The sequence below is a fragment of the Triticum aestivum genome, chromosome 6B (genome assembly GCF_018294505.1).
Source record: "Triticum aestivum cultivar Chinese Spring chromosome 6B, IWGSC CS RefSeq v2.1, whole genome shotgun sequence".
NCBI lineage: Eukaryota > Viridiplantae > Streptophyta > Magnoliopsida > Poales > Poaceae > Triticum > Triticum aestivum.
The window spans coordinates 644,923,852-644,995,940 of NC_057810.1; the positions used below are offsets into that span (position 1 = coordinate 644,923,852).

At 48.4% G+C, this 72,089-nt stretch overlaps 1 protein-coding gene across 2 annotated transcripts; it reads left to right on the forward strand.

Moving 5' to 3' along the window:
• Positions 1–28,333: 28,333 nt before the first annotated feature.
• LOC123134677 (alkylated DNA repair protein ALKBH8 homolog) lies at positions 28,334–30,137 on the forward strand. Of its 2 annotated transcripts, none has more exons than XM_044553881.1 (4): positions 28,334–28,656; positions 28,850–28,878; positions 29,127–29,330; positions 29,515–30,137. In XM_044553881.1, exons 1-4 carry the CDS (start codon positions 28,401–28,403, stop codon positions 29,827–29,829), a joined length of 804 nt encoding a protein of 267 aa, XP_044409816.1. In that variant the 5' UTR covers positions 28,334–28,400; the 3' UTR covers positions 29,830–30,137. The 2 variants fall into 2 exon arrangements, with proteins under 2 accessions (XP_044409816.1, XP_044409817.1); XM_044553882.1 differs by having other exon boundaries at positions 28,335–28,656; positions 29,127–29,325.
• The last annotated feature ends 41,952 nt before the right edge of the window (positions 30,138–72,089 follow it).

The following is a 72,089-nucleotide window of genomic DNA, read 5'->3' on the forward strand; positions in this document are numbered from 1 at the left end:
TTGTAGGCACATGGCTCCTCGTAGTTGTGCTCCGCGTCACAACCATCGACGGAGTCGCACTCGTCCACCACCTTGGCGTACACCGAGCTGCCACCCTTCACAGTAATCTTGATGCTGCGGCTGCAGCGGGACATGCCGCTGAACCAGTCGATGGAGAGCACGATGACCATCTCCGAGTCGTCGTGCTACGTGCTGTCGCACTCGGACGGGAGGCCACCGTCCTTGCCCTTGCTGAAGCCGTTGACTGTGAGGACGGCACACGTGACCAAGGAGACGGGTGGCGAGCAGAGGAATTGCAGGTACTGCTTGCCGTCGACACAACAGTCCGGGCTGTTGCTCGTCTCGCAGTTCCCGGACCTGCCCAGGAGGTTGCCGCTGGGCTGGCAGCCGACAACGCCGTGTCGAACCAGGCATGATGCGGTGTGGGAGGCCAAGAGCATGGTGAGGAGGACGATGGCCATGGTGGGTCGAGCTCTGGCAGTCGGCATCTTATTGCCCTAGCCGAATGGATACCAATGCTATGGTCAACGCCAAAAATTTGTCTGGGCAACTCAGGGTAGCGATCCAAACAGCACCATATCTAAGTGTCAAACTACTATATTTTTTCATTTGCAAACTACCCTTTTCTGTAGAGAAGCAAATATGACAAAAAAAATTCTTACTTTACTATTAGCAAAAATACTTCATAAACATTTTGATCTATTCCACCTGATGCTCATTATTCCCACTTCAGTACATATATACGAAGATTTGATTTTGGGCCCGAGCTCAGCTTCTCCTGATATCAACATCGTCCAGCCTCATGGGGATCCACAGCATAATTTGTATTTTCAGTCCAAACCGAAGCGTAGCATAAAAAAACAAAGTGGGCCAACGCTACATTAAAAGCGATAGGCACATCTCGTGTAGCCAGAACTAGAAATTTAGTATGGCCCGGGTGTAGTCTTGGGCCTGCCTGATCCTTGGCTACAATGTCACAACCGTAAAGGCGGAGCCCCTTTGCATCATCACCATGTCCTCATCTTCTCCCTCTTTTTTCTTGAAACGAGGCAAAAGACTTATCATTTTCATTGATTAAGATGAAATGAGAATTGCCCGGTTAATTGACGGAAAACCGTACTAAAACCGAAACAACCCAACCCATAAACACATTGGCACCACCGGCCAACCTGGCCACCGACATGGAACAGACTCCACGACGGCACATGCCAACAGATGGCCACACGCAAGAAACAACTGACAGCTCCGACTTTGACGACGATCATCGCCCGAGAAATATGCAGGACTTGCGCCGACCGTGCCCGCCGCAAATGGCCACCGAGCGCATGTCATCGCCACCACCTAGACTCGCTCCACCGCAGCTCCGACTCTAGAGCAACAAGGCAACCGACGAAAGAGCACCTCGGACACGCCGGGAAGATTCGAATACCGAAGCCCGAGCCGTGACCCAAGCTCCTCTCGACGCCATCATCATTGCCAAACAGAAATTAGCACCCCTGAAATAGCCGCATCAGCAACCACGCGGCGAAGATGTCACCATCCACCGCGGCAAAGATGCCGCCTTCCACCAGCCTCCAGTTGTAGCCGGCACCAAGACGATGCCCGAGGGAGTCCTGGATTAGGGGGTATCCGGACAGCCGTACTATTGGACCGTGAAGATACAAGACTCAAGACTTCATCCCGTGTCTAGATGGGACTCTCCTTTGCATGGAAGACAAGCTTGGCGATTTGGATAATATATTTCCTTCTTTGTAACCGACTCCATGTAAACCCTAGCCCTCTCCGGTGTCTATATAAACCGAAGAGTTTAGTCCTTAGAGACAGAATCATAATCATCATAGGCTAGCTCCTAGGGTTTAGCCTCTACGATCTCGTGGTAGATCAACTCTTGTAACAACCATATCATCAATATCAATCAAGCAGGAAGTAGGGTTTTACCTCCATCGAGAGGGCCCGAACCTGGGTAAACATTGTGTCCCTTGCCTCCTGTTACCATTAGCCTTAGACGCACAGATCGGGACCCCCTACCCGAGATCCGCCGGTTTTGACACCGACATTGGTTCTTTCATTGAGAGTTCCTCTGTGTCGTCGTTGTAAGGCTCGATGGCTCCTTCAATCATCAACAACAATGCGGTCCAGGGTGAAACTTTTCTCCCCAGATAGATCTTCGTGTTCGGCGGCTTCGCACTGCGGGCCAATTCGCTTGGCCACCTAGAGCAGATCGACAGCTACGCCCCTGGCCATCATGTCAGGTTCGGAAACCTAAACTACACGGTCGATATCCGCGGAGACTTGATCTTCAATGGATTCGGGCCTATGCTAGGAGCGCCGGACAGTCACGATGAGCACGGCTTAGACCTGCTGTCGGACAATGCTCGGGATATCGCCCCTGTAGGAGCCCCGGACCTAAATCTGGAGCAGATTGCGTCGCCCGAGGACGGGTGGATGGACCCTGCCCCGGAGGCTACACACCCATCGGCGGTAGAGCCGAACACAGACTTCACCCCCAACGAAGCATGTGACTCCGGACCCCCGGACTCGTATCCGGTTGTAGGTTCCGGTCCGCGCACCCCCGAGCCCGCCGAATCTGGTTGGGCCCCGGTAATGGAGTTCACCGCGGCGGATATTTTCTAGCACTCGCCCTTTGGAGACATGCTAAACTCGTTAAAGTCTCTCTCTTTGTCAGGAGACTCTCAGCCGAACTATGTCCGGCTCGAGTGGGAAGCTGGTGACGAGGGAATTCGTTGCCCACCCACCACCCACTTCATAGCCACTGTCGACGATGTATCAGACATGCTTGACTTCGACTCCGATAATACCGATGGTATGGACGTTGGCGCAGGAGACGATTCAGAACCAACAGGGCGCTAGACTGCCACCTCGTCATACGATATATACATGGTGGACGCGCCTAAGGAGGATGACGGCAACAAACCGGAGGATAACACCCCTGGACAAAAGCCAAAACGACGGCGCAGACGCCGCTCCAAGTCCAGCAATAGTAAAAATAGCGATAACAGCGCTAGAAAGATCAACACCCCAGTCAACCCCGAAGGCAACAACGACCATATGGATCCAGCAATGGAGCAGGATGAGCCAGGTCATGCCGAACACAGCTCAGAGCAGACGCCCGATCACAATGATCCCGAGGGACGAACTCATCAAACCGCCCCAGGACAGGAGCACAGTCCGGATAACGATGCACCCATCATCCCAGAAACACGCTTGGAACGAGATAACCTCCACATAAGGCTTATGGCCACTGCCAGAAGTCTAAATAAGCAGAAGAGAAGGCTTGAGGCCGCACAGGAAACGCTCAATCGCAGATGGAATAAAGTGCTAGACACTGAAGAAAAGTACGATGATGATCGCCAAACAAAGAGCTATCGAAAGCGCAAGCTGCTACTAGAATTCAACGACAAGGCCATTCCACCGAAGAACAATACGGCCAATAGGCCGAACAAACCACTTCGAAACCGCAATAGAGCAGCTACCGACGACGCACACGATTGATGTGAGCTCCTAGATAAAAAGGCCGGCGCGGCTAGGTCCATCTATGGATCCAAAGGAAACACCCCGGCGCAGGACTATGGTCACCAAAATGATCATACCGATCGAATACCAGCTCGGAATCAGCACCGGACACAACAACAGCCGACGGCATGCCACAACACGCCCAGATACAGAGGGGCTGCTCACCCCCTGTGCTTCACCAAAGAGGTGCTAGACCATGAATTTCCACAGGGTTTTAAACCTGTGAACATAGAGGCATACGACAGAACGACAGACCCCGGGGTCTGGATTGAGGATTTTATCCTGCATATCCACATGGCTCGTGGGGACGACCTCCACGCCATCAAATACCTTCCCCTCAAGTTGAAGGGCTAGCTCGACATTGGTTGAAAAGCCTCCCCGAAAATTCAATTGGAAGTTGGGAGGAACTCGAGGGTGCTTTCAGGGACAATTTTCAAGGGACCTATGTCCGACCTCCGGACGCGGACGATTTAAGTCACATAATTCAACAGCCCAGAGAGTCCGCCCGCAAGCTTTGGAACAGATTCCTCACTAAGAAGAATCAAATTGTCGACTGTCCGGATGTCGAAGCCCTAGCGGCCTTCGAGCACAGTATCCGGGACGAGTGGCTCGCCAGACACCTTGGCCAAGAAAAGCCGAGGACAATGGCAGCCCTAACAAGCCTTATGACCCGCTTTTACGCGGGTGAAGACAGCTGGTTGGCCCGTAGAGGCACCAGCGACCCAAGTACATCCGAAGTCAGGGATGGCAACGGGAAGCCACGACGCAATAAAAACAAACGTCAAAACAAGGAAGTCAAGACAACACAGCGGTCAGCGTCAGATTCAGGGGCTCTTGACCCGGTCAGCAAAAGAAACCATTTAAAAGCAACAAAGTGGGACCGTCCGGCCTAAACAAAGTCTTGGATAGACTATGCCAAATTTATGGCACCCCTGAAAAACTTGCGAACCACACTCACAGAGAATGCTGGGTCTTCAAGCAAGCCGACAAATTAAATGCCGAACATAAGGGAAGGGAAACACCAAGTGAAGATGAGGATGAGCCTCGCCAGCCGAACACTGGGGGACAGAAAAAATTCCCACCAGAAGTAAAAAGAGTAAACATGATCCATGCGACTCACATATCCACGAGAAGGCACGAACGCGCACTCAGAGACGCACGCGCTATAGAGCCTGTTGCACCCAAACTTAACCACTGGTCGGCTTACCCGATCACTTTCGATCATAGGGACTACCCGACTAGTATTCGGCACGGAGGATCAGCTGCCTTGGTGCTCGACCCAATAATCGACAGATACCATCTTACTCACGTCCTCATGGACGGCGGCAGTAGTATTAATCTAATATGCCAGGACACTGTCCACAGGATGGGGATAGACCCATCCAGAATCATCCACAGTAACACCACCTTTGAAGGGGTGATACCAGGCGTCGAAGCCCACTGCAGGGGCTCCCTCGTACTAGAGGTGATATTTGGCTCCCCAGGCAATTTCAGAAGCGAAAAACTACTCTTCGCCATCACCCCCCTCCAAATGGGTTATCACGCATTGCTGGGGAGAATGGCCTTTGCCCGCTTCAACGCAGTACCGCACTACTCCTACCTTAAACTTAAGATGCCCGGTCCACGCGGCGTCATCACCGTTAACGTAAGTACAGAGCGCTTCTTACGCGCGGAGGAAAACGCAACGGCTCTAGCAGCCGAACTCTAAGCAGCCTCTAATACCAGAAAGCATGATTGGTCGTTAAGACCACAAACACGGTTAAACGAGTCTGGCAGCCCAGATCAACCTGATCTAGGCGCCACACATGCAATCCCATAGAGGACACCGGGGGCTATAGATAATTAGTAAAGCCCAATTCTCGGCCTAACCTTATTAACAGGCCGATGTCTTACACTCTTACTATCCATTAGTGATAGCCAACTTTTCGCACGCTTATGTCATACTCTTCTCCATGAGTTTTTTCTTTTTACAGACACCATTCGAGCGACACCCTCCAAGGACACGGCCCAACGGGGACAAAGGCGCAGACGTGCAGCAGGGCCCCGCTCAAAGGTTTCTCTTTAGATTAAGCCCCTGTGTAAACCTTCTTTATTGTCTCTTTTTGCTTACACATCCCATGGGTACTACACTCGCAGAGGATACTGTCGTTATTGGCATTTCGCCACGACAGACTAATGCACGTACCTGGGAAAACAGGGTTCATAATAAAGGGCGTTACTCAGCCCAGTATACATTATAAAGTCCGAATACCTTCGGGAGTGTTCGGCATCGCGAGTTTGGTCTTATATGCATCAGCTCCGAGTCATGTCTTTGGTCAAATGTTGGGTTTGCCCGGCTCCTGGGTTTGCCGCCTTACGTTCCGTTCTTATCGGCTAAGGTGGCCAAAGGACAACTACTGCGATTGTGCCCTAGTTATTTCGGATGAGCACTGTCGGTGTCAAAACCGGCGGATCTCGGGTAGGGGGTCCCGAACTGTGTGTCTAGGCAGATGGTAACAAGAGACGTGGGACACGATGTTTTTACCCAGGTTCGGGCCCTCTTGATGGAGGTAAAACCCTACGTCCCGCTTGATTAATATTGATGATGTGGGTTACAAGAGTAGATCTACCACGAGATCAAGGAGGCTAAACCCTAGAAGCTAGCCTATGGTATGATTGTTGTTCGTCCTATGGACTAAGGCTCCGGTTTATGTAGACACCGGAGAGGGCTAGGGTTACACAGAGTCGGTTACAAAGGTAGGAGATCTACATATCCGTATGGCCAAGCTTGCCTTCCACGCCAAGGAAAGTCCCATCCGGACACGGGACGAAGTCTTCAATCTTGTATCTTCATAGTCTTGGAGTCCGGCAGATGATGATAGTTCGGCTATCCGGACACCCCCTAGTCCGGAACTCCCTCAGTAGCCCCTGAACCAGGCTTCAATGACGACGAGTCCGGCGTGCATGTTGTCTTCGGCATTGCAAGGCGGGTTCTCCCTCTGAATAATTCATAGAAGATTGTGAACACCAGGATAGTGTCCGGCTCTGCAAAATAATTTCCACATACCACCATAGAGAGAATAATATTTACACAAGTTCAATCTGCTGACGTATTTGATGGCGTGACGTCACACCATTACCAAGCCTTTACTCAAATTATTTTTATTATACCACCTCAGCGCGTTTAGCGAAGCGGTTTCCTTGGCACGTCTCGTCGAAGCAGAGATCGTGTTCCCCTTATTCCGGGATTCCCATCAATACGGACGTGGGTAACCCAACCGCGCCATTGATTGCGGCGCTTGGGGGATAAGCGAGTTTTATCAGGCCGGTGGGGATGCATGTTCGCGTCCACCCATATAAGGGGATAAAGATCCAACCCTTTCACCTGCGCCTTCTTCCTGCTTGGCTTATCCATCTCTGCGAACTCGAGCTCCAGCACCCAAGCCCGCACATCTCACCTCGACCTTCTCCAAATATGTCCGGAGAAGGAGGCAAGTGGATGGCCTCCTCCGTCACGGAGGGGCAGATCCAGAGGCTGCGCAACGCCGGATACTTGTCCAGCGACATCGCGCATCGGCTCCCCATTGAGGGAGAGCTCATCCCCACCCCCAAGCCCCATGAGAGGGTAGTATTCCTTCCCCATTTCCTCCGCGGAGTGGGCTTCCCGCTCCATCCCTTTGTCCGAGGGCTCATGTTCTACTACGGCCTGGATTTCCACGATTTGGCCCCGAATTTCATCCTCAACATCTCGGTGTTTATCTTCATGTGTGAGGCCTTCCTCTGCATCCAGCCCCACTTCGGCTTGTGGCTCAAGACCTTCAGTGTCAAGCCGAAGGTTGTGAAGGGCAGCCAAGCGGAGTGCGGAGGCGCCATGGTGGGCAGGATGTCCCACGTTACGTGGCTGGAGGGCACTTTTGTGGAAACCATCAAGGGGTGGCAATCGGGGTGGTTCTACATCACCGAGCCGCGTGACCCTGAATGGGCAGCGGCCCCCGAATTCAGATCTGGCATCCCCACGCGGCTCACCTCCTGGAAAGAGAGCGGCCGGATTTGGGGGGACTCGGAGGAGCTGACCGGACTCCAGGCCTGCATCCAAAAGCTGGTGGACAAGAAGCTCAAGCATGTCAACATAGTCCAGGTCATGCTCATCCGCCAGATTCTCCCGTGCCAACGACGGGGCTTCAATATGTGGGAGTTCGATCCGGCGCAGCACCATACTTTGAATGGACTCTTTGACACTACGTACGAAGAGGTCTGGAAGGTGCTGTTCAAAGGCGCCGAGGCTCCCGCATCCGCTACCGAAGATCGCGGATTCAGCTTGGAGCGTCCAGCTGATGAGGTAAGTTATTTTGTCCTTTAAGGGACGCTTGTTTTCCATAGTTTGACTCTATGCGGGATCTAAACTCCCTTTCCTTTGACAGGACTGGCTGAAGAAGGCCGCACAGGCTATCTGTCCGGCCCCATTGCCAGAGGACCCAGCTGACGCCCGTCTAACGGGGCTGCTGGCTCCGGCACCCCACATGGTGCCGGAGAAGAAGGCCAAGAAGAAGGCCACGGGGACTCGGAAGAGTTCCCGTTTTCAGGTGCTATCGGGTGATGAATCTGAGGCCGACTCCTCCCACCAAGGAGAGGAGGAGAAGAAGAAAGCCTCTCCCCCAGCGGGGGGAGGGAAGAAAAGGAAGGCCTCCCCAACAAGGGAGGCCGAAGGGTCCAAGAGGGGAAAAACTCTTCCCCGGACTGCTCCGCCAACGCCAGTGACGACGACGAGGACTGGCCCCCAAGGGCCAAGCCCCTGGCGAGATCGTAAGTATCCGGACTCCCGAATAACTTCAAGGTTTTTTCTTTTCGCCACATAATGTCTTTCTAATGCCGCATACAACCCTGCAGTCCGCCCAAGGATGATCTTCCCACTTCGTCGAGCGGGTCCTTAAGGGCGTCGGACATGGATTCTCTTCCGACTGCCTCCACCCCCCGTGACGCGGACGATGCTGAGGTGGGATCCTAGGAAGGGACCTGCCAGGAGGAGAGGGCCCCGGAGGTGTCGCAGGACAACCTCCCGGACATTGCACCGGACTCGGCCCCGGAACCCACAGTGGCTCCGGAGTCCGGCGGGCGACCCCTTCGCAAGAAGGGCAAGACCGTTATGCCGGCTGCCTCCGTCCAACCGGAGGTGCCGGATAATTTGCTGGAGGCGCTCAATGGCGCCTCCATCAAAGAGGAACACCGCACTGTTATGAGTGCGGTGATTCAGAAGGTTCAGCTCGCCAAGAGCGGGCTGACCGAATCCTGCAGCAGCCTTCTAACAGGCTTTGAGGTAAGAATTTCAATATATGTAAAATGGTACTACATAGACAGTAGCCCTTGATGCTTGGTTCGGTGTTTGGAAAGAAAAGCCGGACTGAGGATCTTTAGAAAGATAAACGCAGGAGTCATGAAAATATGTCAATATGGGATTGCAGGTTGTGCTGCTGACCTCCGCCGCACTGACTGTGGAGGTCAATACTATGAAGGAAAACCTCGAGCGGTCCAAGAACGAGCTCGGCCCTGCCAAGAAGCAGCTCGAGGAAAAAGAAGGTGAGTAATACCTTATGAAAATTGTACCTTACAGAAAAGGATTTGGTTGCAAGAAAAATGACAAGGATAACTTGGGTATTGTAGGGGCCACTAACGAGGTGGCGACCCTGAAAGAGGCGGTGGCCACGGCCGAACGCAATGCGGCTGCGGAGCGCACCGAGTGAGAGAAACAAGAGGCGCGGGTGGCGGAGGTACAGCAAGAGCTCCAGGATCTCGTGAAAAAACATGTGAGCCTGGAGCGTGACTCGAAGACTCGATAGTCTGAGCTTGCAACGGCTCTTGAGAGTGCCAAAGCCGCTAAGGCCGAATCCTACAAGGCCCTCCAGGAGATCGAGGCGGTAAAGAAAATAGCAGCGGGTAAGGCATTTTTCATGCAAAGTAAGCATGTGAGTGTTAATTACCTGTCGCTTACCCGAATTCGGAGCTCTCCAGGAGTGTTCGTAGATCTTCCTCGCAGCGTATCCGATGCTGCCGCATTCTACCGAGCCGAGGAGGGGAGCTCGACGGAGAAGGTCTTCTGGTCTCAGTATGCTGAGGCCGGACATCCGGTGCCCCTTAGCGACCAGCTGAAGCAGCTGGTCGAGCTCCACAAGGCGGCCGAACAGGCCATGAAGGGCCTCATAGTTCAGCTGTGGCCTAAGGAGGCTATTCCTGGGACCTACTTCTGCCTGTTGCGGCGGCTGGTGGATGCGTGCCCGTGGGTTGAAGTTATCAAGCACTCCGCCTGTATTGAGGGTGCCCGTCGGGCCCTTGCCCGAGCAAAGGTGCACTGGGGCAAGATGGATGCTCAGAAGCTTGTGACGGACCCCCCACCAGAGGGCAAGGAGCATCGCACGCCCGAGATGTATTATAAGAGTGTGCTGAAGGGCGCCCGCACTATTGCGGGTGAGTGCTCCAAAGATGTAATATTTGAGTAGACTCGCATTTTGTTATCCTGTGCGCTGAAAACTTGGTTCATATGCGCTAAGCAACGCTTGTTAATTTAAAATATTACCTTCTGTGCGGCTGTTTATCAAATCTGAGAGATGGCAAGTCATCGGCTTCAGCCCCCATGCCACGAGTGCTGGGGTGTTCGGGATAAACTCGAGCGCTCTTGTTCCCATTTTTTGGGTCCATCTAGGGAGGCGCTCGACACAGCGAACAAGGCAACCAGACTTATAATGCTTGAACACTCTCACTTAGCCATAGAATTCTATAATTTTAAATTTCGGCGAAGCCCCTAGTCTTCGGAAGGCCGAATTTGGGGCGCTATCCACGCCTTGGGCGGACAGTATCCGGCTCCTCGCTCTAAGCGGCATAAGTCTTTAAGGACTCGCAAAAAACCTCTCGAATAGTGACCGACTCTCGCCTCATCATAACGGTCAGTTTTCGCTTTCTCCACTGAGGCGTTAACCCAGCTCAACTGGGGCGCAATCGCAGTGGTTCTCCCAGTGCTACCTTAGCCGATATAACGGAACGTAAGGTACCAAAACATGGGAGCCGGGCAAACCCAACTATTGACCCAAGACATGATTCGAAGCCGATGCATATAGTGCTATAAGTTTGGGGTGCCGCACTTGTGAAAGTGTTCGGACTCATCACACCATGACGTGGGGAACATAAGCCCCTGGTGTGTATTAGCCGTACCAAAGTGTACGGATGCAACATGCCGTGAATGAACATATGTATGAAAAGGAAATTCAATTATAAGCAAAAAGGTGCTGCATTGTTTTATTCAATAAGTGCTGCTACGAATGCAGAATGATACAAATAGTGCGATAAGCAAGGTATGGGACTGTTAAACATGTCCCCCTCCAGGGGTAGGCTGCAGATTGGTGTATAAAAATGCTCGTAATGGAGACCACCTGTATATTCGTTGTAGCCTTTATCCTTCCCTGGCTGTTGCATTGTGAGTTCGGCAGATCTGCTGCCGGACAGGGCCTCTGACAAACGGAGTCCTGTGTGTAAAAAATAAAAGGTAAAAAAGAAAAGAAAAAAGAACGACACACTTGAGAGCCCCGGGTGCGGTTGAGCCGCAGTCTGGGTTTATCATGGTCGTGCCCCTCTCCCCATGCCCATGGTATCTTCAGAGCGTAATGGTGTACACGAAGGACCTGCTTTAACGTTTCGCAGGAGCTGGGGTTGGGGCCGCACTGCTACGCGTGCTCGGAATGTGCCAGGTGGTCTTGTTGTAAGTTACTCCGGGCGCGCTTAGCTGTGTCCGGCCGCTTAAAGGCCGGACTAGAGAATTGCCTTAAGAGGTTGCATTGCACTTCTGCCGCGAGAGCCGCTGTATGTTCCTCCGTGCGAAGAGAACGTTCAGTGTTTCCGTTGACCGTGATGACTCCTCGAGGGCCTGGCATCTTGAGCTTGAGGTATGCATAGTGCGGCACCGCGTTGAACTTTGCAAACACAGTACGTCCGAGCAAGGCATGATAGCCGCTGCGGAACAGGACTATGTCGAAGATTAACTCCTCGCTTCGGAAGTTATCCGGGGATCTGAAGACCACTTCCAGTGTAATTGAGCCTGTACAATTGGCTTCTACACCTGGTATGACGCCCTTAAAGGTCGTTTTGGTAGGTTTAATCCTTGAGGGGTCTATGCCCATTTTGTGCACTGTATCCTGGTAAAGCAGGTTCAGGCTGCTGCCGCCGTCCATCAGGACTCTGGTTAGGTGAAATCCATCGATGATTGGGTCTAAGACCAGTGCGGCGAATCCGCCGTGGCGGATGCTGGTGGGGTGGTCCCTTCGGTCAAAAGTGATCGGGCAGGAGTACCATGGATTGAACTTTGGGGCAACTGGCTCCATCGCGTAGACATCCCTGAGTGCATGCTTCCGCTCCCTTTTGGGTATGTGCGTTGCGTATATCATGTTCATCGTCCGCACCTGTGGTGGGAAACCCTTCTGTCCTCTATTGTTCGGCGGTTGGGTCTCGTCCTCGTCATCGCTATGTAACCCTTTGTCATTGTTTTCGGCAATTAACTTGCCTGCCTGCTTGAATACCCAACAGTCCCTGTTGGTGTGGTTAGCTGGCTTTTCGGGGTGCCGTGTATCTGGCACAAGCGGTCGAGTATTCGGTCCAAATTGGACGGACCCGGAGTAGTTCTTTTGAATGGCTTTTTCCGCTGACCGGGTTTAGAGCCTCTGAATCCGGCATTGACTGCCGTATCCTCAATATGATCGCCGTTAATGCGGCGTTTGTTTTTGTTGCGACGCGGCCTTCCATTTCGGTCCTTGAAGTCCGGACTGCCAGAATTTTTGCTGAGGTTGTTGCTGCGTGCTAGCCAGCTGTCCTCACCCGCGTAGAAGCGGGTCATGAGTGATGTGAGGGCTGCCATGGATTTCGGCTTTTCCTATCCCAGGTGCCGGGCAAGCCACTCGTCGTGGATGTTATGCTTGAAGGCCACGAGGGCCTCCGCATCCGGACAGTCGACGATTTGGTTTTTCTTGGTTAAGAACCGTGTCCAGAATTGCCTGGCCGATTCGTCTGGCTGCTGAATTATGTGGCTTAGGTCGTCAGCGTCTGGTGGTCGCACATAAGTGCCCTGGAAGTTATCCAGGAACGCGGCTTCCAGGTCCTCCCAACTCCCAATTGACTCTGCTGGCAAGCTGTTGAGCCAATGTCGGGCTGGTCCTTTAAGCTTGAGGGGGAGGTATTTGATGGCGTGAAGATCTTCACCGCGGGCCATGTGGATGTGCAGGAGATAGTCTTCAATCCAAACCGCGGGGTCTGTTGTGCCATCGTAGGATTCAATATTGACGGGTTTAAACCCTTCGGGGATTTGATGATCCATTACTTCATCTGTGAAGCATAGTGGGTGTGCGGCGCCTCTGTACTGGGCGATATCACGACGGAGCTCAAGGGAGCTTGGTCTATTTTGTTCGGCCCATCCGGACTTACTGTGTCCGGCGCGACGATTGTTGTCACGTATCGTGGGACGCCCACGCGATCCATAGATCGATCTTGATTGTCTTGCCTTATCCTCCAAAATATCTCGCAAGTCCGGAGTGTTCCCCTGTGGCCATGTGCTTTTCGAGCGATGCCGGGGTACGGGTCTGGTGAAGGGCCTAGAGGCCACTCTGTCGTGACCACAGGGTGGTCGGTCAGCCGAATTGTCCCGTGGTGATGTGGGTTCGTAAGCCTCCTCTTCTAATCGGGGGAGCATCTTGCATTGAGGGTAGCTTTTGGAGGTGCGTTCGAGCTCATGCTCTTCGGCCGCGAGGACTTCAATCCATCTGTCGGCTAGCAGATCCTGATCAGCTCTAAGCTGTTGCTGCTTTTTCTTGAGGCTATTCGCCGTGGCCATAAGCCTGCGTTTAAAACGCTCTTGTTCGACGGGATCCTCCGGCACGACGAATTCGTTGTCGTCGAGGCTTGCCTCGTCTCCGGAGGGAGGCATGTAATCCTCTACCTCTTCTTCTGCCGCTCTCTCATGAAGGCTGGCGTCTCCGTCCTCCTGCACTGCATCTTGCTGGAGCGGGTTGTCTTCGGCACTGTCCGGTGTATTATTGTCTCCAGTGCCGGAGTCTTCATTCTTGCTGTGGTGGGATTTAGAGTGGCGCCGCTGACGTCGGTGCTTGGGCTACTTTTTGGAGGGGTCATCCTCCTCTATTCCTTCGCCATTCCCATCTTTTGGGATAATCCACCATGTATATGTCATACGATGAGGTGGCTGTCCAGTGCCCAGTGGGCGCTGGTTCTTGGTCGTCTCCGGCATCGTCGTCCATACCGTCGATGTCCTCGGAGTCATAGTCTAGCATGTCGGTTAAATCATCGACAGCGGCTATCAAGTGGGTGGTGGGTGGGCTTTGAATTTCTTCGTCGTCCGCATCCCAACCGTCCTGACCGCAGTCCGGCCAGGGCTCTCCTGATAACGAGAGATATTTTAGCAAACTCAAGATGTCGCCGAAAGGTGAGTGTTGAAAGACGTCCGCTGCAGTGAACTCCATGATCGGCGCCCAGTCGGATTCGATCAGGGCGGGCGCGGGGGGTTCGGAGTCTGGCGAGGAGTCCGGCACCTTGGAGTCATGAGCTTTATGAGGGACAAAGTCAGTGTTCAGCTCTATCACCGTAGAGGTTGCAGCACCCGAGGCGATGTCTAGCCATCCGTCCTCGATCTGCGCGGCCGGCTCCGAAATGAGGATCGGAGCGGGCTCGAGTGCGGCCTCTAGGGTACTGTCCGGCGGCAGAGCTAAATCATACCCGACGTGACAGTGCGGCACGCTCGGCTGTGGCTCGAATCCATCGAAGATCAAGTCCCCGCGGATGTCAGACGTGAATTTCAAACTTCCAAATCTGACCTGACGGCCAGGGGCGTAGCTTTCGATCTGCTCTAGATGGCCAAGCGAATTGGCCCGCAGTGCAAAGCCGCCGAATACGAAGATCTGTCCGGGGAGGAAGGTCTCACCCTGGACTGCGTCGTTGATGATGATCGTAGAAGCCATCGAGCCTATCGGTGACGACACAGAGGAACTCTCAATGAAGGCACCAATGTCGGTGTCAAAACCGGCGTATCTCGGGTAGGGGGTCCCGAACTGTGCATCTAGGCGGATGGTAACAGGAGACATGGGACACGATGTTTTTACCCAGGTTCGGGCCCTCTTGATGGAGGTAAAACCCTACGTCCTGCTTGATTAATATTGATGATGTGGTTACAAGAGTAGATCTACCACGAGATCAAGGAGGCTAAACCCTAGAAGCTAGCCTATGGTATGATTGTTGTTCGTCCTATGGACTAAGGCCATCCAGTTTATATAGACACCGGAGAGGGCTAGGGTTACACAGAGTCGGTTACAAAGGTAAGAGATCTACATATCCGTATCGCCAAGCTTGCCTTCCACGCCAAGGAAAGTCCCATCCGGACACGGGACGAAGTCTTCAATCTTGTATCTTCATAGTCTTGGAGTCTGGCCGATGATGATAGTTCGGCTATCAGGACACCCCCTAGTCCGGAACTCCCTCGAGCACCTTAGTAGAGAAAGCCAAAAACTGACTGTCATGATATAGCGAGAGACTGTTCAACCACTCGACGACCTATCGGAATCTTTAGGATCCCTCCGCATTAACGAAGGACCATTTCCCGGTCACGTACACACGCGCCCGTATTCGGATGCATGCGAAGGTACCAGGGGCTACATAGTAGCCCCACCATCAAACTCCTATGGCTAAGTGAAAGTGTTACAACTATATAGTCCGGTTGCCTAGTTCGATGTGCGATCACCTCCTTAATGGACCAAGACATTGGATCAAGTGTGATTACACATACTTTTCGCGAACACCCCTGCATTATATGTGTGGGGGCTGAACCAACGACTGCTAACTTTCAGATTAAACATATACATAAAAACATCCGCTCAGGAGGCACAATAATACTTTCGGGCAAAAAGTATAAATATAGCCTCCATAATCAAAGTAACATGGTTTTTACAATGACACGATTTGTCACTCGAACATGACATTCTTTGAGCACTGAGCCTCTATTAAGCGAGCACCTTCTACTACCTGCTCCAAGATATGCTTGGCCGGACCCTGGCCGCCCGCCGGATTCTGGATCGTAACGATCGTGGCCTCCATATCTGTCCAGTATGCTTTAACACGGGCAAGAGCCATCCGTGCACCCTCTATGCACGCCGACCTCTTCATGACATCGATCCGCGATACGGCACCAAGGAATTGGTGCACCAAACCAAAATAACTGTCCGGCTTAGGCCCCTTCGGCCATAAATGGTCTATTACAGACCGCATCGCAAGATCGGACAGCCTGTGGAGCTCGGCCACAACAGCCATCTTTTCACTCAAAGGCAATGTGCGCGTCGGAGCGCTGAACTGCGACCAGAACAACTTTTCCACTTCATCATCCTTTTGCTCCTCAAAAAACTTGGCTGCATCAGCCACACTCTTCGCCAAATCCGCATAGGCATTTGTAGGACTCCAGTGTCGATCTAGAGGAGCGTACTTCGGATCTAAAAACTTCATCTGCAACAAATAGGGGTTTCCATCCGCGATTTCTCCGGCCTGTCGAAGCTCCTTCCGCGCATCCCTAATGTTGGAACGCGTCTCCTTGGCCGCATCAAGGGCCTTCTTCAGGTCAGCCTTATTCGCCTGATTTTCTTTTTCAACCAACTCATACCGATTGGCGGCGTTTTCTAGCTCCACAGCCATCTCGGCTATTTTGTCTTCGCTCCAGCGACGAGCAGCGTGTTCGGCTCTCAACTCTTCGGCCGCCTTTAGGGCAGCCGCATTGCTCACCCGGGCCTGTTCCTTGGCCAGGGCAAGTTCCGCCCTCAGGGCTTCCACGGTAGCAGCACCGTCTGCAGTCCAAACACATAACATTAGCATTATGCTCCTCTCAGTTTTTCCTACCAAAAATAATAAGGAAAGCAAAGCACATACCTTGTGACTTGTTAAGCCGCTCGTTCACTAGTGTGATATCAGCATCAATAGATCCAATCTGCCTCCTTAGTTCGACAACTTCAACATACCGGTAGGCTGCCGGATCCTTAGACACCTGCGCATAAACACAGTGCGATCATTATGTACAAAAATATGATCCTCCGTTTGCTGCCTAGGGCGGACAACCAGAGTCTTAGGGGCTACAATCCATATGGAGCACACCTAGCGCGTGCGTCACAGCCAAAAATTATGTATTTTTCATTACATACCTCAAAGCCTCTGAGCAAGCTCGTAAAGGCTTCATTCAACCCGCTTGTGGCGGATGAAATCTTCCTGAGCACCATGCTCATTAATGAACGGTGCTCCTCCGAGAGGTCAGCTCACTCCAGAAGTCCCGTCAGTGTGTCCGGCTGGACATTGAATTGTGTTGGACCCTTCTTATCGCCCCCCGTGGGAGCTGAACGCTCCGGGCTCAGGGCGGCCGAAGTATTAGCTTCTGACTTCGGCAGGTCTGGACTCCTCCGTGATGACACCTCGGGGTCGCCCGCCTCATGGGGCGGAGAGGTTGGTGGGGACTCAGTCTCCATCATCTCCGGAAGGAGATCCCCCGAAGACGAACTTTGTTGAGAAGAGCTGCTAGCCGGACTGCAAAGAATGGATCTTGGTTATTGTTCTCGGAGAAGGAAGTAGTACCTTCGTATTTACGATTAACTTACCACTCGGCTGAGGGCTGGCCCGTTGGTGGGCATGGCGCGGCGAGGACGCCCTTCGAGGCAGGGCCCCCTGGTGAAGCTTTCTTCCCTTGTCTGGGCACCTCCGTCTCCAAGTCTTCGGAGGCGGCCCTCTTCTTCCCGCGCAGGGAGGAGGCCTTAGATTCCCCTCCCCGACTATCCTCCTTTGGGGAGGCAGCAATTCCCCCGGTTTGGATGCGCAATGTGTGAAGTTCTGCTTCTCTGTTCTTCCCTTCATCTTTCCCTGAGGGCACTTTACTTAGCACACAGACAAGCATCTTTGCTATAGCGGGACTTGCCGAGCCTTCGGGAAGTGGCGCCGGACACCTGGTTCTCTCCGCCTTGCTGAGCCATTCCTGGCCACGAAGGATTTTCAGAATAATGACTATGATAAAAATAGAAGAGGTGTTCGGTTTCTGGTCTACTTACTTGGGTATCTGGGCGATTGCAGCTCAGGCCCGCATCCTCGGTGGTATCCGGACACTTTACTTGTGGTCCGAAGAATAATTTACACATTCCTTCGAGCGTCAGGCCGAAGAAGTGCAGAATAGTCCACGGACCCTCCAGATTGGACTCCCACATCCGGAGAGGACGACATTTTCACGACAACATCCGTCGGATTAGCATTACCTGAATTATGCCGACGAGGCTAATGTCCCTCTCAAGAAGCTCCCGGATACGGCTTTGCAATGTTGGTACATTACTAGCAGATCCCCAATCCCGTCCAATATCGGTCCATGACGCCAGTTGAGAAGGAGGGCCCGAACGGAAATCGGGGGCAGCTGCCCACTTCGTGCCTATGGGAGCCGTGACGTAAAACCACCTCCGTTGCCATAGATCGGACACCTCTGGGAAGGAGCCCTCTAGCCATGGGGCACCGGCATTCCTGCTTATCACAGCACCTCCGCACTCCACATGTCGCCCCTCAATCATCTTCGGCTTCACATTGGAGGTCTTGAGCCATAAGCCGAAGTGTGGAGTGACATGGAGAAAAGCTTCACACACAATGATGAACGATGAGATATGGAGGATAGCGTCCGGAGCCAGATCGTGAAAATCTAACCCGTAATAGAACATGAGCCCTCTCACAAAGGGATCGAGGGAGAAGCCTAGGCCACAAAGGAAGTGAGAAACAAATACGACGCTCTCGTTGGGTCGGGAGTAGGGATGACCTGCCCTAGAGCAGGAAGCTTGTGCTTGATGTCGGCAGTCAGATATCTGACCTCCCTAAGCTTCGCAATGTCCTCCTCTGTGACCGAGGAGGCCACCCGCCGGCCTTGGTTGGATCCAGACATGATGGAGGATCCGGGGTGCTTGAGTTTGGGTCTCGGGTGTTAGAACTCGAGATGCGAAAAGGCGCAGGGGTGGTGGAAAAGAGGGATAGGCCTCGGCCCCTTTATAAAGGAGGGTGAATATCAAGCGTCCTCAGCATAACCGCTCGGGACTTGCCTAAAAACACGGAGTCATACCAACATGCACCATGGGGTTGCACGCTCCCGTATTGATGGAAAATCCTGCGATGAGGGGAGCACGATCTCTGCTTTGGCAGGGTGTGCCAATAAAACCGCCTCGCAACGCGTATCAAGGCAGGCCAAGAAAAACCGGTTTGTGTTGGATCGGACCACGGCGTGAGAGCACGCCGTACAAGAATTGCCAACAGATCAGATTTATGAAGTGCTATGCTCTCTACAGAGGTGTGCGGAAATTATCTCGCAATGCCAGACGCAATCATCAATCTACTTTGGAGTATTCGGAGATGGAACCCACCTTGCAATGCCGAAGACAAAACTGCGTGCCGGACTCATCGTCATTGAAGCCTGGTTCAGGGGCTACTGAGGGAGTCCTGGATTAGGGGGTATCCGGACAGCCGGACTATATACTTTGGCCGGACTATTGGACCGTGAAGATACAAGACTCAAGACTTCATCCCGTGTCCGGTTGGGACTCTCCTTTGCATGAAAGACAAGCTTGGCGATTCGGATATTATATTTCCTTCTTTGTAACCGACTCCATGTAAACCCTAGCCCTCTCCTGTGTCTATATAAACCGAAGAGTTTAGTCCTTAGAGACAGAAGCATAATCATCATAGGCTAGCTCCTAGGGTTTAGCCTCTACGATCTCGTGGTAGATCAACTCTTGTAACACCCATATCATCAATATCAATCAAGCAGGAAGTAGAGTTTTACCTCCATCGAGAAGGCCCGAACCTGGGTAAACATTGTGTCCCTTGCCTCCTGTTACCATTAGCCTTAGACGCACAGATCGGGACCCCCTACCTGAGACCCGCCGGTTTTGACACCGACAATGCCCCCAAGGAGTAAGAAGACGTGGAGATGCCTTCATTGCCCGATCCCGTGGATATGAGGATTCTCTCCGGAGCCAAGGCTGCGGGGAGAAGCACCACACCAAAATGACGCTTCCAAGAAAGAGTGTGGCGCCTGCGGGAGTCGCTGTCGCCGGATCCGGCAGAGGCCGGAGAAGGACTTCTCCCGGAGATGCTCAACCACCGCAAGCCCGAACTAGCCGGCCACCAAACCAGCACCACAGAGCACCGAGGGGAAGCTCCCGCCAGCGCCCGTGCCCGTCCTAGCTGAGGTCGTCCTGCGCGACCCCCCGGCCAGCAGTACACGTGCTGCCGGGTCCTGGGCGCGCACCGCCGTCTCCACCAACCGACCGACCCCGCTAGAAGGGGTCGCTGCCCTGGCATGCTGCTCCGGTGAGGCGCAACCGCGCCGCCAGCACCCGCACCACCGCGTCCACCGCAGATCGCGCCACGCCCTGCCAACCATCTCCAACGATGTACCCAGCCGCAGCCACGCCAGATCCGACCAAGGCCGGCCGAATCCAGCTGCGACGCACCTTCCGTCGTCCCTCCGCCCGCGCCGAAGCAAGGGACCCACACAGACGACCGATGTCGCCGAACACCCGAAGCGGCCTCCGCGACGCCTGCCATCGCTGAATCGCACCCAAGCAGCCGAGATTTGCGCGCCACGCCATATCCATCCCCCTTCCTAGCCACCTTCTACTGTAGCCACGAGCTGGTGACAAAAATAGGCCGCAAGGGTAATAAGCCTAGATGCGGGTTTTACAAGTGCAGCCGCTACAACGTAAGCAAATCTGCTTTTGCAGTGTTTTTCCATTTTATTTTGATCTCCCACACCGATTTTTTTTCTTTTTGTTTCATTACTTAATTTGTTCTAGTGGTTCCGTGAATGCTCATTCTTCGAGATCTAGGATGCCTATGTCAACAGGATCTCTCCTACTGAAGTGCTGAGATCACCAGGACCTAGGCACTAGCCAGTATCTACCAAGCCAACCAAGTTGCTCAGGTAGTTGTTGCTGCCAATCAGGGCATGTACAATGGTTGATAAGGCAGTCTTATCTTATGGCTTGCATGTAATTTAGAGATGACAAAAAAGTATGTCTACAATGGGTTATATCTTAGCCTTATCTTCAATAACTTGTCATTCCTTAAAACATGGTGAGACAAATTGTGCTAAGAGATCATCTTTTGTCTTCTCTTAAATAAGAGAAGGCAAGCCTTTTCTTATGAGTTATCTCTCCTCCACTTCATCAATTATCCTACGTGGCACTCCTAAGATAGCACCATTGTACATGCCCTCAGCAGCCCATATCCAGGCTGCACCAGACTATTAGGGCCCCAATGCAGTTGTCGCGTTGGCTAGCACAAGCAGATCTCAAGTGCCTCTTGTTGTGGCCGTGCTAACCGCAACTACCGAATCCCATATCATCATGATATACTTTTGGCTTGACCGGTGCTTTCTTTTGTCTGGTATTAAGGGCCTCTTTGATTCGCAGAATTTTAAAAATATAGGAATAAGAAAAATATAAGATTGAAATGTCATGTTCATCTCAATCCTACAAGTTTTGGGTTGTTTGATTGCTTCATAGGAAAAACATAGAATTCTTCCAAAGTGGTTTGAGTGGATGCTAGAAATCCTATGACAAGTAGTACAAAAAAATCCTTAGAAAAAATGCTTATAAGATTCAATCTTATGAATCAAACAACCAACATAGAAAAATTTCGCAAGGATTCTAATCCTTCAAATTCCTATGAAAATCCTTTGCATCAAAGGAACTCTAAGTGTGTCAGTTACAGTGAAGGGAAATTTGCAATGGTGGCGCTCCTTGTTACCACGACAAGTATTTTGAAACAGAGGGTTTCTGTATCCTTGTAATATACTATGTCAACCAAATCATCAGCTCCAGCCTTCTATGCATCAGCTAGGCAACAAAAAGCATGTCCAAAATTTCTCACTAGAACGTAAGCACGCGGTCCAAAAGACTGCAATGGGTGATAAGAGCTCACTGATCACTAGAAAAAACCTTACTTCCATCTTAAAAGAAAGAAGATCTTGAAAAAAAAGCCTCACTTGCATCTTCTGAAACAAAAACAGGGGAAAGATGTTGTTTGGTTTTGGAGGATAGGCTTAACTACTCCTCTCCCTGTCTCTAGCGCTCCCCCTCCCCACGCCGGCGACCACTCCGGCGCCGGCGTCCACCTCCCCGCGCCGGCTGCCTCCCCGGCACCGGCATCCACCTCTGTCCCTCCGTCAGAGACCCCTGCGGCGTCGGGGCTCCCCTCTCCACTGCTCCCCATGGCGTCTGGATCTCGCATTCCACCTTCGGTTTCATCGGCTCACCCGCGAGAGCGGCCTATCGTCTTCGGGCTGGGTCTCTCGGGGTCGCCGGGTTCGGCGCGCTCCTCCTCGGCGGATGGCAGCTAGGCGGTGGGCCCCGCGTCGGCGCTAGTAGAGGGCTGGCGCCGGCCGGGCCCCTCCCGCAAGGCCATGTGGCAGCGCCGGCATGCGCTCAGGAGGCAGATCGGGCCTGGCATTGGCGCTGGTCGGGATGCATCGCCGTCCTCCTCTAAGCGGCGTCTGATCCCGCCGGACATGTTCGGCCTCTGCTTCCGGTGCTTCGAGGATGGTCACCAGCGTCAAGATTGCACTAATGAGCCTATGTGCATCCGCTGCGGCAACGCTGGGCACGTCTCTTCCCAGTGCCGGGAGCCTAGCAGCCTCACCTCGGTAGAGGAGCTGCGCCGCGCGGTGATTGCCAAGGTCGCTCGCAAGACGGTGGCACCCGGACAGGCACCGGCCACTCGACGGAGGCTATCGGAGCCTAGGCAGAGCGCGCCGATGGCGCCGCTCTCGCCAGTTGCGCCCAGCCTATGCCCTGTGGTGCCGGAGGTTGCCTGGCCGGTGGTGCAGTCCGAGATCTGTGTGCTGCCACGCTCGAAGGGGATGGAGGACCTCGAGTGTTGGTTATAGCTGGCGGTTGTGATGTACGTTGGTGGAGCCAGGCTGGCCGTGTCCTGCAACGACGCGGCGGTAGCGATCTCTGCTCAGATGGGGATTCCAAGGTTTCGCTTTTCAGTCCACAAGTTCCATCCGGAGGATTTCTTGGTCGTGTTCGCGGCGCACGAATTCAAGAACAGAGCATTGGCTGTCCCGTCGATTGAGCACTTTGGAGTCAAGTTCTTCATCAAGCCATGGCTCAGGCAGGCGCAGGCTACTTCCAGGTTGATGCGGGTTCAAGTGGATGTCATGATCGAGGGCGTTCCATCTCATGCGTGGGCTCAGGAGACGGCGGCAGAGTTGCTGGGGAGCGCTTGTTTGATCGAGAGCCTGCACCGGAGACGGCCAGCAGGGAAGATTTGTCTCTGTTCAAGCTGAGAGCTTGGTGTGTCGATCTTGAGGATGTGCCGGTTTATCGGAAGCTGTGGGTGCCGGAGCCGCCGGAGGTGGTAGCTGACCCTTCGGCTAGGAGAGCTTCGTTCCGCCAGCTCCTGGAGTACCCTGTGTTCATTCACATTGGTAGGATGAGGGACTTCTCGCCACCGGAGATGTGGAGGCGTGCTTCGGGTTCGGACGGAGGAAGCGGACAGAGTGGGTTGCCAGACAGCTTAGGCAGCTCGTTCCAAGGAGGTGAGTGGGTGGTTCAGCCATGGGCACGCGGCGTTCGAGGTGATCGTGGTGCCGGCCGGCGACACAATGGCGGCGGCGGTGGAGTCAGTCAGGGCAGATCCTACCGGGCGGCGCTCCAAGGTAGGGTGGGACCCTCGTCCTGGAGGCTTCCACCGATGGGGCCGCGTACGGTGCCGGTCAAGCCTGCTGTGGCGTCACAGAATGGGACCGCGGTGGGACTGGAGGTTTCAAACGAGCCAATCCGGCGAACGGAAAGCTGCCCACAGTGGTGGAGACAGCTGGACAGTTGGCGCTGGCCACGCAGATCTGCCATGCCAGGTCTGAGATGGTTGATGTGGCCCAGGAGATGACTGGCTCAGGTGCAGATTTGGCTAGGCAGGGGGACGCCAGGACCGAGGCTGAGGCGGTGCGGCCGGCTTCGGCCAATGAGAACATGGCAGAAGCGGATGAGGACATGGGAGTGGATCACATGCCGGTCGTGGTAGGGCCGCTGCTGCCCGACCATACTGCGGCTTCCGATGCAGAGGGGACAGTGGGGCCCAATCCAAAGCTGACCCTAGCGGTGCCTTTTGCCGCTGCGGATCCGGTGTGGTCGGCCGGGCCGGACGCTGGTGGAGTTGCAGCCTAGGGTGGGGTGGACGCAGCATAGGAGATCCCAGCTGCACAGGATGGGCCAGCGCTGCTTTCGGGAGGATGGGCCCCTGTCTCGGAGCTGATTGGCGACACAGACCGGGGGCTGCACCTATCCCCTCCCGGGCCAGGATCCGCTTTGGAGCTCACGCTGGGGGACCAGACCCCGCTGGCAAGCAAGGTTGCATGTGATGGGACTACGTACGAAGGCTATGCAGAACCTGGCGCGCTGCATGATGGAGAGATTGTGGTGCATGGGGAGGCGTGGGACGTGCATACCACGAAGGATCCCGTATCTGCCAAGGAGAAGGCAGTGCTAGGCAACATAAAATCCTTCTGCACGGGGCTACTAAAGAAACCAGCTCCTCCGCTCCTGAAGGAGATCGAAGGTGTGAAGGGTGTTCGTGCCGGGCAGGACCCTTTCATGACAAGACGGAGCACACTATTCGGTTGCGCTTCTGGCGCGAGGAAGAATAACGTGACAGCGGCCGAGTCAGTCCTGCTTAAAGCGTTGGGCATCTCCAGCGATGATCTGGCGGTCTCGGAGGATGCGCTAGGTCAGCTGAGGGCGGTCTTTGATTCGCCTGTCCAAGAGAAGCAGCTGCGGGCGATTGCGGCTATTTTCGGGGAGATCATGCCAAGCAACTTGGCCGGTGAGATGGAGAGCATGGTGATCATGGCGGCCTAGTCAGCGTGCAAGGTGCCATGGGGAGTCCAACCGTTCCCATGTCGCACGCATCGATGGAGGTGGTATGTTGGAATGTGTGGGGGCTAAATAGCCCGGCCAAGAAAAAGGCCCTTAGGAAGTTCATGGACACGGTGCGCGTCGCAATTGTGTGTATCTTGGAGTCTAAACTCGAAAGAGTCGACCAATTTGTGATCATGCAATGTTTAGGGCCTTCTTACAATGGTTTTTTCTACCTTCCGGCGTCGGATACGAGAGGGGGCATCATCATTGGGTGGGACTCATCTAGAGTGATGATCTCCAACACGGTTGTGGATTCTAACTTCATCACTGGATATGTGATGCATCTGGAGGGGCCTGGGTGGTGGATATCGGTGGTATATGGGCCACAGGAGGACGATCAAAAGTGCACCTTTCTTGAGGAGCTTGCGGAGAGGAGAGCCACATGCCCGGGGCCTTGGATCGTGATCAGGGACTTCAACATGATTCTGAACGCAGCAGATAAGAGTAACAACCGTTTGGATCGCAGGATGATGGGCAAATTCAAGCGGTTCATCGATGACAATAGCCTCAAGGAGCTTTTCTTGCATGGCCGGATATTTACGTGGAGTAACAAGCGCGAGGTACCCACGCTCACAAAAATTGACAGAGCCTTTGTCTCTGTGGACTGGGAGCTAGACCACCCTGATTGCCTGCTGCAAGCGCTGTCTACCTTGACCTCTGATCATTGTCCTTTGTACTTATCACTGGAAGAGCATATGCAGCCTCGGAAGCGGTTCAGATTCGAGCTTTTTTGGGTCAAGCTTGACGGTTTCTTGGACGCGGTGAAAGAAGTGTGGGTATTTGATGAGGGAATCACGGAGCCCTTTCATAGATTGGATGTTCTGCTGCGTAACACGGCCAAGTTCCTCACAGCTTGGGGCCAGCGCAAAGTGGGCAATATCAAGCTTCAAATTGCTTGCACCAATTTGGTCATTCTTCGTCTTGACTGTGCCCAGGAGGTACGAATGCTCACGGAGGAGGAGAGATGGTTGCGAGCTACCCTCAAGCATTTGGTGTTGGGGCTTGCATTGCTGGAAAGAACCATTGCAAGACAAAGGTCACGTGTCAAGTGGCTCCAAGAAGGGGATGCTAACACCAAGATGTTTCACCTGATCGCGAATGGAAGAAAAGCAAAAAACTTTATCCCGGCCTTACAGATTGATGGCGCGGCGATCACGGATCAGGAAGGGAAAGAGATGGCCTTCTTCGACGCGTTCTCGGCTATCATGGGGAGGGATTCGGCGTGCGAGAACTCGGTGGACCTGGAGTACCTAAACATTGAGGCTCTGGATCTCTCGGATCAGGATGTGATATTCCAGGAGGAGGAAGTTTGGAACATAATCAAGGAAATGCCTTCGGACATGGCACCGGGGCCGGATGGATTCATTGGGATTTTCTTCCAAAAAGCATGGAGTGTGGTGAGGGGGGATGTGATGGCGGCCTTGCATAAGATCTTTTTGGACAATGACCGCGGCTTCGGAAGATTGAATCAAGCTCTAATCTCGCTCATCCCGAAGGTGCCTGATGCATGCACTGTTAGAGATTTCCGCCCCATTTGCTTGGTTCACAGCATTCCTAAGCTAGCTTCTAAGCTGCTGGCTAACCGGTTGTGTCGACGTATGGCGGAGCTGGTTAAGGTGAACCAATCTGCTTTTATCAAGGGACGCAACATCCACAACAACTTTATTTTGGTCAGGCAAATGGCGAGACGGCTGCACAAGAGAAAGGAAAAAGGAGTGATGTTGAAGCTTGATATTTCGAAGGCCTTTGACTCGCTTTCATGGCCTTTCCTGTTCGAAGTGTTGCAGGCCAAGGGGTTCTCGGATAGGTGGATGAGCTCGATTGCAACCCTCCTCTCTACTGCCAGCTCTCGGATTATGGTAAATGGATGTGCTGGAGATAAGTTCAAACATGCTTGTGGCTTAAGGTAGGGTGAATCTCTCTCACCTCTTCTATTCGTCATTGCCATGGATGTTCTCTCGGTGATCATCGTCAAGGCTCACGACTCGCAGATTTTGGGAAAATTGAATGGACGTGGACCGCTGCGGAGACTGTCACTTTATGCTGACGATGTGGTGTTGTTCATCAAGCCGACGCTCGCAGATCTGTCCTTTGTAGTGGAGACGCTGAGGATTTTTGGAGAAGCTTCCGGCCTCAAAGTTAACTTTGCCAAGTCGTCTGCTATACTCATCAGGAGCAGCAAAGAAGATGAGGCCCTGGTTCGGAGCATGGTGCCTTGGCAGATCGCCAAGTTTCCATGCAAATATTTGGGTCTCCAACTCAGCATCAAACAACTGACGAGGTCCGATTGGCAGCCTATTGTTGATGTGGCTCTGAAGATTCTCCCGGGATGGCAGAGAGGTCTTGTGACTCGGCCTGGCAGGTTGATCCTCGTGAACCAGGTTATGCGTGCGAGACTGACCCACCATTTGCTCGTGGCTGAAGCTCCTAAGTGGGCTCTGGATAAGGTGGACAGCGGATGTCGAGCTTTCTTCTGGGCTGGCTCTGATCAAATTCATGGAGAAAAGTGCGCGGTGGCCTGGCAGAGGGTCTGCAGGCCGAAACAGCTGGGAGGGCTGGGAGCTATTGACCTTCACCGTCATGGCATTGCTCTTAGGATGAGGTGGGAGTGGCTCAAGAGGTATGATGAAACCAGACCATGGCAAGGCCTCATGGCGACTGTGGACAAGGAGGCAAGCGCGGCCTTCTCGAGCATGGTTCATTGGCAGGTAGGGGATGGCTCAAAGGCCCTCTTTTGGAAGGACAGATGGATTAGAGGATCGACGGTGGATGAGCTGGCACCATTGTTGGTGGCCAAGGTTAAAACCCAGGTGATCAACAAGAGATTGGTAAAGGATGGCCTCTACCTTAATAACTGGATGAATGATGTGATTGGAGATCTGGACACGGAGGGGCTCGCCCGACTCATCAGGCTCTGCGAGGCCACCATGAACTTTGAGCTGCATGCAAGTGAGGAGGACAGAATGATCTGGAAATGGAACACTGCGGGCACATACTCTGCGGCCTCAGCGTACGCGATGATGTGCGAAGGAGGGATCAGATTTCAGCTTGCGGACGCTATATGGAAGAGTGGGGCTCCTCTCTCCTGCAAGCTCTTTATGTGGCTGGCGGTCCAATACATGGTCTGGACGTCGGATAGGCGAGTGCGTCATGGCCTTCAGGACACGATATCCCCATGCTTTCTATGCGATCAGGAGCAAGACACGGTGGATCACATCCTCACACAATGTGTGTACGCTAGACAGGTTTGGTTCCGGTGCTTCTCCAAGGTAGTGATACCGTTGGAGCTGCTGCCAAATGACAATGACAGGGTGGAAGAATGGTGGGAAGCTTCGAGGAAGAGGATACCCCAGGCTCAACGGAAGGATTTTGACTCTTGTTATGTTGATTTGTTGGAGTATTTGGAAACAGAGAAATGGTAGGGTTTTCGGTAGGAACGACCTGTGTAATGAAATACAACTGGTAGGGAACATTTTCAGGGAGCGTCAGCTTTGGGCGCTAGCGAGAGGGAGTGGAGTTTTTCACTCTTGTGAGTAGTCGCCTAGGTGGCTACGGAGGTGTTGGCAGACACGCCTCGGTGAGGCATGCGGCCATGTAATATCTTGTAAATATTTTTCTCCTCTTTTATAAAGCTAAGGCACGCCTTTCGCGTGCTCTCGAAAAAAAAACAAGATTCTAAAAAAGATCTAAAAGAACATTTTTCATTTTTTCTGAGGAAAAAAACTTTTTCATGACTGGCTGCTCGCCCTTTCTTTCGGCCTTAATGGGGGCCTTAATGGGCATGGCTGAACCGCTGAAGGCCCGCTTTGGTTAGCGAACAAATGCGGAGCCTGTAGATTCTGGAGGGTCCTGCGGTGAAATTACCATACTGTAGTCACCATGGTTACCGTCGCCGCCGCAGCCGCCAGTTACGACGACGAGGTTCACAGCCGTGCCGCGCTGCGGGAGGCCTTCGGAGACTCATCAGACAGCGATTCCGACGCGCCCCGCGGCGCGGCTAGCACCCCGCCGGTTCACGGGGCGGGCCGCGAGCGCTGGAGATGGGCGGCGGTGGCGGGGGTAAGGGGCCTGTGGCTCTGCGCCGCCTTCCTCTCGCCCGACGAGCAGTCGCGCCTTCTCGCCGCGATCCAACGAGGTGAGTAGCCGGGCCGGTCGCCTCATGTCTTCCTCTGCCTATCTTTCTAGCTGGTCACTGTGTCCATATTTGGTTCGAGCCACCAAATCTCAGAGCAAATTTAGGTCTAGCTTGCTATCTCTTTAATGAATCCTAAATGTTGATGAGATGATTCAAATTGTTAATGTGCCCATTTGTGTTTGTTCTTTTGCAGAAGAATGGTTCACTGATGCACACAACCAAGTAACTTTGTTTCCCCTCGATTGTTTCAGATTTGTCAATTGTTCTTTGCTTGTACACTAAAGGTTCAGATCTGGCAATTGTTCTTTGCTTGTACACTAGAGGTTCCATCTTCCATGAGTGTTTAATTGTGTCGTGTTCATGTCCTGAGAGCAGTTGAGATCAACTACTGTATGTCATCTAATGCTAAGAATTTACATTTTCATCAGTTGCTTTTAATGTTGAGAATTCTTTCAAAATTTATGTACTAGGCAATGAGATTTGGTGATCTCCCTCCATGGGCCGTGGAACTTTCTGCACTTGTTCGGGAAGCTATTTGCGTTGGTGATGTTGATGCTAGTGTTGGCGCTGGGTGGATGAACGAGGATGAAGACGCATGTCCTTTGCCGTCAGATTTGCTGTGGAGAGAACCGCTTTTTGATCAACTGATTGCAAACAGATACAAGCCAGGTGAGGTGCGGAACTGTTACTTCTTCTCAATAGTTTGGAGCCCTATGTTTAACATTAAGCATGCAGATAGTGCCGTAATTTAGACAGTCTTTCTTCAATAAGGCAGCGAGATACAATTTTCTTTTCCTTTTGATGAGAGTATACATGTTTTCCTGTCATCTGTTTTAACAAACTGATATTGCAATCTAGGGTATCTGTGCCCATGTTGATCTCATGCGCTTCGACGACGGGATTGTTATAGTCTCTCTCGAGTCTGCATGCGTGATGCGCTTCAGTCGAGAAGGTGCTGCCTGTGATACGCAAAAGCCCGGGGAGAGCGAATGTACAAACGTTCCTGTCTACCTGAAGCCAGGCTCACTTGTCGTGATGTCAGGCGATGCACGGTATCACTGGAAGCATGAGATCAACCGCAAGCCAGGTGCTCAGCTCTGGAATGGGAGGGAGCTTGAGCAGCATAGAAGAACTTCAGTTACTCTGAGGAAACTCAGGGCTTCTCCCAACTAAAATTGGCATTGTTAACATTTGTTGCATAATGTTATCGTTTTGGCAATGTTATACCGATTATTTTGCAGTGTATCATGGAGAAGTTTAATTAGGTTGCCACATACAATCAGCCAAATATTTTGGGTGTGTGAATACAATACTATGCAGTTAAAGAAAAATATTGTTGACTGTTTAGAAACTACATATGCAAGATATTTTTTTCTTTGTGCAGTCATATGATCTTTAAATATTGACGAGCCAGCTTGTAATACAGTATGAATACACCATTTCCCTAGTCCTGACATTAGTTGTTGATACTTTTTCCTTAATCAGCTGATCATGGTGATATTTGCATCCATCCTAGCAGGATGTGTTTTTCTTTAAGCACAACTGCAAGTGTGTAGAAAGCGCACTCATTAATTCCATTAGAAACAATGCACACGGCACACATTTTTTTAGTTGATGGCTGGTGAACTGGTGATGGCTCAGTAACTGAGCCTCATACATGATTCAGACAATTGATGCACATGGTTCTTAACCACCACAGGTCGCCAGTGAGTGTTCAGCGGTAGCAGGCATTGTTCGGTTGCTTGGGAACGAACCGCCCAGGGGGTAGTGTTGATCCCCACTGCCACTCCTCACCGAACCCTCCATTCACCCTAAGGCCAACTTCAACACTAGACCTCAATCCGTTTTGTTTGGATTTTGTCCGTTTGGGTCAGAAAAACGGACACGCGCGTCCAGATGTGGTCGTCCGGCTGCTGCATCCCAAATTTTGTCCGATTTTGGACTATCAAATTTAGACCTAAATAGACAATGCAAATATTTTAGAAACGATATATATATTACATAAACGTCCACAAAGTCTTAAGGCTGCACATTCAAACTAAACTTGAAATTAAAAAGACATTAAAAAAAACTAGATTTAGGGCCGTCAACGCCGTCGCCGTCGCCGTCTTCAGTCGCCGCCCTCGTCGTCCTCTTTGTCCTTTGTCAGGTTGATGTAGGACGAAGGCTACCACAGGTGGGCTGGCGGCCCCTACGACTGCTGCCAGGCGGGAGGCGCCTGCACCACCTCTGGTTGTGGCGGAGACGGTGACCATCGGCGCCCACCCACGTGGGCCGCATAGAGACATACTCCGACGTGCACGGAATCGTCTCCGTCCACGTCCATGACTGGCCGTCCAATGCCGGGTTCCAGGCCACGGCGGTGGGCTCCCCGGACACCTCCTCCATGGCCTCCTCATTGACCACGACCTGCAGCTCCGGGGTGGCGACGTCGCCTGCGGCAAAGAGGGCAATCATCTCTTCGAGGCCCTCCCACTGGGCTTCGTCGTGCTCCCGGACGGAGTCCTCGAGCACCCGCCTCATGAGCTTCGCCTCCTCCTTGGCGGTCATGGGAGGTGGTGGTGGCAGGGACGAGGAGGAGGAGGGTGTCGATGTTAGCCCGCGCACGCCCACAGGACCAAGGCGGGCTGAGAACGCGCTACCGGCTGGCAGGGAGTTCCCGTTGAGGGAGTCCTGGATTAGGGGGTCCTCGGACAGCCGGACTATATGCTTATGGCGGACTGTTGGACTATGAAGATACAAGTTTGAAGACTTCGTCCCATGTCCGGGTGGGACTCTCCTTTGCGTGGAAGGCAAGCTTGGCAATTCAGATATGTAGATTTCCTTCTCTGTAACCGACTCTGTGTAACCCTAGCCCCCTCCGGTGTCTATATAAACCGGAGCGTTTAGTCCGTAGGACCACAACAATCATAATCATAGGCTAGCTTCTAGGGTTTAGCCTCTATGATCTCGTGGTAGATCAACTCTTGTAATACTCATATCATCAAGATCAATCAAGCAGGAAGTAGGGTAGTACCTCCATAGAGAGGGCCCGAACCTGGGTAAACATTGTGTCCTCTGCCTCCTGTTACCATTAGCCTTAGACGCACAGTTCGGGACCCCCTACCCGAGGTCCGTCGGTTTTGACACCGACATTGGTGCTTTCATTGAGAGTTCCACTGTGACGTCGAAAAAGGTTTGATGGCTCGCCTTGTTATCAAGGACAACATCACCTCTGGGGGAACCCTGGCTTTAGGCCAAACCCTCCGACTAGGCGGCTTCGTTATGACCGCCCGTTCGGCCGCCGCCCCGACGATGACTTCTCGGGTAAAAAAAAACAGCCTCCGCGTCAGCTCAGAATACACCGAGCAGATGGATCCAATGGATCTCCCCTCCTTGAACGAGCTCTTGGATCGCATCGCCGCCTTGGGAGTCGCTATGGACTATGATCGGATTGGGCTTAAACCCTATCAAAGGGAGATTAACTCTCTGCCGGTCACCCATCAGATAGCGGTGGTGGAGGAGCAATGCGGCGGTTCTTCCTCTATCCTGAGGACGAACTATGTACAGATTCCCGAGCCCTCTGAGCCGGATACCCGTTTGCAGGAGGACATGACCCAAACCTCGAACTTAGAATCGGACAGCGGGCCAGAAAAATTGGGCAACATCCCGGAACCCAAATGGCCAAGCTCGGAAGTTCCTCTGCCCCTGGGTCTTAGATTAGGTCAGGGTCCGGACTTAAATCCACCCACCAACCCAGATACAAGCGATCTTTCCAACATAAGACAACAATCCCAAGAGACAGTACATCACTTTTGGGCCAGATTCCTCCTTGTAATGAGCAAGGTCAAGGACTGTCGCGAGGAAGACACAATCTCATTCTTTTGCAAAAGTTGCACGGACAAGGGAATCCTCAACGCCATAAGCCGTCGTGATATAGCACACTTCGCTGACTTGGCAGCATAGTACAGAAGTACTGTGCGATCGAAAGCGCCTGGAAAACCTAAGCAAAATTCTGGGATCCTCCGGCTCTCACTAAACCCCCCGTCCGAACTAAAAGGGTGCACCCTTGCAAGTCACCCGATCCAATTACAAAGAAACCAAAGCCCACTACAGGGCATGGAACCATATTGGAGGGATGGCCCAATGGGCCATGCAAAATTCACACCACACCGGATACCATACCAACACACAACCTTAGAGCATGTCGGATACTCCGGCAGGTGGCCAAGAGCGGCGAGGATCTCCTCGATAACAATACCGTAGAGTATCATCCCGCAGAAAACAACAATACAGTTCTGATAGTCTTCGAGACTTTCGCCTCAAATAACAGGTGCAAGAGAGCACTCCGCACCCTCGCCAAAGTCTGCCACGTTGCAGCGATAAATCCATGGAACGACACGGCCATAACATTCAATGCTAGTGACGAACCTCAATTCCGAACAGTCCGAGCACCAGCCACTTTGGTCCTTAGTTCAATTGTGGACGGCTTCCGGCTTACTAAAGTGCTCATGGACAGTGGCAGCGGATTAAACCTCATCTACGAGGAAACTCTCAACAAAATGGAAATAGACAAGAGCCGCATTGAGCAAAGCAGCACGACCTTTAGAGGAATTATCCCTAGTCGGGAGGCACGATGTGCGGGAAAAATCACACTCGATGTGGTATTCGGCATGCCGAAAAATTACAGGTCCGAAGAAATAACATTCCAAGTGGCCCCGTTCAGTAGCGGATACCACGCCCTTTTAGGGCGGGATGCATTCACGAGCTTCCAAGCTATACCACATTACGGGTACATGAAGCTCAAGATGCCCGGGCCCAATGGAATCATCACTCTAGCCAGTGATCCGAACGTAGCACTGCGCGCCGAAAATAAAACCGCCGCCTTGGCCCTTGAGGCATTACCCGAAGCCCTCACGGCCGAAAAGAATTAACTGCGCTGCGCTCCACAATGGACAAGGACGACGTGATACTCGACAAACGATCCAATTCCACTTATTTCAAACCGGCGGACGAGATAATCAAATTCCAAGTCCATCCAACGGACCCTACAAAAACAACATCCATCGGGGCACAGCTGGACCCCACAATAGACGCTGCACTGCGGGCGTTCTTGCGCGAGAATTGGGATATCTTCGCCTGGCACCCTTCAGACATGCCAGGTATCCCATGCAGGCTGGCCGAGCATAGCCTAAACATATTGAAGGGATACAAGCCGGTCAAGCAGACTCTTCGGCGCTTTTCTGAACCTAAACGACAAGCCATGGGAGAGGAGCTAGCCAAGTTACTCGATGCCAGATTCATCAGGGGAATAAAACACCCGGACTGGCTAGCAAACCTGGTGATGGTACCAAAGAAGGAAAAATCCTGGCGCCTATGTGTCGATTTCAAGGACCTTAATAAGGCTTGCCCCAAGGATCCCTTCCCTCTCCCCCGCATCGATCAAATCATCGACGCCACTGCAGGACACGACTCACTGTGCTTCCTCGACGCATACTCCGGATACCATCAAATCAAGATGGCGGAGTCCGATCAAGCCGCAACGGCATTCGTCACTCCATACGGCCCCTTCTGTTTCAACATCATGCCTTTCGGGCTCAAAAATGCCGGAGCAACCTATCAACGCATGATTCAGACATGCCTGGAAAAATAAATCGGCAAAATAGTTGAGGCATACGTAGACGACGTGGTCATCAAGACCAGACACGTTGACTCTTTAACAGACGACCTGAGGCTTACATTCGACAATCTCCGAATATATGACATCAAGCTCAATCCAGAAAAATGCGTTTTTGGCGTTCCTGCCGGAAAGCTCCTGGGTTTCATCGTTTCCAATAGAGGAATTGAAGCAAATCCCGCTAAAATCCGAGCTTTGTCACAGTTGGCTAGCCCAACAGACCTCAAGCAAATCCAGAAATTAACGAGATGCGTGGCTACCTTAAGGCGCTTTATCTCCCGATTGGGAGAAAAGGCACTGCCTCTCTATCGCCTTCTTCGACGCACCGAACACTTCGAGTGGACGGATGCGACCACGGCCAGATTGGAAGAAATAAAGGCCCTCCTAGAAAGCAACCCGATCTTGGCTGCACCAAACATCGGCGAACCCATGCTGCTATATATAGCCGCAACGCACCAAGTTGTAAGCGCAGTGCTCATCGTCGCACGAGAGGATGACGGACAGAAGTTCCCGCTTCAAAAGCCGGTATACTACGTATCCACGGTCCTCACACCATGCAAGTCACGGTACCCACATTATCAAAAGATAGCATACACGCTCTTCATGGCATCCTGGAAACTACGACACTACTTTCAAGAGTGTTCAATCATGGTGGCCTCCAAAGTACCACTCAACGATATAATAAATAACCGCGATGCCACGGGTCCGATTGCTAAGTGGGCCATCGAGCTCCTCCCGTTCGACATCATATATAAACCACGGCGGGCCGTTAAGTCGCAAGTACTGGCCAACTTCGTCGCCGAATGGACAGAAGCCGAACTCCCTAAAGAGTACAACGCATACTCCAATTGGATCATGCACTTTGATGGATCTAAGATGCTGGCTGGTCTAGGAGCGGGCGTTGTCCTGACATCCCCTGAGGGAGTCCTGGATTAGCGGGTATCCGGACATCCGGACTATATACCTTGGCCGGACTGTTGGACTATGAAGATACAAGACTCAAGACTTCGTCCCGTGTCCGGATGGGACTCTCCTTGGCGTGGAAGGCAAGCTTGGCGATTCGGATATTATATTTCCTTCCTTGTAACCGACTCCATGTAAACCCTATCCCTCTCAGGTGTCTATATAAACCGGAGAGTTCGGTCCGTATGAGGACAATCATATCATTCATAATCATCATAGGCTAGCTTCTAGGGTTTAGCCTCTACGATCTCGTGGTAGATCAACTCTTGTAACACCCATATCATCAATATCAATCAAGCGGGAAGTAGGGTTTTACCTCCATCGAGAGGGCCGAACCTGGGTAAACATTGTGTCCCTTGCCTCCTATTACCATTGGCCTTAGACACACAGATCGGGACCCCCTACCCGAGATCTGCCGATTTTGACACCGACATTGGTGCTTTCATTGAGAGTTCCTCTGTCTCGTCGCTGCAAGACTCGGTGGCTCCTTCGATCATCAACAATAACGCGGTCCTGGGTGAGACTTTCTCCCCCGGACAGATCTTCATGTTCGGCGGCTTCACACTACGGGCCAATTCGCTTGGCCATCTGGAGCAGATCAACAGCTACGCCCCTGGCCATCAGGTCAGGTTCGGAAACCTAAACTACACGGCCGATATCCGTGGAGACTTGATCTTCACCAGATTCAGGCCTATGCTAGGAGCGCCGGACAGTCACGATGAGCATGGCTTAGACCTGTTGTCGGACAATGCTCGGGATATCGCCCCTGCAGGAGCCCCAGACCTAAATCCAGGGCAGATTGTGTCGCCCGAGGACGGGTGGATGGACCCCGCCCCGGAGGCCGCACACCCAACGGCGGTAGAGCCGAACAAAGACTTCACCCCCAAGGAAGCCTGTGACACCGGACCCCCGGACTCATCTGGCTGTAGGTTCTAGTCCGCGCACCTCCGAGCCCGCCGAATCCGGCTGGGCTCCGGTAATGGAGTTCACCGCTGCGGATATCTTCCAGCACTCGCCCTTTGGCGACGTGCTAAACTCGTTAAAGTCTCTCTCAATGTCAGGAGGCTCTTGGCTGAACTATGTCCGGCTCGTGCGGGAAGCAGGCGATGAAGGAATTCGTTGCCCACCCACCACCCACTTCATAGCCACCGTCGATGACGTAACAGACATGCTCGAATTCGACTCTGACAACACCGACGGTATGAACGCAGGAGCAGGGGATGATTCAGAACCAGCACTCACGGAGCGCTGGACTGCCACCTCATCATACAATATATGCATGGTGGATACGGCTAAAAAGGACGACAACGATAAACCAGAGGATTAAACCCCCAGACAAAAGCCAAAATGACGCTGTAGGCGCCGCTCCAAGTCCAGCAACAGTAAAATAGCGATAACAACGCTAGAAAGATCGACACCATTGTCAACTCCAAAGGCAACAACGACCATATGGACCCAGCGATGGAGCAGGATGAACCAGGTCACGCTAAACACAGCTCAGAAGAACCGCCCCGGGACAAGAACACAGTCCGGATGACGATGCATTCACCATCCTGGAGACACGCTTGGAACGAGACAACCTCCATAGAAAGCTTATGGCCACTGCGAGAAGTCTGAAGAAGCAGAAGCAAAAGCTTAAAGCCGCACAGGACACGCTCAATCGTAGAAGGAATAAATTACTAGACACTAAAGAAAAGTACGGCGACGATCGCCAAACAAAGAGCTATCCAAAGCGCAAGCTTCTACTAGAATTTAACAACGAGGCCGTTCTACCGAAAAACAATACGGCCAATAGGCCGAACAAACCACTTCGAAACCGTAATGGAGCAGCTACCGATGACGCACACGATTTACGTGAGCTCTTGGATAAGAAGGCTGGCGCGACTAGGTCCATCGACGGATCTAGAGGACGCGCCCTGGCACAGGACCATGGTAACCAAAACGATCAGACTGATCGGATACCAGTTCGGAATCAATAACGGACACATCAACAGCCAACGACATGCCATAGCACGTCCAGAAACAGGGGGGCTACTCACCCTCTGTGCTTCACCGAAGAGGTACTGGACCACGAATTTCCACAAGGTTTCAAATCTGTGAACATAGAGGCATACAACGGATCGACAGACCCCGGGGTCTGGATTGAGGATTTTATCCTGCATATCCACATGGCTCGTGGGGACGACCTCCACGCCATCAAGTATCTCCCCCTCAAGTTGAAAGGACTAGCTCGGCACTGGTTGAAAAGCCTCCCCGAAAATTCAATCAGAAGTTGGGAGGAACTCGAGGATGCTTTTAGGGCAAATTTTCAAGGGACCTATGTCCGACCCCCGGATGCGGACGATTTAAGTCACATAATTCAACAGCCCGGAGAGTCCGCCTGCAAACTTTGGAACATATTCCTCACTAAGAAGAATCAAATTGTCGACTCTCCAGACGCTGAAGCCCTAGCGTCCTTCAAGCACAGTATCCGGGACGAATGGCTTGCCAGACACCTCGGCCAAGAAAAGCCGAGGACAATGGCAGCCCTAACAAGCCTTATGACCCACTTTTGTGTGAGTGAAGACAGCTGGTTGGCCCGTAGAGGCACCAGCGACCCAAGTACATCCGAAATTAGGGATGGAAACGGGAAGCCATGGCACGATAAAAACAAACGTCGAAACAAGGAAGTAAGTCCGGACAACACAACGGTTAACGCCGGATTCAGGGGCTCTCGACCCGGTCAACAAAAGAAGGCATTTAAAGGCAGCAACGAAGGACCGTCCAGCCTGAACAAAGTCCTGGAAGACTATGCCAAATTCACGGTACCCCTGAAAAACCTGCAAACCACACTCACAGAGAATGCTGGGTCTTCAAGCAGGCCGGCAAATTAAATGCCGAACACAAGGGAAGGGAAACACCAAGTGAAGACGAGGATGAGCCTCGCTAACCAAACACTGGGGGACAGAAAAAATTCCCACCAGAGGTAAAAACAGTAAACATGATCCATGCGACTCACTTATCGACGAGAAGGCGCAAACGCCTGCTCAGAGACGAATGCGCTATAGATCCCGTTGCACCCAAACTCAACCACTGGTCGGCCTGCCCGATCACCTTCGATCACAGGGACTACCCGACTAGTATGCGGCATGGAGGATCAGCTGCCTTGGTGCTCGACCCAATAATTGGTGGATACCATCTTACTCACGTCCTCATGGATGGCGGCAATAGTCTTAATCTAATATGCAAGGACACTGTCCGCAGGATGGGGATAGACCCATCCAGAATCAACCACAGTAACACCACCTTTGAAGGGGTGATACCAGGCATCGAAGCACACTGCAGGGGCTCCCTCGTACTAGAGGTGATGTTCGGCTCCCCAGGCAACTTCAGAAGTGAAAAACTATTCTTCGCCATCGCCCCCTTCCAATCTGGTTATCAAGCATTGCTTGGGAGAACGGCCTTTGCCCGCTTCAATGCAGTACCACACTACGCCTACCTTAAACTAAAGTTGCCCAGTCTGCGCGGCGTCATCACCGTTAACGGAAGTACAGAGCGTTTCCTACGCACGGAGGAATACGCGACGGCTCCAGTAGTCCGACTCTAAGCGGCCTCTAATACCAGAAATCATGATTGGTCGTTAAGACCACGGACACGGTTAGATGAGTCCGGCAGCCCAGATCAACTTGATCTAGGCACCACACATGTAATCCCATAGAGGACACCAGGGGCTAGAGATAATTAATAAAGCCCAATTCTTGGCCTAACCTTATTAACAAGCCAATGTATAACACTTCTACTATCCATTAGTGATAGCTAACTTTTCGTACGTTTATGTCATACTCTTCTTCATGAGCTTTTCTTTTTACAGACACCATTCGTGCGAGACCCTCCCAGGCCATGGAACAATGGAGACAAAGGCGCAGACGTGCAGCAGGGCCCCGCTCAAAGGTTTCTCTTTAGATTAAGCCCCTGTGTAAACCTTCTTCATTGTCTCTTGTTGTTTACATATCCCATGGGCATTACACCCACAGAGGATACTGCCGTTATTGGCATTTCGCCACGACAGACTAATGCACGTACCTAGGAATATAGGGTTCATAATAAGGGGCGTTACTCAGCCCAGTAAAACTCCGAATACCTTCAGGAGTGTTCGACGTCGCGAGTTTGGCCTTATATGCATCAGCTCCGAATCATGTCTTTGGTCAAATGTTGGGTTTGCCCGGCTCCTGGGTTTGCTGCCTTACGTTCCGTTTTTATCGGCTAAGGCGGCCAAAGGAGAAATACTACGATTGTGCCCTGGTTATTCCGGATGAGCACCTCAGTAGAGAAAGCCGAAAACTGACTGTCATGATATAGCGAGAGACTGTTCAACCACTCGAAGACCTATCGGAATCTTTAGGATTCCTCCGCATTAACGAAGGACCATTTCTCGGTCATGTACACACGCGCCCGTATTCAGATGCACGCAAGGGTACTAGGGGCTACATAGTAGCCCCACCGTCAAACTCCTATGGCTAAGTGAAAGTGTTACAGCTATATAGTCCGGTTGCCTAGTTCGACGTGCGATCACCTCCTTAATGGACCAAGACGTTGGATCAAGTGTGATTACACATACTTTTCGCAAACACCCCCGCACTGTGTGCGTGGGGGCTGAAGCCAATGACTGCTAACTTTCAGATTACACATAGACATAAAAACGACCGCACGGGAGGCACAACAATACTTTCGGGCACAAAGTATAAATATCTGCTCGACAATTAAAATAACATTGTTTTTACAATGATAAGATTTGTCACTCGAACATGACATCCTTCGAGCACTAAGCCTCTATTAAGCGAGCACCTTCTACTACCTGATCCAAGTAGTGCTTGGACGGATCTTGGCCGCCTACCGGATTCTAGGTCACAATGATGGTGGCCTCCATATCTGTCCAATATGCTTTAACACGGGCAAGGGCCATCCGTGCACCCTCTATGCACACCGACCTCTTCATGGCATCAATCTGAGATATGGAACCAAGGAATTGTTGCACTAAACCAAAGTAACTGTCCGGCTTGGGCCCCTTTGGCCATAGATGGTCTATCATAGACCGCATTGCAAGTCCGGACAGCCCATGGAGCTCGGCCACATCAGCCATTCTCTCACTCAAAGGCAATGTGTGTGTTGGAGCGTTGAACTGCGACCAGAACAACTTTTCCACTTCATCATCTTTTTGATCCTCAAAAAACTCTGCCGCATCAGCCGCACTCTTCGCCAAATCCGCATAGGCGTCTGCAGGACTCCAGCGTCGATCAAGAGGAGCGTACTTCGGACCCAAAAACTTCAGTCGCAGCAAATAGGGGTTTCCAGCCGCGATCTCTCCGGCCTGTCGAAGCTCCTCTCGCGCATCCCTAATGTCGGAGCGCGTCTCCTTGGCCGCATCAAGAGCCTTCTTCAGGTCAGCCTTATTCGCCTGGTTTTCCTTTTCAAGCAACTCATACCGGTTGGTGGCGTTTTCTAGCTCCATAGCCATTTCGGCTATTTTGTCTTCGCTTCGACGATGAGCAGCCTGTTCGGGTCTCAACTCTTCGGCCGCCTTTAGAGCAGCCGCATTGCTCACCCGGGCCTGTTCCTTGGCCAGGGCAAGTTCCGCCCTCAGGGCTTCCATGGCAGCAGCACCATCTGCAGTCCAAACATATAACATTAGCATTATGCTCCTCTCAGTTTTTCCTACATAAATATATAATAAGGAAAGCATATCACATACCTTGTGACTCATTTAGCAGCTCGTTCACCAGTGTGATATCGGCATCAATAACTCCAATCTGCCTCCTCAGTTCGGCAACTTCAACGGATTGTTCGGCGGCCGGATCCTTAGACATCTGCGCATAAATACAGCTCCATCATTACTTTCCAAATATGATCCCCCGTTTGCCGCCTAGGGAGGACAACTAGAGTCTCAGGGGCTACTATCTATATGGAGCACACCTAGCACGTGCATCACAACCGAAAATTATGTATTTTTCATTACATACCTCAAAGCCTCTGAGCATGCTCATGAAGGCTTCATTCAACCCGCTTGTAGCGGACGAAATTTTCTTGAGCAACGTGCTCATTAATGAATGGTGCTCCTCCGAGCGATCAGCTCGCTCCAGAAGGCCCGCCGGTGTGTCCGGCTGGACACCGGATTGCGCCAGACCCTTTTTATCGCCCCACGTGGGAGCTGAACGCTCCGGGCTTAGGGCGGCTGAAGTATTAGCTTCTGGCTCTGGTAGGACTGGACTCCTCCGTGACGACACCTCGGGGTTGCCTACCTCATGAGGCGGAGAGTTTGGTGGAGTCTCACTCTCCATCATCTCAGGAGGGAGATCCCTCGAAGACGAACTCTGTCGAGAAGAGCTGCTAGCCGGACTACAAAGAATAGATCTTGGTTATTGTTCTCAAGGAAGGAAGTATTACCTTCGTATTTAAGATTAACTTACAGCTCGGTTGAGGGCTGGCCCGTTGGCGGGCATGGCGCGGTGAGGACGCCTTTCGGGGCAGGGCCCCTGGCGAAGCTTTCTTCCCTTGTTTGGCCACTCCCGTCTCCAAGTCTTTGGAGGCGGCACTCTTCTTCCCGCGAGGGGAGGAGGCCTTAGATTCCCCTCCCCGATTATCCTCCTTTGGGGAGGTAGCAATTCCCCCGGTTTGGATGCGCAATGTGTGAAGCTCTGCTTCTTTGTTCTTCCCTTCGTCTTTCCCCGAGGGCACTTTGCTTAGCACACGGTCAAGCATCTTGGCTATGGTAGGACTAGGCGAGCCTTCGGGAAGTGGTGCCGGACACCTGATTCTCTCCGCCTTGCTGCACCATTCCTGGCCGTGGAGGATTTTCAGAATAATATTATGATAAATATGAATGAAGTGTTTGGTTTTTGGGTTACATACTTGGGTATCTGGGCGATTACAGCTCAGGCCCGCATCCTCGGTGGTGTCTGGACACTTTGCTTGTGGTCCAAAGAATAACTTAAACATCCCTTCGAGCGTCAGGCTGAAGAAGTGTAGACTTGTCCACGGACCTTCTGGATTAAACTCCCACATCCGAAGAGGCCGGCGTTTGCACGGCAACATCCGTCGGATTAGCATTCCCTGAATTATGCTGGCAGGGCTAATGCCCCTTTCAAGAAGCTCCCTGATACGGTTCTGTAGTGTGGGTACATCATTAGCAGGCCCCCAATCCCGTCCTATATTGGTCCATGACGCCAGTTGAGGAGGAGGACCCGAACGGAAGTCGGGGGCAGCCACCCACTTTGTGCCTCTGGGAGCAGTGACGTAAAACCACCTCCGCTGCCATAAATCGGACACCTCTGGGAACGAGCCCTCTGGCCATGGAGCGTCAATGTTCCTGCTTATTATTGCACCTCCGCACTCTGCGTGACACCCTTCAATCATCTTCGGCCTCACATTAAAGGTCTTGAGCCATAAGCCGAAGTGTGGAGCGACATGAAGAAAAGATTCACACACAATGATGAACGATGAAATATGGAGGATAGCGTCTAGAGCTAGATCGTGAAAATCTAGCCCGTAATAGAACATGAGCCCTCTCACAAAGGGATCAAGGGTGAGGCCCAAGCCGCGGAGAAAGTGAGAAACAAATACGACACTCTCGTTGGGCTCGGGAGTAGGGATGACCTGCCCTGGAGCAGGAAGCCTATGCTTAATGTCGGCGGTCAGATATCCGACTTCCCTAAGCTTCGCAATGTCCTCCTCTATGACCGAGGAGGCCACCCACCGGCCTTGGTTGGATCCGGACATGATGAAGGATCCGGGGTGCTTGGGTTTGGGTTTCGGGTGTTAGAACTCGAGATGCGAAAAGGTGCAAGGGTAACGGAAAAGAGGGATAGGCCTCGACCCCTTTATAAAAGGGGAGAATATCAAGCGTCCTCAGCGTAACCGCTCGGGACTTGCCTAAAAACACGTAGTCCTACCAATAGGCGTCATGGGGCTGCATGCCCCCATATTGATGGGAGCTCCCGCGATAAGAGGAGCACGATCTCTGCTTGGACAGGATGTGCCAATAAAACTGCCTCGCAACGCGTATCGAGGCAGGCCAAGAAAAACCAGTTCATATTGGATCCGATCACGGCGTAAGAGCACACCATACAAAAATTGCCAGCAGATCAGATTGATGAAGTACAATGCTCTCTATAATGGTGTGCGCAAATTATCTTGCAAAGCCAGACACAATCATCAATCTCCTTTGGAGTATTCATAGATGGAACCCGCCTTGCAATGCCGAAGACAAACGGTGCGCCGGACTCATCGTCATTGAAGCCTAGTTCAGGGGCTACTGAGGGAGTCCTAGATTAGGGGGTATCCGGACAGCCGGACTATATACTTTGGCCAGACTGTTGGACTATGAAGATACAAGACTCAAGACTTTGTCCCGTGTCCGGATGGGACTCTCCTTGGTGTGGAAGGCAAGCTTGGCGATTCGGATATTATATTTCCTTCCTTGTAACCAACTCCATGTAAACCCTAGTCCTCTCCGGTGTCTATATAAACCGGAGAGTTCGGTCCATATGAGGACGATCATATCATTCATAGTCATCATAGGCTAGCTTCTAGGGTTTAGCCTCTATGATCTCGTGGTAGATCAACTCTTGTAACTCGTGGTAGATCAACTCTTGTAATATCAATCAAGCAGGAAGTAGGGTTTTACCTCCATCTAGAGGGCCCAAACTTGGGTAAACATTGTGTCCCTTGCCTCCTATTACCATTGGCCTTTGACGCACAGATCGGGACCCCTACCCGAGATCCGCCAATTTTGACACTGACATCCCCCACTCGAGATATAGTCCAATACATACTCCAAATACTATACACAGACTCCAACAATGCAGCCGAATACGAGGCTCTGTTGCATGGTCTTCGGATGGCAGTATCCATGGGCATCCAATGCCTAGAGGTGCATGGGTATTCAAACCTTGCAATATCTCAAATAAATGGAGACTTTGACGCTAAGGACCCGAAAATGGCGGCTTACCGCAATGCCGTCTTCAAGATGTCAGCTCGGTTCGAGGGGCTCGAATTCCATCATGTGGTCTGAGAAAACAATCAAGCCGCGGATATCCTCGCCTGCATCGGCGCTAAGCGCGACCGAGTCCCACCTAATATCTTTTTGGAAAGGCTGTTCAAGCCATCCGTGGTGTGGCAAGGGGAGACTGGCAATAATAGTCCGGATCCGACCACAACCCCAGATACCGAACACACTGACATAATCAGAAGCTCCTCCATCGAAATAACACCTTTGGCCCATGTAATCATGGCTGTCATCGCCCCGTGGACAAAACCCTTCTTAGCCTACCTAATTAGGCAAGAACTCCCCGAGGACCAAAATGAGGCACGTTACATTGTGCGGCGGTCTAAAGCCTACAAGGTCCACGAGGGAGAGCTCTATAAGAAAAGCACTACCGGAGTACTCCAAAGATGCATCAAGAGGAAGGGCGGCAGCTCTTGGCCGGAATTCATGCTGGACTCGGCGGCCACCACGCCGCAGCTCAGGCCCTTGTAAGCAAGGCCTTTCATACAGGTTTCTACTGGCCGACAACCCGAGCAGACGCTCAAGACCTCGTCCAACATTGCATCGGTTGCCAGCTTTTTGCAAACCAAAGCCATATGCCCCCTTCCGCTCTCCAAACAATCCCCATAACTTGGCCCTTTGCGGTCTGGGGGCTCGATATGGTCGGACCCTGCTACGACTTGAGCTTGCGTTGGTTTTCCTTGAAGAGGAAAGGGTGATACAACAATAGTAGCGTAAGTATTTTCCTTAGTTTTTGAGAACCAAGGTATCAATCTAGTAGGAGGCTCCTCAAAAGTCCCACGCACCTACACAAACAAACAAAGAACTCGCAACCAACGCAATAAAGGGGTTGTCAATCCCTTCACGGCCACTTGCGAAAGTGAGATCTGATAGAGATAGTATGATAAGATAAATATATTTTTGGTACTTTATGATATAGATTGGAAAAGTAAAGATGCAAATAAAAGTAGATTGAAAGCTTATATGATAAGAGATAGACTCGGGGGCCATAGGTTTCACTAGTGGCTTCTCTCAAGATAGCATAAGTATTACGGTGGGTGAACAAATTACTGTCGAGCAATTGATAGAAAAGCGAATAATTATGAGATTACCTAAGCATGATCATGTATATAGGCATCACATCCGCAACAAGTAGACCGACTCCTGCCTGCATCTACTACTATTACTCCACACATCGATCGCTATCCAGCATGCATCTAGATTATTAAGTTCATAAGAACAGAGTAACGCATTAAGAAACATGACATGATGTAGAGGGATAAACTCATGCAATATGATATAAACCCCATCTTTTTATCCTCGATGGCAATAATACAATACGTGCCTTGCTACCCCTGCTTTCACTGGGAAAGGACACCGCAAGATTGAACCCAAAGCTAAGCACTTCTCCCATGGCAAGAAAGATCAATCTAGTAGGCCAAACCAAATTGATAATTCGAAGAGACTTGCAAAGATAACTCAATCATACATAAAAGAATTCAGAGAAGATTCAAATATTTCTCATAGATAAACTTGATCATAAACCCACAATTCATTGGATCTCGACAAACACACCGCAAAAAGAGTTACATCGAATAGATCTCCACAAGAGAGGGGGAGAACATGGTATTGAGATCCAAAAAGAGAGAAGAAGCCATCTAGCTAATAACTATGGACCCGAAGGTCTGTGGTAAACTACTCACAACTCATCGGAAGGGCTATGGTGTTGATGTAGAAGCCCTCCGTGGTCGATTCCCCCTACGGCGGAGCGCCAGCGAAGGCTCCAAGATGGGATCTCGTGGATACATAAGGTTACGGCGGTGGAAATTGTGTTTCGGTGGCTCTCTGGATGTTTTCGGGGTATGAGGGTATATATATGAGGAAGAAGTACGTTGGTGTCCGCCCGAGGAGCCCATGAGATAGGGGGCGCGCCCGGGGGGGGGGGGGCCTCCATCCTCGTGGACACCTCGATTGTTCCTTGACTTGCACTCCAAGTCCTATGGATCACGTTTGTTCCAAAAATCACGCTCCAGAAGGTTTCATTCTGTTTGGACTCCATTTGATATTCCTTTTTTCAAAATACTGAAATAGGAAAAAAACAGCAATACGGGTTGGGCCTCCGGTTAGTAGGTTAGTCTCAAAAATGGTATAAATGTGTAAAATAAAGCCCATAAACATCCAAAAGGGGTAATATAATAGCATGGAACAATCAAAAATTATAGATACGTTGGAGACGTATCAAGCATCCCCAAGCTTAATTCCTACTCGTCCTCGAGTAGGTAAATGATAAAAACAGAATTTTTGATGTGGAATGCTACCTAGCATAATTCTCAATGTAATTTTCTTTATTGTGACACGAATGTTCAGATCCAAATGATTCAAGATAAATGCTTATAAAACATAAAAATAATAATACTTCGAAGCATACTAACAAATAATCATGTCCTATCAAAATAGCATAGCCAAAGAAAGCTTATCCCTACAAAATCATATAGTTAGGCCATGCTTCATTTTCATTACACAAAATACTCCCATCATGTACAACCCCGATGATGAGCCGAGCAATTGGTTCATACTTTTTAACGCGCTTTAGCTTTTTTCAACTCTTACGCAATAAGTGGGTGTGCATCCAACTTGCTTGCTCACGAAGACCTAGGGCATTTTTAGGAAGCCCATCATTGGAATATACAAGCCAAGTTCTATAATGAAAAATTCCCACTAGTATATGAAAGTGAAAACATAGGTGACTCTCTATCATGAAGATCATGGTGCTACTTTGAAGCACAAGTGTGGAAAAGAGATAGTAGCAATTGTCCCTTCTCTCCTTTTCTCTCATTTTTTTCTTTTTCTTTTCTTTTTATTTTTCTTTTTATTTGGTGGGCTTCTTTGGCCTCTTTTTTTATGGGCTTCTTTGGCCTCTTTTATTTTTATAAAGTCTGAAGTCTCATCCCGACTTGTGGGGGAATCATAGTCTTCATCATCCTTTCCTCACTGGGACAATGCACTAATAATGAAGATTATCACACTTTTATTGATTTACAACTCAAGAATTACAACTCAAAGCTAGAACAAGATATGACTCTATATGAACGCCTCCGGCGGTGTACCGGAATATGCAATGAACCAAGAGCAACATGTATGAAAAGTATGAAGGTGGCTTTGCCATAAATATGATGTCAACTACATGATCATGCAAAGAGCAATATAACAATGATGGAGCGTGTCATAATAAACGGAATGGTGGAAAGTTGCATGGCAATATATCTCGGAATGGCTATGGAAATGCCATAATAGGTAGGTATGGTGGCTGTTTTGAGGAAGGTAAATAATGGGTGCATGATACTGGTGAAAGTTGCATGGAATAATAGAGGCTAGCTAAATGGAAGGATGAGTGTGCGTATATCCATGGACTCACATTAGTCATAAAGAAATCATATACTTATTGCAAAAGTCTACTTAGCCCTCGAAGCAAAGTACTACTACGCATGCCCCTAGAGGGATAGATTGGTAGGAAAAGACCATTGCTCGTCCCGGACTGCCACTCATAAGGAAGACAATCAAAAGAGCACCTCAAGCAACAAATTTGTCACACAACTTTTACCATACGTGCATGCTACGGGACTTGCCAACTTCAAAACAAGTATTTCTCAATTTAATAATTACCCACTAGCATGACTCTAACATTACTACCTTTATATCTCAAAACAATTATCAAGCATCAAGCTGATCCTAGTGTTCAATGCACTTTCTATGATAGTTTTTATTATACCCAAGTTGGATGCTCATCATTCTAGGACCAAATTCATAACCATATAAAATACCATGCTGTTCTAAGAGACTCTCAAAATAATATAAGTGAAGCATGATAGACTAGCAATTTCTACAAAATTAAGCCACCGCCGCGCTCTAAAAGATATAAGTGAAGCACTAGAGCAAAAACTATCTAGCTCAAAAGATATAAGTGAAGCACATAGAGTATTTTCATAAATTCTAATCAAGTGGGATTCTCCCAAAAGGTGTGTACATCAAGGATGATTGTGGTAAACTAAAAGGCAAATACTAATATCATACACGACGCTCCAAGCAAAACACATATCATGTGGCGAATAAAAATATAGCTCCAAGTAAAGTTACCAATGAACAAAGACGAAAGAGGGGATGCCTTCCGGGGGCATCCCCAATCTTAGGATTTTGGATATTCTTTAATATCTTGGGGTGCCATGGGCATCCCCAAGCTTAGGCTTTTGCCACTCCTTATTCCATAGTCCATCAAATCTTTACCCAAAACTTGAAAACTTCACAACAGAAAACTCAACAGGAAATCTCATAAGCTCCGTTAGTGAAAGAAAGCAAAATCACCACATAAGTTACTGTAATGAATTCATTCTTTATTTATATTGGTGTTAAACCTACTGTATTCCAAGTTCTCTATGGTTCATACCACTTAATACTAGCCATAGATGCATCAAAATAAGCAAACAACACACAAAAAACAGAATCTGTCAAAAACAGAACAGTCCGTAGAAATCTGTAACTAACGCAAACTTATGGAACTCTAAAAATACTACAAAAATAGGAAGGCTTGTACAATTTTTTATTGATCAGCAGAAAAAATAATCAATGCAAAATCACGTTTCAGTGATTTATTGAATTTTTTCTCGTGAGCGCAAAGTTTGTGTTTTTCAGCAGAATCAAATTAACTATCATCATAGGCTATCCTATAGGTTCTACTTGGCACAAACACTAATTAAAGAATGAAAACACATCTAAAAAGAAGGTAGATGCAAAAATTATTACTAAACAGGAACAAAAACAAAGAACATAAAGAAAATTGGGTTGCCTCCCAACTAGCGCTATCGTTTAACGCCCCTAGCTAGGCATAAAAGCGAAGATAGATCTAAGTAGTGCCATCTTTGGCACTTGATTCATAGGTAGCTCGCATGATAGATTCAAAAGGTAATTTAATTTTATTTCTTGGAAAGTGCTCCATGCCCTTCCTTAACGGAAATTGGAATCTAATATTCCCTTCCTTCATATCAATAATCGCGCCAGTCGTTCTAAGGAAAGGTCTACCAAGAATAATATGGCAAGAAAGATTGCAATCTATATCAAGAACGATAAAATCTACGGGCACCAAATTTCTATTTGCAACAATGAGAACATCATTGATCCTTCCCATTGGATTTTTAATGGTGGAATCCTCAAGGTGCAAATTTAAAGAGCAATCATCAAGATCATGGAAACCTAGAATATCACATAAAGTTTTCGGAATCGTGGAAACACTAGCACCCAAATCACACAAAGCAAAACACTCATGATCTTTAATTTTAATCTTTATAGTAGGTTCCCACTCATCATTAAGTTTTCTAGGTATAGAAATTTCCAAATTAAGTTTTTCATCATAAGATTGCCTCAAGGCATCAATGATATGTTTGGTAAAAGCTTTATTTTGACTATAAGCATGAGGAGAATTCACAACGGATTGTAACAAGGAAATAAAACTTTCTAAAGAACAATCATCATAATCAAATTCCTTGAAATCCGAGATAGTGGGTTCAGTGCTATTTAAAGTCATGACCTCTCCAATCCCACTTTTACCAAATTTAGCATCAAGATCTAAAAACTCTGAATTATTGGGACGCCTTTTAGCTAAAGTTGACTCATCTCCAGTCCCATTATTATTACGATTCATATTGCAAAACCAAGAGATAATAGGGGACACATCAATAACTTTAAGATCTTCATCATTATTTTCATGGAAACTAGAAGAACATGCCTTTACAAAGCAATCTTTCTTAGCACGCAATCTAGCAGTTCTTTCCTTGCAATCATCAATGGAAATTCTCATTGCTTTGAGAGACTCATTGATATCATGCTTGGGAGGAGTAGATCTAAGTTTAAGAGAATCAACATCAAGCGAAAGTCTATCAACGTTCCTAGCCAAATCATCAACTTTGAGCAATTTTTCTTCAAGCAAAGCATTAAAATTCTTTTGAGACACCATAAATTCTTTCTCACTATTCTCAAAATCAGAGGGAATCTTATTAAAATTACCATAAGAACTATTGTAGGAATTTCCATAATTATTAGAGGAATTACTAGGGAATGGTCTAGGATTAAAGTTTCCACTATAAGCATTGTTTCCAAAATTATTCCTACCAACAAAATTCACATCCATAGATTCATCATTATTCTCAGTCAAAGTAAATAAAGGCATATGATTGGGATCAAAAGGAGTATTTTTAGTAACAAACAACTTCATAAGTCCATCCATCTTTCCACTCAAAACATTAATTTCTTCTATAGCATGCACTTTTTTACTAGTAGATCTTTCGGTGTGCCATTGATAATAATTAGCCATAATATTGTCAAGAAATTTTGTAGCATCTCCTAAAGTGATTTCCATAAACATGCCTCCCGCGGCCGAATCTAAAAGATTTCTAGAAGCAAAGTTTAATCCGGCATAAAATTTTTGTATGATCATCCATAAATTCAAACCATGAGTAGGGCAATTGCGAATCATCAATTTCATTCTTTCCCAAGATTGGGCAACATGATCATGATCAAGTTGTTTAAAATTCATAATATCGTTCCTAAGAGTGATAATCTTAGCGGGAGGAAAATATTTAGAGATAAAAGCATCTTTGCACTTGTTCCAAGAATCAATACTATTCTTAGGCAAGGATGAAAACCAAACTTTAGCGCGATCTCTAAGTGAGAATGGAAATAACTTCAATTTAACAATATCATTATCCATATCTTTCTTATTTTGCATATCACACAAATCAACAAACTTGTTTAGATGGGTAGCGGCATCTTCACTAGGAAGGCCGGCGAATTGATCTTTCATAACAAGATTCAACAAAGCAGTATTGATTTCACAAGACTCAACATCATTAAGAGGAGCAATCGGAGTACTAAGGAAATCATTATTATTTGCATTGGAGAAATCACACAATTTGGTATTATCTTGCGCCATGGCAACAAGTAATCCAACACACAAGCAAACAGAAAAAGGCAAGCGAAAAAGAGAGGATAAGATTGGGAAAGACAGGGCGAATAAAATGGCAAGGGTGAAGTGGGGGGTGAGAAAACGAGAGGCAAATGGCAAATAATGTAAATGCAAGGGAGATGAGTTTGTGATGGGTACTTGGTATGTCTTGACCTGAGCGAAGACCTCCCCGGCAACGATGCCGGAAATCCTTCTTGCTACGTCTTGATCTTGCGTTGGTTTTCCTTGAAGAGGAAAGGGTGATGCAGCAATAGTAGCGTAAGTATTTCCCTTAGTTTTTGAGAACCAAGGTATCAATCCAGTAGGAGGCTCCTCAAAAGTCCCACGCACATACACAAACAAACAAAGAACTCGCAACCAACGCAATAAAGGGGTTGTCAATCCCTTCACGGCCACTTGCGAAAGTGAGATCTGATAGAGATAGTATGATAAGATAAATATATTTTTGGTATTTTATGTTATAGATTGGAAAAGTAAAGATGCAAATAGAAGTAGATTGAAAGCTTATATGATAAGAGATAGACCCGGGGGCCATAGGTTTCACTAGTGGCTTCTCTCAAGATAGCATATGTATTACGGTGGGTGAACATATTACTACCGAGCAATTGATAGAAAAGCGAATAATTATGAGATTACCTAGGCATGATCATGTATATAGGTATCACGTCCACAACAAGTAGACCGACTCCTGCCTGCATCTACTACAATTACTCCACACATCGACCGCTATCCAGCATGCATCTAGATTATTAAGTTCATAAGAACAGAGTAACGCATTAAGAAAGATGACATGGTGTAGAGGGATAAACTCATGCAATATGATATAAACCCCATCTTTTTATCCTCGATGGCAACAATACAATACATGCCTTGTTGCCCCTGCTGTCACTTGGAAAGGACACCGCAAGATTGAACCCAAAGCTAAGCACTTCTCCCATGGTAAGAAAGATCAATCTAGTAGGCCAATCCAAACTGATAATTCGAAGAGACTTGCAAAGATAACTCAATCATACATAAAAGAATTCAGAGGAGATTCAAATATTTCTCATAGATAAACTTGATCATAAACCCACAATTCATCGGATCTCGACAAACACGCCGCAAAAAGAGTTACAACGAATAGATCTCCACAAGAGAGGGGGGAAACATGGTATTGAGATCCAAAAAGAGAGAAGAAGCCATCCAGCTAATAACTATGGACCCGAAGGTCTGTCGTAAACTACTCACAACTCATCAGAAGGGCTATGGTGTTGATGTAGAAGCCCTCTGTGGTCGATTCCCCCTCTGGCGGAGTACCGACGAAGGCTCCAAGATGGGATCTCGCGGATACAGAAGGTTACGGCGGTGGAAATTGTGTTTCGGTGGCTCCCTGGATGTTTTCGGGGTACGAGGGTATATATATGAGGAAGAAGTACGTTGGTGGCCGCCGGAGGGGCCCACGAGATAGGGGGCGCGCCCTCCACCCTCGTGGCCGCCTCGATTGTTCCTTGACTTGCACTCCAAGTCCTCTGGATCACGTTCGTTCCAAAAATCACGCTCCCGAAGGTTTCATTCCGTTTGGACTCTGTTTGATATTCCTTTTCTTCGAAATACTGAAATAGGCAAAAAAAACAGCAATACGGGTTGGGCCTCCGGTTAGTAGGTTAGTCCCAAAAATGGTATAAATGTGTAAAATAAAGCCCCTAAACATCCAAAAGGGGTAATATAATAGCATGGAACAATTAAAAATTATAGATACGTTGGAGACGTATTAGACCCCTTAAAGGAGGAAGCCATAAGAAAAAATACCTATTGGTCATGGTGGATAAGTTCACCAAATGGATAGAGGCCACACCAGTTAAAACAGCCAAATCCGGACCAGTGATAGACTTCATATCAGGGGTTGTACACTGTTTTGGTGTCCCCCACAGCATCATCACCGACAATGGCTCAAACTTCACAGCCAACAAGGTGAAAACTTGGTGCGACAACATGGGCATTAAGCTCGATTACGCCTCTGTCTATCACCCCCAAACAAACGGTCAAGTCGAACGAGCAAATGGTACTCTGTTTCACCACAGTGCACAAACTCTGCTCCCGTCACCTTGAGCTTGACATCGCCAGCGACTCCTCGTTCTTCTCGGCTTCGATGGCCAACATTTCGATTGACCCACGTCCATTCGTGCCCCATGGCTTCGACATTTAGCAGGTCCTTGGGCGTAATGGTGTAGCTCGGGTGGTGCTACCACATCGTCCTCATCGCCATGAAGATTGGGCGATTGCGACCATCCATCCTCTCCCCGCAGATGCTCCATTCCCCAATGTAAGAGATGTTCTTGAGGAGTTTATTGTTGAGCATAGACAGTTGGGGTTGCGAGACATTCAGCGCTGCCCTTTCGGAGAGGCATATGTTCGGCTCACGAGGGTTAGGGACAGAGATAAGCTGGTGCTGGATAGTCCACATGAATTTGGTGATGTTTTTATTAGTTTTGTGAGGCATGATGAGGGCAGAAACCATAGGAGGGTTCACTTCAATAGAATTGTGTGGTTGCTTCTGACGGGAGTTCCATTTGATTTCCGCAACACTGAAGATTTGGCTTGTGCTGTCAGTAAGTTTGGCCGCATGATCTCCTGGGACAAGGAGGATGATCACATGGGGCACATTGTAGTCAAGGCAAGAGTTATGAACTTGGATATCATCCCAAAAAGTATGCGCTGGTGTGAAGGGGATGAATTTGAGGAAGATGGATGGTCTTCCTCCATTGAAGTGTTGGGAAGTGAGCTCCTTGGTGGAGGCCCTGCAGATGAGGATCCTTTTCCTCCTGCCAATGAGGACCCACATCCTTAACCTGAAAATGCTGAGCCTGCTGAGGGTTTTCATGATGATGCAATCAATAACAATGATATGGATGTTCAGGTTGCTGAGAATTGGGATAACTGGGAAGAGAATCAGCAGAACAACCAGAATGCTGATCTTGAAGATCTATTGGATGCTGTGCAGCAGGAAGAAATGGCCTGGGCAGATGGAGAAGAACTGCTTCCAGCACCTAGTCATAGTAGTTTTTCTTCAGACATGTCTTTCTCTGAAGGAGACAACTCAAATATGCTTTTGCCCCCTGTTGCTGTGGAGGCTTTTCATCCCAGGGCTGCAATACCTGCTATTCTTCATCCTCCTGCTATTGTGATTGCTAATGGGCTGCAGAATATAATTCAAGCATATTAGTCAGATGATGAGGAACCTCCTTTAGTACAAGGGCAGATCCAGGATGTGGCTTTGGTTGAGGCTGTTCTGCATGATCAAGTTGTTGCAGACCAACTGCAACATGTTGCTTCCAATTCTCATGAAGCACATGTTACTTCTGATGCTTCTGCATCTTTGGATGTGGCTCCTGTCCCACCTGTACTGCTGGAAGCAGCTTTGGAGACTACTCTGATTTCTGATTTACCTTTGGCAGCTAGTGGATCATCAAATGAAGTCTTGGATTGTAGTTCTAAACATGTTAATACTGCTAGAGGAAGCTTGCAGCCAGTGGAGAACCTAGAGGATCTTCAGTCAGGGCTCCAAGGTAATTGGGTTAACCAAATAAATGAAAACTTTAGCATGGTACCTTCTCTTCTTGGTTCAAAATGTATTCAGATGGCTGCTGCTGCTAACAATGAACATTTTGTTTCTGAAGAAGGCATGATGATGTGGAAACAACACTTTAAAGAGAAATCTTTGGAAAGCAGGAGCTCTTTCTCTACCAACATTCCTGTAAGTTGGTTTAACTTTATTGTTCACCTGCTTCTGTCCCCTGATAAGTTTGCCTGGACTGTCAATATGTTAAAATCTGGAATGTGGGAACTATTCACTTTTGTGGAGAATATGGATCAAGCCTTTTTGTTTCATATACCTGAAAAACGTCCTACCTCTCATGCACCTATTTGTCAGGCCATGGAGGAAGGTGCTCAGGACAAGGGCAAAGAAAACATTGGAGTGGCTGCCGATATGCAAGATGTGGAGTCACAGGCCCTGCTGCAGCCTTTTGGCCAAGACAACTTGAGGAAGAGAAGAAGTGGAAAAACTCCACTAGTGGAAACAAAGGTAAGGAGAAGTGATAGAATTAAGAAAGACAATGCTGGTTACAAGAGAAAATCCTGCTCCAATAATAACTGTTTACCTTGCAATGCTGTCCCTCCCACCATACAAAAATCAGTTGTTAAAAACCTCACTGCCTCTTTCTATAAGGTTGCTGAGGGGGAGCTGGAGGACAAGCTGGCCAAGAAGCCTAAGAGAAGGCAAGATGAGGTTTTGGACAAGGTGCCCTTGGCCAAAGGAGAAGGACACACATCCAGCTCTTCTTAATATTTAGGGCTCTAATTTGGAGTATTGTGTTGAGGGATTGTATGTGTAGTCCCTCATCACCTAGTTTGGAACTGCTTTTGAATGATGTAAGACTTGGCTTTTGGCACTTTATGAACCATGTATGTCTGGTGATGTACTCTCCTGTTAGTACTTCCATGTTTTATGATTGGATGCTCTGTTGGAATTATGATATGCTGTGGATCAAGGCCTTGTGCCAGTTTCTTTTCTGTTTGGATGATGATCAAGTGCTGGTGCTTGATCTCTGGTAGAAAATCTCCATAGTTTCCATGAATAACACAAACAAAAGCTGGAATATTCTAAATTGGAGCATTAGAGGTATGAACTCTGAGGACAAATGGCTGGCTTTAAGGCAGAAGATTGATGAGAGTGACTGCAATATCTTGTGTCTTCAAGAAACCAAGAGAGAGACTTTTGACACAGCTTACTTAAATTTTTTTTGCCCCTCTAGAATTAATAAATTTGCTTTCCTTCCCTCTGTTGGAGCTTCTGGGGGGCTCCTGGTGTCCTGGAATGGTATTCAGTTCTCAGGAGAAATCATTGCACAAAACAGGTTCTCACTTTCAATGCAATTCACTAGTTTCCTCTCTAATCAGTCTTGGATTCTTTCTAATATTTATGGTCCATGTGATCCACAAGACAAAATGGAGTTTATTAACTGGTTCCTGAATATTCACATGCCTGATGATGTTGATTGGATTCTAATGGGAGATTTCAACCTTATGAGGGCACCATCAAATAGGAACAGACCTGGGGGAGATGTTAATGATATGCTTATGTTCAATGAGGAAATTAGTAATCAAGGTTTAGTTGAATTACCTTTGCATGGCAGAAAGTTCAGCTGGAGTAACATGCAACATGATCCTTCGTTGGTTAAACTTGATTGGTTTTTCACTTCTGCTTCTTGGATGACTTCATTTCCAAACACAATTGTGCTACCTCTTGCAAAGCCAATATCAGATCATTTACCCTGTGTAATAAAAGTTGGTACTTCTATCCCAAAGGCAAGAGTGTTCAGGTTTGAAAACTATTGGCTACAACATTCTGACTTCAAACAGGTAGTTGCTACTGCTTGGAATATTCCAGGGGGAATCTTGATGCTGTTAAAACTTTGAATGCCAAGTTTAAAAACTTAAGAAGAGCTTTGAAGCTGTGGGCTAAATCTCTGTCCTGTCTGAAAACTCAAATTGCAAAGATAAATGAGCTCATCTTCCTGTGGGATTTCTTTGAGGAATTTAGAGAGTTGGACATTCATGAATGGAATTGCAGGGCTATTCTTAAAGAACATTTGCTTATTTTGTTGAGGAATCAAAAGATCTATTGGAAGCAAAGAGGAAAAATAAAGGGGGTGAAGTTTGGAGACGAAAACACAAAATTCTTTCACACTAAAGCCTCAATTAATTACATGCATAATCATATTGCTGTACTTCAAAATGATGACCAAGTTGAGATATCAGATCATGCTGGAAAAGCTGCAATTCTCTTGGATACATACAAAAAAAGAATGGACACATCTCAAAAAGCCACAATGCATTTTGATCTGGTTTCTTTGTTTGGGCAGAGACAACATTCAGATATTTTTGACAAACTGGAATTGCCTTTTACTGAAGAGGAAATTGATGCTGTGGTTAATGATCTTCCAACAGACAAGTCACCAGTCCCTGATGGTTTTAACAATGAATTCCTCAAGTCTTGCTGGGAAATTATTAAAGGAGATGTGCTCAAATTCATATATGATTTTCATGCAGGGTAAATCTCTCTTGAGAGTCCGAACACTTCATATATAACACTCATTCCAAAGGGGAGTACTCCCTTGACAGCAAATGATTTTAGGCCCATCTCTTTACTAAACTGCTGTCTGAAACTTGTTACTAAGCTGCTGGCAAACAGGTTGCAGAAGGTGATTCTGAGGTTGGTCCACATCAACCAATATGGTTTTCTTAAAGAAAGATCTATTCATGATTTTTTGGGTGGGCATATGAATATCTGCATCAATGTCATAAGTCAAAGGAGGAAATCATTGTACTTAAATTGGACTTTGAAAAGGCTTTTGACACCATTGAACATCAGGCAATGTTGGATATTTTAAAAGCCAAAGGTTTTGGAGACAAATGGATTACATGGATCAAATTATTGTTTACTTCTGCTTCATCTGCTATATTGCTTAATGGTGTACCTAGAAAAAAGTTTTATTGCCTCAGAGGTGTAAGGCAGGGGGACCCACTATCCCCTCTCCTTTTTGTGCTTGCTGCAGACCTACTTCAGTCAATTCTAAACAAGGCAATGCACCTGCGCTTGATAACTTCTCCCTTGCAAGTGGAGTCATGCCCTGACTTTCCAATTGTCCAGTATGCTAATGACACCCTGGTGATTCTTCAAGCAGATGCAAAGCAACTACATTGCCTCCAAGCCCTTCTCAATACTTTTGCAGATGGCACTGGCCTTAAAGTAAACTACAATAAATCAAGTATGATTCCAATAAATGTGCCTGAAGAGAAGGTGGAGGTTTTGATAAATACTTTTCATTGCAAGAAGGAATCATTTCCAATCCAATATTTGGGAGCACCCTTAGGCCTTCATAAGCCTACTGTTGAGCAATGTTTTCCTCTTGTCACAAGACTGTAGAAGAAGCTTGTGGGTTTGTCCTCCTTTATGACAATGGCTGGGAGATTGCTGTTAGTGAAATATGTCCTAAACTCATTGTTGATCTATCTCATGGGATGCCTTGATGTGCCTGTCACCATCAAAACCCAAGCCATAAAGTACTTGAGACATTGCCTTTGGAGAGGCCCTGATCTGGAAGACCATAGACCTGCCATGGTGGCATGGAGCACTGTGTGTAGACCTAAAAATCAGGGTGGCTTGGGAGTGATAGATATTTTTATTCAGAATAAGGCCCTGCTACTTAAGAATCTACATAAGTTCATAACAGACACAATATTCCCTGGGTCAATTTGATTTGGGAATCATAGTACAACAATGATTCTCTGCCTGGTAACAGCTGGATTGGATCTTTTTGGTGGAAGGAAAACCTTAAGCTGATTGATAACTATAAGTCTTTGGCCAGATGCAACATAGGTGATGGCAAGGGTGCTTTTTTCTGGACTAATCTTTGGCACTCTGCTTGTTTGCAAGACATGTTCCCTCATTTATTCTCTTTTGTGAAAAACAAGGATGCTACTGTTCACACCATTCTCCAAAATGAATACTTAGAGGACCTATTCCATCTACCCCTGACTGTGCAAGCTTTCCAGGAATTTGAGGCTATGGAGGACATGTGCATTGCTTTAAGGGCCTCTGGTACTTTAGATTATACTGACACTTGGAGTTACATCTGGGGAAATGATGAATTCTCAGTTGCTAAGGCATATAAAGTTATGATGGGAGTTAAAATTGTGCCACAACAGTTCAACTGGATCTGGAACAGCTCTTGTCAGCCAAAACACAAGGTTTTTTTGGAGACTACTTCATAACAGGCTCAATACTAGAAATCTTCTGAGAAGGAAATCTTTTCAGCTGGGTAATTATAACTGTGCTGTCAACAATTGTCCACAGGAAGAAACTCTTCAGCACCTTTTCTGGACTTTTTCTTTTGCAGCTCAATGCTGGGATTTGGTTTGCCCTTCAAGGCAGGCAAATGTTTCAATCATGGAAGCTTTTCTTGATCTCAAGCAGAAACTTCATGTGTCTTTATTCATGGAGATAATCATCCTTGCTTCTTGGGCTATCTGGATCTCCAGGAACAATCTGATATTCCAAGCAATTCAGCCTAGCATTCAAAGGTGGAAAACCATCTTCCAGGAGGAGCTCAATCTTCTAAGATTTAGAATTAAGAAGAGTTATGCTGGAGCTTTCTGTTATTGGCTGGATAATCTTGTGTTGTAATCCTAGTTCTTAGTTGCTAGTTTTCTTTCTATTTTTTTTCCTTAGGCTTATCTCAAGCCTTATGTACAGTGGAACCTTCTTGTGTTTTTTACCATAAAATAATAATAAAAATGCAGTGGGGTTTTGCCCTACTGTGTATAGTCAAAAAAACGAGCAAATGGTCTTATTATGAGCGGAATCAAACCCAGACTAGTGCGATCCTTGAAGGAGTCAGATACACAGTGGGTCGAGGAGCTCGATTCCATACTATGGGGACTACAGACCATGCCAAATCGCACTACCGTATACACACCATTCTTCATGGTGTACCGCGCGGAGGCGGTATTGCCCTGCGATATTATTCATGACTCACCTCAGGTGCGCATGTATGAAGAGAGAGAAGCCGAGCTTGATCGGCAGGACAGCCTAGATGCCCTGGAGGAGGAGCGTGATGTCGCAGAGGCCCGTTCCGCATTCTATCAGCAACAGGCTTGAAGGTATCAAAGAAGAGAAGTACGGGCCAAAACTTATAACATTGGCGAACTCATTCTACGCCTACCGGAGAAGAAAAAGGACAAGCTCAAGCCCAAGTGGGAGGGTCCCTTCATCATTGATAAAGTTCTCACCGGAGGAGCGTACCGCCTGCGTCATGCATCAAATAATCGACACGAGCCAAACCCATGGAACATGGCCAGACTCTGAAGATTCTACGCCTAGCGCCGAACTCTGTGTTCGTCTTATTACCTCCGCATTTTTAAATTATATCCTCTCTCTTTTTGTTTCTTTCTTTTTTATATATAGCCCTAAAAAGCTTCAAGTGCGACTCGACTACACAATTTTGACATGCTATGCGTGCTAACCATACCTGGGGGCTTCTTATACAGAAGCTTAATATAATTATCTTCTGGGCTTCATGCCCACCGCATATATGTAACTTTTCCATATGTACCTTTTCTTCGCCAGTATATGCATCGATATGACTTAAGTTTTGGCCAAGCTGGGTTGCCTAGGTCCTATGTTTATGCCCTACATTCCCGTTAGTTCGGCCAGGGCATAAGGGGAGCACCTCTGTGATTGTTACTGCCGGGTCAGCCGGACGTGTACCTCAGATTGGGTGAAGCCGAAAGCTAGCGTTCTTAAGGGAATATTCGGTCGATGAACAAAAGATGTTTCCTACTTATTAAAATATAAATCCCCAGATGTTTTGTATCCTGTGTCTCTGTTCGCAGTTCGGACATGCACATTAATGCATGCGTACCCAGGGAAAGGAACCCTTAACGGAACTATTCTCCCTGGAAGATGTTTCTTACTATCCATGTAATATAACATAGCTAGTTGGGTACTAGTCTGTTCAAGCACTTATGACCCCTACGTCTGGTTTCCACGCGTACCCAGGTTTACATAACTGAGCGGGTATTCGGATACACTTTGGACGGTCAGGTCTGGAGGCTGAAGCGAAAAGGTCCGCCATGACAAATGATTTACAATCCGTCTAGGGACAAAATACGTCCACTGAAGTACATAGTCACCTAGACTGGCTAAATTCTTCTTCTATACCATCCAACAGGCTGTCTAGCCTACAATCCTGTTGGGAATACTTTGTGGCTAATCCTACCTAGTATATACCAGACTAATGGGAATTTCTTTCCCATCTGACCCTACAGGACCGACCAGGGCCATGTGATTCGGATCCACCTTGGTGTACCGCGTCTTTACCATGGCCCAGGCTTCCCTCGCACCTTGTCGGCAGGCCGATATCTTCCATAATCGGAAGCGCCGCCGTTCTCCCTTGAGTAGCTCTACAAGATCTCCCATGCTTCCCGGCAGGGAGGCGGACGGCCACAAGGCCTGGGAAATACCCTGCATCACCTGCCAAACCTGTTCATGCAGTTGTGAAAGCTCTTGCAAAAGATCGCCTGCAAAACCGGGCATCTCCTCTTTGGGACGGCCTGTCAGCATACCTACAGACATAACTCTGTTAGCCCATTTCTTTGCTGAACTATATAAAGGTTCGTTTGAGCACTTACTAAAAATGCTGCGTCGAAGCCTCTTATTCTCCTTCACGGAGTCAGCAAGCTGGGCCCGAATATCTCCCAATTCGACGCCCAGCAAGGTATTGACATCTTGGAAATCGTTTTTCTCTCGCCTAACCCGTGTAAGCACGCGCTCGCTAGCCTCTAGCTATCATTGAGCTCGCTGCTCATCCTCTTGTACGATCTCCGGATTCACTCCGGGGTTGTCTGCAGATTCTATTGTTAGATTTGCAAGCATGCCGAATACTAACTGGTATACGTAATTACATTCTCTTTGATCGAGATAAGTATTTCCAGATGAGTCCTTCTTGGATTCCTCTATTTTGGTAACTGCGGCCCTTAGCTGGGCTTTGCACTCCTCTAGCTCTTGAGACAAATGGGTGTTCTTCTCAATAAGAACCTATTCATACAATGATCCTTAAATCAGTTGTGCCAACTGTTTCAAGTCTCAGGGGCTACTGATATACATAATTATCAGATTTTTTTCTTACCCGTATATCCTTTAAATACTGGTCTATGGCTCTAGCAAGCCCACCCTGCGCAGCTTGGATGTACGCGTCTCCCGAGTTGAAGGCATTGAACGCCTCTTCGGAGAAACTAGCGTCGCAGAGTACGGCCCGTCGACGCTGGTGATTCATAGCGCTCTCCACTTCAGAATTCGTAGTGGATATTCTATCCACATCCTCTGTAGGAGGACCGTCCGGTGTTGTCCCCATGTTAGCCTCCACCCTTGAGGCCGGTTCTGGAGTCCGGCTGGTGGAGGCGTGGCCGGCAGGATCTCCTGACACAGTCCGGCGAGTACTTTTTCTGCCAGGGCACAATGGACATTGTTACATCTCAAAGACGATAATCACGGAGCAGGTTTTAAATCATACCTCTGCGATGGCGTCTCGGTCCTAACCGCCTTCCTTTTAAGCCTACCTGGCTTGGGCGCCCCTTGTTGGTCGCCGCGGGTTCGGCACGGCGTCCTGATGGCCTTCCCTATAAAGTACAATATGTGTACGGTGGGAAGGCGTAAAGAGGGGATCGTTCTCGGAAGTTAGGACTCCGGTTTTACTTACATATAATGCAGAGAGTAGGCCAGGATAGTCGGCAATGATGGCCACCAAGGCACCATCACAGCTTGCCTGGTAAAACATCCTGTCGACGAGCTCCACAGATGTGTCTGGATCTTCTTCAAGTCCGGGGTCGAGGGCCCGGTTGTGGTCCTCTGGCTGTGGAGGCGGGTTGTGGACCTCCCTCACAGATTTTCACAGTTCCTGCTATGAACTAGCAAGGTAAATATTCGTGATGAAAGACTGTGGGAATAAATAGAGTTGAGTAAAAGGTAGTAGCTCACCCAGCTAGGGGAGTTGTACATGGAAAATCCATCCTGTGGCTTAATGCGGATGAACTCCTCTTCTTATCCTTTATACAAATCGGACAATATTTTCGCCATTGCAGTGGCAGAGTCCGGACCCTTCCGACCGCAGCGGGTGGCATCGTCCTCTCCATTGAAGTGCCACATGGGACGCCCCCGATACTAGAGTGGTTGCACCCGCCGCATTATGCATATTGACATAACCTCGATTATTGTCAATCCAGGTCTGGCCAGCGTTTTTATCCTGCCCATCAGGTAAAGGACCTCTCTGTTATCTTCCTCCCGGGGGCTCCGGGGGCGCCAGCTATGGTGTTTCTTCAAGGGGGCATTGTTAAACTCAGGAAGGCCCACCCGGATAGGGTCCAGAAGGGGGACGTCCTCTATATAAAACCACTCTGAAGGCCAGTCTTCGGATGTCTTCTTCGGAGTGCCGGACAAGTATCCGGTCTCGGCGATGCGCCATATTTCAGCTCCGCCTACTTGGTATATTGATCCCTCCTGATTGCAAGGGATGAGGCAGAATAGCCTCTTCCATAGCTCGAAATGAGCTTCGCAGCCCAGAAATAGCTGACAAAGGGTGACGTAACCTGCGATGTGCAGTATGGAGGCAGGAGTAAAGTTATGCAGCTGGAGGCTGTAATACTCCAGGAGCCCATGGAGGAACGGATGGATTGGGAATCCAAGGCCCCTCAGCAAGTAAGGGACGAGGCATACTCGCTCCCCCCTGGATGGGTTGGGGAAACTCTGTGCTTGCTCCCCGCCATCGTGAGTGGCTAGTCCGACTCGGACAGGGACAAGATATGCAGGCGGGAGAAACCGCTAGGTTTGCAACTCCACCAACCGACCGTGGGATACGATGCACTTCACCCAATCGCCTGGCATAGCACTATGGGAGCGAGAGGAGGAGCTGCGGTGGCCGGCCATGATGGAATGGTTTTTACGGGCGCGCTCTGATGAATCCTCGCTTGGGGGAAGATGGTGTGATTTGCATCTGAGGATACCTGTCTCTTTAATAGACAATTTACTTACATGGTCAGGGTGGAAAATGTTAAAATGCCCCTACTTCTTGCATTCGCTCGACACGTGGAGACTGCTATTATTAAGGTACAAAAGCCAAGGAGTGCAACATTAATGGGAAGACGGACACTGCTCGAAACTCTAGGATTTGGAGAAGAACCCGACTTGTAATGCTAAAGACAATCTGCGCGCCGGACTCATCGTAATTGAAGCCTGGTTCAGGGGCTATTGAGGGAGTCCTGGATTAGGGGGTCCTTGGACAGCCGGACTATATGCTTATGCCGGACTATTGGACTATGAAGATACAAGATTGAAGACTTCGTCCCATGTCCGGGTGGGACTCTCCTTTGCATGGAAGGCAAGCTTGGCAATTCGAATATGTAGACTTCCTTCCATGTAACCGACTCTGTGTAACCCTAGCCCCCTCCGGTGTCTATACAAACCAGAGGGTTTAGTCCGTAGGACCACAACAATCATAATCATAGGCTAGCTTCTAGGGTTTACCCTATACGATCTCGTGGTAGATCAACTCTTGTAATACCCATATCATCAAGATCAATCAAGCAGGAAGTAGGGTATTACCTCCATAGAGAGGGCCCGAACCTGGGTTAACATTGTGTCCCCCACCTCCTGTTACCATTATCCTTAGACGCACAGTTCGGGACGCCCTACCCGAGATCTGCTGGTTTTGACACCGACACCCGTGGCGGGCTGATAACCCTCAAGTGTTGGGGATAATTGTAGCCTCTTTTGATAAGTAAGAGTGTCGAACCCAACGAGGAGCTAAAGGTAGAACAAATATTCTCTCAAGTCCTATCTGCCACTGATACGACTCTATGCATGCTTAGTGTTCGCTTTACCTAGAACAAGTATGAAACTAGAAGTACTTTGTAGGTGTTGTAGGATAGGTTTGCAAGATAATAAAGAACAGTAAATATAAAATAGGGGTTGTTTAGATAAAGAAGCAATAAAGTAAATACAGCGAGTGTGGAAAAGTGGTGGTAGGAGTTGTGAAATTGTCCCTAAGCAATTGACTACGTTACTAGACCGGTAATCACTATTGCAATTCTATTTGAGGGAGAGGCATAAGCTAACATACTTTCTCTTCTTGGATCATATGCACTTATGATTGGAACTCTAGCAAGCATCTGCAACTACTAAAGATAATTAAGGTAAAACCCAACCATAGCATTAAAGTATAAAGTCCCCTTTATCCCATACGCAAACAACCTACTTACTCGGGTCTGTGCTTCTGTCACTCACGCCACCCACCATAAGCAAATCATGATCGTATTGCAAACCCTACAGCGGGAATCCCTCATGCTTGCACGACACGGAGGGCACCATAGGACAGCACCAATAATAAAATATGCAACTCAAACCAATCATAGCAATTCATCAATCACCGATAGGACAACGAAAATCTACTCAGACATCATAGGATGGCAACACATCGTTGGATAATAATATGTAGCATAAAGCACCATGTTTAAGTAGAGGGTACATTGGGTGGCGGGAGAGTGGACCGCTGGATATAGATGGGGGAAGGTGATGGAGATGTTGGTGAAGATGGCGGAGGTGTTGGTGAAGATCGCGGTGATGATGATGGCCCCCGACGGTGTTCTGGCGCCACCGGAAGCAAGGCGGAGAGAGCCCCCCTTCTTCTTCTTCTTCTTCCTTGACCTCCTCCCTAGATGGGAGAAGGGTTTCCCCTCTGGTCCTTGGCTCCCATGGCGTGGGAGGGGCGAGAGGCCCTCCGAGATTGGATTTGTCCCTCTGTCTCTCTCTGTTTCCGCGTTCTGGAATTCTGCCGTGGCACCGTTTCTTTTATATCCGGAGATCCGTAACTCCAATTGGACTGAAACCTTCGCCCAGATCTTTTTCCAAAAATTAGCTTTCTTGCAGCCAAAGAAGGGCATCAACCTCCTTACGAGGGGCCCAAGAGGGTGGGGGGCGCGCCCACCTCGGGCACCATCTCGCGTTGATTTTACCTCCCAAAAATCACAAATATTCCAAAATAATTCTCCGTCCGTTTTTATCCCGTTTGGACTCCGTTTGATATGGGGTTTCTGCGAAACATAAAACATGCAACAGACAGGAACTGGCACAGGGCACTGGATCAATATGTTAGTCCCAAAAATAGTATAAAAAGTTGCCAAAAGTATATGAAAGTTGAATAATATTGGCATGGAACAATCAAAAATTATAGATACGACGGAGACGTGTCAGCATCCCCAAGCTTAATTCATGCTCGTCCTCGAGTAGGTAAATGATAAAAAAGATAGTTTTTGATGTGGAATGCTACCTAGCATAATCTTGATCATATGTCTAATCATGGCATGAATATTAAGACACGAGTGATTCAAAGCAATTGTCTATCATTTGACATAAAAACGGTAATACTTCGAGCGTACTAATAAAGCAATCATGTCTTTTCAAAACAACAAGGCTAAAGCAAGCTTAGCCCTACAAAATCATATAGTTTGGCCATGCTTCATTTTCGTCACACAAAATGCTCCCATCATGCACAACCCCGATGACAAGCCGAGCAATTGGTTCATACTTTTTAACGCGCTTCAGATTTTTCAACCCTCATGCAATACATGAGCGCAAGCCATGGATATAGCACTATAGGTGGAATAGAATATAATGGTGGGGGTTTATGTGGAGAAGACAAAAAGGGAGAAAGTCTCACATCGACGCGGCTAATCAACGGGCTATGGAGATGCCCATCAATTGATGTCAATGCGAGGAGTAGGGATTGCCATGCAACGGATGCACTAAGAGCTATAAGTGTATGAAATCTCAATCTGAAAACTAAGTGGGTGTGCATCCAACTTGCTTGCTCATGAAGACCTAGGGCATTTGAGGAAGCCCATCGTTGGAATATTCAAGCCAAGTTTTATAATGAAAATTCCCACTAGTATATGAAAGTGATAATGTAGGAGACTCTCTATATGAAGAACATGGTGCTACTCTGAAGCACAAGTGTGGTAAAAGGATAGTAACATTGCCCCTTTTCTTTTTTTTTCTTTTTTCTTTTTTTCATGGGGCAATGTTCTATAATGATGATCATCACACTTTTATTTACTTACAACTCGATACTGGAACAAAGATATGACTCTATATGAATGCTTCCGATGGTGTACCGGGATGTGCAATGATCTAGCGTAGCAATGACATCAAAAAACGGACAAGCCATGAAAACATCATTCTAGCTATCTTACAATCATGCAAAGCAATATGACAATAAATGCTCAAGTCATGTATATGATGATGAAGGAAGTTGCATGGCAATATATCTCGGAATGGCTATGGAAATGCCATGATAGGTAGGTATGGTGGCTGTTTTGAGGAAGATATAATGAGGCTTATGTGTGATAGAGCGTATCATATCACGGGGTTTGGATGCACCGGCGAAGTTTGCACCGACTCTCGAGTTGAGAAGGGCAATGTACGGTACCGAAGAGGCTAGCAATGCTGGAAAGGTAAAAGTGTGTATAACCCATGGACTCACATTAGTCATGAAGAACTCATATACTTATTGCAAACGTTTATTAGCCCTCGAAGCAAAGTACTACTACGCATGCCCCTAGGGGGATAGATTGGTAGGAAAAGACCATCGCTCGTCCCCGACCGCCACTCATAAGGAAGACAATCAAAGAAACACCCCATGCTTCAAATTTGTCACACAACGGTTACCATACGTGCATGCTAAGGGACTTGCAAACCACAACACAAGTGTCTCTACAATCCACAACCACCCACTAGCATGACTCTAATATCACCATCTTTATATCGCAAAACTATTGCAAGGAATCAAACATATCATATTCAGCGATCTACAAGTTTATGTAGGATTTTATGACTAACCATGTGAATGACCAATTCCTGTCATCTCTCTAAATAGATATATGTTGGGGAACGTAGTAATTTAAAAAAAATCCTACGCACACACAAGATCATGGTGATGCATAGCAATGAGAGGGAGAGTGTATCTTCATACCCTTGAAGATCGCTAAGCGGAAGCGTTTATCAACGTGGTTGATGTAGTCGTACGTCTTCACGATCCGACCGATCCTAGTACCGAACGCACGGCACCTCCGAGTTCTGCACACGTTCAGCTCGATGATGTCCTCGCCTTCTTGATCTAGCAAGACATCGAAGTAGTAGATGAGTTCTGGCAGCACGACGGTGTGGTGACGGTGTTGGTGAAGAACAATCTCCGCAGGACTTCGCCTAAGCACTATGGAAACTATGACGGAGGATAAACTAGAGGGGACGGGGTTGCTGGCACAAGGCTTGGTGTTTCTTGATCTGTCTTTGGTGCTAGCCCTACCCCTCTATTTATATGTTGAGCCTTGGGGTCGAAACTTGGATTAAAAGCCTCCACAAAGTCGGTTTCACCCAAAAGGCAAGAGTCCTTCTCGGGCTCCAGGGCCAGACGCCAGGGTTCCCGGCGTCTAGACCCAGATGCCAGGGACCTTGGCGTCTGGCCCCTGGACTCCGCAAAACTTCCTTTTGCGCTTTCCAAAAACCTTGTGGGCTTTCCCCTTTTGGCCCAAATAACGTGTTCTCGTACCCAAACATTTCGGGAAACATCCGGAACCCCTTCCGGTGAATTCCGGAACCCTTCCAGAGACCAAACAACATTATCCCATATATTAAACTTCATCTCCAGACCATTCCGGAGTTCCTCGTCATGTCCGTGATCTCATCCAGGACTCCGAACAACATTCGGTCACCAACATACATAACTCATATAATACTATATCGTCAATGAACGTTAAGCGTGCGGACCCTACGGGTTCGACAACTATGTAGACATGACCGAGACACTTCTCTGGTCAATAACCAATAGCGGAACCTGGATGCCCATATTGGCTCCTACATATTCTACGAAGATCTTTATCGGTCGAACCGCATAACAACATACGTTGTTCCCTTTGTCATCGGTATGTTACTTCCCCGAGATTCGATCATCGGTATCTCAATACCTAGTTCAATCTCGTTACCGGCAAGTCTATTTACTCGTTATGTAATGCATCATCCCGCAACTAACTCATTAGTCACATTGCTTGCAAGGCTTATAGTGATGTGCATTACCGAGAGGGCCCAGAGATACCTCTCCGATAATCGGAGTGACAAATCCTAATCTCGAAATACACCAACTCAACATGTACCTTCGGAGACACCTGTAGAGCTCCTTTATAAACACCCAGTTACGTTGTGATGTTTGGTAGCACACAAAGTGTTCCTCCGGTAAATGGGAGTTGCATAATCTCATAGTCATAGGAACATGTATAAGTCATGAAGAAAGCAATAGCAACATACTAGACGATCAAGTGCTAAGCTAACGGAATGGGTCAAGTCAATCACATCATTCTCCTAATGATGTGATCCCATTAATCAAATGACAACTCATGTCTATGGTTAGGAAACTTAACCATCTTTGATTAACGAGCTAGTCAAGTAGAGGCATACTAGTGACACTATGTTTGTCTATGTATTCACACATGTATTATGTTTCCGGTTAATACAATTCTAGCATGAATAATAAACATTTATCATGAAATAAGGAAATAAATAATAACTTTATTGTTGCCTCTAGGGCATATTTCCTTTAGTCTCCCACTTGCACTAGAGTCAATAATCTAGTTCACATCACCATGTGATTTAACACTAACATTCACATCTACATGTGGTCAACACCCATAGTTCACATTGTCATGTGACCAACGCCCAAAGGGTTTACTAGAGTCAATAATCTAGTTCACATCGATATGTGATTAACACCCAAAGAGTACTAAGGTGTGATCATGTTTTGCTCGTGAGAGAAGTTTAGTTAACGGATCTATCACATTTAGAGCCATATGTATTTTGCAAATATTCTATGTCTACAATGCTCTGCACGGAGCTACTCTAGCTAACTGCTCCCACTTTCAATATGTATCTAGATTGAGACTTAGAGTCATCTAGATCGGTGTAAAAGCTTGCATCATTGTAACTCTTTACGACGAGCTCTTTTATCACTTCCATTATCAAGAAATATTTCCTTAGTCCTCACTAAGGATATTCTTGACCACTGTCCAGTGATCTACTCCTAGATCAAAATTGTACTCCCTTGCGAAACTCAGAGCAAGGTATACAATAGGTCGGGTACACAGCATAGCATACTTTATAGAACCTATGACTGAGGCATAGGGAATGACTTTTCATTCTTTTTCTATTTTCTGCCATGGTCGGGTTTTGAGTCTTACTCAACTTCACACCTTGTAACACAGGCAAGAACTCCTTCTTTGACTGTTCCATCTTGAATTACTTCAAAAACTTATCAAGGTAGGTACTCATTGAAAAATCTTATCAAGCGTCTTGATCTATCTCTATAGATCTTGATGCTCAATGTGTAAGCAGCTTCACCGAGGTCTTTCTTTGAAAAACTCTTTTCAAATACTCCTTCATGCTTTCCAGAAAATTTTACATTATTTCCGATCAACAATATGTTATTCACATATACTTATCAGAAATGTTGTAGTGCTCCCACTCACTTTCTTGTAAATACAGGCTTCACCGCAAGTCTGTATAAAACTATATGCTTTGATAAACTCATCAAAGCGTATATTCTAACTCCGAGATGCTTACACCAGTCCATAGATGGATCACTAGAGCTTGCACACTTTGTTAACACCTTTAGGATTGACAAAACCTTCTGGTTGCATCATATACAACTCTTCTTTAATAAATCCATTAAGGAATGCAGTTTTGACATCCATTTGCCAGATTTCATAAAATGTGGCAATTGCTAACATGATTCGGACAGACTTAAGCATCGATACGAGTGAGAAAATCTCATCATATTCAACACCTTGAACTTGTCGAAAAACCTTTTGCAACAAGTCGAGCTTTGTAGATAGTAACACTACTATGAGCGTTTGTCTTCCTCTTGAAGATCCATTTATTTTCTTTGGCTTGCCGATCACCGGGCAAGTCCATCAAAGTCCACACTTTGTTCTCATACATGGATCTCATCTCAGATTTCATGGCCTTCAAGCCATTTCGCGGAATCTGGGCTCATCATCGCTTCCTCATAGTTCGTAGGTTCATCATGGTCTAGTAACATGACTTCCAGAACAGGATTACTGTACCACTCTGGTGCGGACTGTACTTTGGAAGACCTACGAGGTTTTGTAGTAACTTAATCTGAAGTTTCATGATCATCATCATTAACTTCCTCACTAATTGGTGTAGGAATCACTAGAACTGATTTCTGTAATGAACTACTTTCCAATTTGGGAGAAGGTACAGTTACCTCATCAAGTTCTACTTTCCTCCTACTCACTTCTTTCGAGAGAAACTCCTTCTCTAGAAAGGATCCATTCTTAAGCAACAAAGATCTTGCCTTCGGATCTATGATAGAAGGTGTACCCAATAGTCCCTTTTGGGTATTCTATGAAGACACACTTCTTCGATTTGGGTTTGAGCTTATCATGCTGAAACTTTTTCACATAAGTATTGCAGCCCCAAACTTTAAGAAACGATAGCTTAGGTTTATTGCTAAACCATAGTTCATACGGTGTCATCTCAATGGATTTAGATGGTGCCCTATTTAACGTGAATTCATCTGTCTCTAATGCATAACCCCAAAACGTTAGTGGGAAATCGGTAAGATACATCATAGATCGCACCATATCCAATAAAGTGCGGTTACGACGTTCGGACACACCATTACACTATGGTGTTCCATGTGGCGTGAGCTGTGAAACTATTCCACATTGTTTTATATGAAGGCCAAACTTGTAACTCAAATATTCTCCTCCATGATCAGATTGTAGAAACTTTATTTTCTTGTTACGATGATTCTCCACTTCACTCTGAAATTCTTTGAACTTTTCAAATGTTTCAGAGTTGTGTTTCATGAAGTAGATATACCCATATCTGCTCAAATCATCTATGAAGGTCAGGAAATAACGATACTCGCCACGAGAATCAACACTCATTGGATTGCATACATCGGTATGTATTATTTCCAATAAGTCAGTAGCTTGTTCCATTGTTCTAGAGAATGGAGTTTAGTCATCTTGCCCAAAAGGAACGGTTCGCAAGCATCAAATGATTCATAACCAAGTGATTCCAAAAATCCATCTTTATGGAGTTTCTTCATGCGCTT

Coding starts and splice junctions, on each gene's coding strand:
- LOC123134677 (XM_044553881.1), top strand. CDS start 28,401: ATGGTTACCGTCGCCGCCGCAGCCGCCAGTTACGACGACGAGGTTCAC. Junction 28,657..28,849: donor TCTCGCCGCGATCCAACGAG/GTGAGTAGCCGG, acceptor GTTCTTTTGCAG/AAGAATGGTTCACTGATGCA. Junction 29,331..29,514: donor ACAGATACAAGCCAGGTGAG/GTGCGGAACTGT, acceptor ATTGCAATCTAG/GGTATCTGTGCCCATGTTGA.